At 44.2% G+C, this 71674-nt stretch overlaps 3 protein-coding genes and 1 long non-coding RNA gene across 5 annotated transcripts; 3 read left to right on the top strand and 1 right to left on the bottom strand.

Annotated features, from left to right (window-relative positions):
• Nucleotides 1-23676: 23676 nt before the first annotated feature.
• LOC139373636 (AT hook, DNA binding motif, containing 1) lies at nt 23677-31308 on the top strand. The gene is made up of 4 exons (XM_071114365.1): nt 23677-24844; nt 24986-26721; nt 26984-28901; nt 30140-31308. Exons 1-3 carry the CDS (start codon nt 23831-23833, stop codon nt 28893-28895), a joined length of 4662 nt encoding a protein of 1553 aa, XP_070970466.1. The 5' UTR covers nt 23677-23830; the 3' UTR covers nt 28896-28901; nt 30140-31308.
• Nucleotides 31309-32516: 1208 nt separating this feature from the next.
• LOC139373634 (probable methyltransferase-like protein 24) lies at nt 32517-55103 on the top strand. 2 transcript variants are annotated; one of them, XM_071114362.1, is made up of 5 exons: nt 32517-33042; nt 49680-49778; nt 50497-50627; nt 51106-51358; nt 53712-55103. In XM_071114362.1, exons 1-5 carry the CDS (start codon nt 32770-32772, stop codon nt 54021-54023), a joined length of 1068 nt encoding a protein of 355 aa, XP_070970463.1. In that variant the 5' UTR covers nt 32517-32769; the 3' UTR covers nt 54024-55103. The 2 variants fall into 2 exon arrangements, with proteins under 2 accessions (XP_070970463.1, XP_070970464.1); XM_071114363.1 differs by having other exon boundaries at nt 32549-33042; nt 51166-51358.
• On the bottom strand, nt 37891-41682 carry LOC139373635 (uncharacterized). Its single transcript, XR_011627594.1, has 6 exons — nt 41616-41682; nt 41461-41518; nt 41180-41316; nt 40358-40900; nt 39790-40216; nt 37891-39706 (listed from the first exon to the last, which is right to left on the bottom strand). It is a non-coding gene; the product is annotated as an uncharacterized lncRNA (long non-coding RNA).
• Nucleotides 55104-55347: 244 nt separating the features above from the next.
• On the top strand, nt 55348-70306 carry LOC139373633 (actin-binding protein WASF2-like). Its single transcript, XM_071114361.1, has 9 exons — nt 55348-55479; nt 60192-60355; nt 60863-60997; nt 61416-61569; nt 61723-61840; nt 67825-67946; nt 68160-68321; nt 68541-69028; nt 69116-70306. The coding sequence occupies exons 2-9, from the start codon at nt 60223-60225 to the stop codon at nt 69271-69273; spliced, it is 1470 nt and encodes a 489-aa protein (XP_070970462.1). The 5' UTR covers nt 55348-55479; nt 60192-60222; the 3' UTR covers nt 69274-70306.
• Nucleotides 70307-71674: the final 1368 nt, after the last annotated feature.

The following is a 71674-nucleotide window of genomic DNA, read 5'->3' as shown; positions in this document are numbered from 1 at the left end:
ACCGCAACATTGTAAGATTGTGCCCTCCACGACACTTGATATACATTGAATGGTAGGTTACACTATATTTAGATACTTCAAATACTGCCTGAGACACCTTTGCTATTTGTCCCTATACTCAATAAATGGTGAAACAGTATTTGTGATGGTTTTCTTTGTTCGTATGTACAGTGCCTTGCGAAAGTATTCGGCCCCCTTGAACTTTGCGACCTTTTGCCACATTTCAGGCTTCAAACATAAAGATATAAAACTGTATTTTTTTGTGAATAATCAACAACAAGTGGGACACAATCATGAAGTGGAACGACATTTATTGGATATTTCAAACTTTTTTAACAAATCAAAAACTGAAAAATTGGGCGTGCAAAATTATTCAGCCCCCTTAAGTTAATACTTTGTAGCGCATTTTTTCCCATTCCTCCTTGCAAAACAGCTCGAGCTCAGTGAGGTTGGATGGAGAGCATTTGTGAACAGCAGTTTTCAGTTCTTTCCACAGATTCTCGATTGGATTCAGGTCTGGACTTTGACTTGGCCATTCTAACACCTGGATATGTTTATTTTTGAACCATTCCATTGTAGATTTTGCTTTATGTTTTGGATCATTGTCTTGTTGGAAGACAAATCTCCGTCCCAGTCTCAGGTCTTTTGCAGACTCCATCAGGTTTTCTTCCAGAATGGTCCTGTATTTGGCTCCATCCATCTTCCCAACAATTTTAACCATCTTCCCTGTCCCTGCTGAAGAAAAGCAGGCCCAAACCATGATGCTGCCACCACCATGTTTGACAGTGGGGATGGTGTGTTCAGCTGTGTTGCTTTTACGCCAAACATAACGTTTTGCATTGTTGCCAAAAAGTTCAATTTTGGTTTCATCTGACCAGAGCACCTTCTTCCACATGTTTGGTGTGTCTCCCAGGTGGCTTGTGGCAAACTTTAAACAACACTTTTTATGGATATCTTTAAGAAATGGCTTTCTTCTTGCCACTCTTCCATAAAGGCCAGATTTGTGCAATATACGACTGATTGTTGTCCTATGGACAGAGTCTCCCACCTCAGCTGTAGATCTCTGCAGTTCATCCAGAGTGATCATGGGCCTCTTGGCTGCATCTCTGATCAGTCTTCTCCTTGTATGAGCTGAAAGTTTAGACAGATGGCCAGGTCTTGGTAGATTTGCAGTGGTCTGATACTCCTTTCATTTCAATATTATCGCTTGCACAGTGCTCCTTGGGGTGTTTAAAGCTTGGGAAATCTTTTTGTATCCAAATCCGGCTTTAAACTTCTTCATGGGGCGGCAGGGTAGCCTAGTGGTTAGAGCGTTGGACTAGTAACCGGAAGGTTGCAAGTTCAAACCCCCGAGCTGACAAGGTACAAATCTGTCGTTCTGCCCCTGAACAGGCAGTTAACCCACTGTTCCTAGGCCGTCATTGAAAATAAGAATTTGTTCTTAACTGATCTTGCCTAGTTAAATAAAGGTAAATAATAATAATAACAGTATCTCGGACCTGCCTGGTATGTTCCTTGTTCTTCATGATGCTCTCTGCGCTTTTGACGGACCTCTGAGACTATCACAGTGCAGGTGCATTTATACGGAGACTTGATTACACACAGGTGGATTGTATTTATCATCATTAGTCATTTAGGTCAACATTGGATCATTTTGCACGCCCAATTTTTCAGTTTTTTATTTGTTAAAAAAGTTTGAAATATCCAATAAATGTCGTTCCACTTCATGATTGTGTCCCACTTGTTGTTGATTCTTCACAAAAAAATACAGTTTTATATCTTTATGTTTGAAGCCTGAAATGTGGCAAAAGGTCGCAAAGTTCAAGGGGGCCGAATACATTCGCAAGGCACTGTATATGCATGAAACGTAAATGATGGAAAATATGTCTCACACAGTCATAGTTAGTAGAATAATGAATTGATTGGCAAGGTTTTGGCACCGTCAACTGTTAGTAAGAAAGTTCATAATGTAAACCACCTAAATATACTCACATTCATTGAACATGTAGTATTTGAAACTCAAACATTCCTTTCCCAAATGCTTTTTCTATAATCCCACAGTCTCTGTATCATTCTCCATACCTAAAATTCCAATACATCCAACATTATGCATGCCCACCATGGTATTGGGGAGCTGCTATTTGAGAACTCATCTGGTTGAGAAATCAAACTCTGGTTATCTTATTGCAGAGCACATTGTTCAACTGTTATGGTATGCTATATGTATGCTATATGTGTAGGTTATGCCATACAGTATGTTTGGGCTAATATGCATATGCAGCTGTCATTTTTAAACCTCGCATACATGACACGCTTTTATTTGGGTTTCTATGCAAAGTATATGATTGAATGCTTCTATAAGCCTGCAGCTAGTTACTGTCACATGGGATGACGCTGGAGAGACGATGCAGGTACGGGGAGTCAAACGTTTAATAAACAACGGACATGGAACGAGACAGGAACAGCGTCAGCAAACTAGCAATACAAAACAATTAACGCAGAAGCGGGGAACAGAGCTGGGGAACTGACAAATATAAGGGAGGTAATAACAGGTGATGAGTGAGTCCAGGTGAGTCCAATATCACTGATGCGCGCTACGAGGGAAGGCAGGTATGCGTAATGGATGATAGGAGTGCGCGTCGGGGGTGGGGGGGCGAGGGAGCAGACGTGACAGTTACTTGAAATGAGACATGACAAACATGATAAAAAAATTATGTAATTCCATTGCATAGGGATAGACAAACACAAAGTGACGTACAGTAGCTGGCTAGGCTAGTCAAACTAACATTGGCTAGCTTTTAATAAATTGGCTAAATGGTCAATGGTGTTACCTCTTCATACGATCAAGACAATTCGTATTGCATGCTGCATATTTCAAGTGCACTCGAAAACAGATATGTATCTTACTTCAGTCTTTGGGAGATAGATCTGTAAGGCTGCGTTGAGACAATGATTTATCAAGCCCAGTTCAGTTAATCCCTACCATTGTGTCCCTAAATCATCATAATGCTTCAGCAAATGTACATTATACCAGGGGCATTGGTAGACACAATGTAAGTAACCTAATGTATGTCCCTCTAACTGCTATTATATGCAGCAATCATGTGTCTATGAACCAGATTTATGCTGTTAGCACTGAGGTGGTGTGTCCTATTAGGAAGTCCACTGTGTGTAGCTCACCCCGCACTAACATAAAAAACATGAGAATATCTACTTCTGCTAAACTTTCCAGTAAAGCAATGAAAACAAGCAAGCATCCCAGAAAAGTGCTGAAAATAGCCCACGTTAACATAAACTCAGCAAAAAAAGAAATGTCCTCTCACTGTCAACTGCGTTTATTTTCAGCAAATTTAACATGTGTAAATATTTATATGAACATAACAAGATTCAACAATTAAGACAAACTGAACAAGTTCCACAGACTAACAGAAATGGAATAATGTGCCCCTGAGCAAAGGGGGGGAGGGGGTCAAAATCTAAAGTAACAGTCAGTATCTGGTGTGGCCACCAGCTGAATTAAGTACTGCAGTGCATCTCCTCCTCATGGACTGCACCAGATTTTCCAGTTCTTGCTGTGAGAACACTTCCACTTCCACCAAGGCACATGCAAGTTCCCTGACATTTCTAGGGGGAATGGCCCTACACCTCACCCTCTGATCCAACAGGTCCCAGACGTGCTCAATGGGATTAAGGTCCAGGCTCTTCGCTGGCCATGGCAGAACACTGACATTCCTGTCTTGCAGGAAATCACGCATAGAACGAGCAGAATGGCTGGTGGCATTGTCATGCTGGAGGGTCATGTCAGGATGAGCCTGCAGGAAGGGTACCACATGAGGGAGGAGGATGTCTTCCCTGTAACGCACAGCGTTGAGATTGCCTGTAATCACATCAAGCTCAGTCCAATGATGCTGTGACACAACGCCCCAGACCATGACGGACCCTCCACCTCCAAATCAATCCCGCTCCAGAGTACAGACCTCGGTGTAATGCTCATCTTGCACTTTTTGCCAGTCCTGTCTTGTCCAGTGACGGTGGGTTTGTGGCCATAGGCGACGTTGTTGCCGGTGATGTCTGGTGAGGACCTGCCTTACAACAGGCCTACAAGCCCTCAGTCCAGCGTCTCTCAGCCTATTGCAGACAGTCTGAGCACTGATGGAGGGATTGTGCTTTCCTGGTGTAACTCGAGCAGTTGTTGTTGCCATCTTGTACCTGTCCCGCAGGTGTGATGTTCGGATGTACCGATCCTGTGCAGGTGTTGTTACACGTGGTCTGCCACTGTGAGGACGATCAGCTGTCCGTCCTGTGTCCCTGTAGTGCTGTCTTAGGCGTCTCACAGTATGGACATTGCAATTTATTGCCCTGGCCACATCTGCAGTCCTCATGCCTCCTTGCAGCATGCCTAAGGCACATTCACACAGATGAGCAGGGACCCTGGGCATCTTTCTTTTGGTGTTTTTCAGTCAGTTGAAAGACCTTATTAGTGTCCTAAGTTTTCATAACTGTGACCTTAATTACCGTCTGTAAGCTGTTAGTGTTTTAACGACCGTTCCACAGGTGCATGTCCATTCATTTTTATGGTTCATTGAACAAGCATGGGAAACAGTGTTTAAACCCTTCACAATGAAGATCTGTGAAGTTATTTGGATTTTCACAAATGATCTTTGAATGACAGGGTCCTGAAAAAGGGACGTTTCTTTTTTGCTGAGTTTATGTAGCTTAAGAAACAAGGTTCAGGAAGCTTGTAAAGAACAGATGACATTCATATTCATCTCTGAAACTTAGTTAGACCATTCCTTTGATGATACAGTGGAAGCAATACAAGGTTTTAACATTTAAAGAAAATATTGAATTGCCAGTGGTGGAGGTGTTGATGTTTATATTCAGAACCACATTCCTATAAAGATTAGAGAGGATCTCATGTTAAATGCTGTTGAAGTAATATGGCTACAGGTTCATCTGCCTCACCTATAGCCCATTGGAAGCTGCTATAGACCACCAAGTGCTAACAGTCAGTATCTGGATAACATGTGTGAAATGCTTAATAATGTATGTGATATCAACAGAGAGGTATATTTTCTGGGTGATTTAAATATTGACTGGCTTTCATCAAGCTGCCCCCTCAAGAAAAAGCTTCAAACTGTAACCAGTGCCTGCAACCTGGTTCAGGGTATCAGTCAACCTACCAGGGTGTTTACAAACAACACAGGAATTAAATCATCAACATGTATTGATCACATCTTTACTAATTCTGCAGATGTAGTGATCACAGTGATCACAGCAAAAAGGCAAACTCAGCTCCATCATTCATTGAATCAGAAGCCCACTGATATTGACAACTACTTTAATGATTTTTTTCATTGGCAAGAGTAGAACATTTAGGCATGACATGCCAGCAACAATACATCCAAGTATATGTGACCAAATTATGAAAGACAAGAATTTTAATTTTGAATTCCGTAAAATGAATGTGGAAGGGGTAAAAAAAAAAGATTGTTGTTTATCAACAATGACAAGCCACCGGGGTCTGACAATTTGGATGGAAAATTACTGAGGATAATAGGAGATGATATTGCCACTCCTATTTGCCATATCGTCTTAGGTAGCAGATTTCCTTTTGCCCTCATGCCTGGAGGGAAGAAAAAGTCATTATGCTACCTAAGAATAGTAAATCCCCCTTTACTGGCTCAAATAGCAGATCAATCAGCCTGTTACCAACCCTTAGTAAAGTTTTGGAAAAAATGGTGTTTGACCAGATACAATGCTATTTTACAGTAAAAAAATTGACAACAGACTTTTCAGCACACACAGGGAAGGACATTCAACAAGCACAGCACTTACACAAATTACTGATGTTTGGCTAAGAGAAATTGATGGGGCTGTTTTGTTAGACTTCAGTGCTGCTTTTGACATTATCGATCATAGTCTGCTGCTGGAAAAACGTATGTGTTAAGGCTTTACACCCCCTGCTATATTGTGGATAAAGAGTGAACTGTCTAACAGTGTTCTTTAATGGAAGCCTCTCCAACATAATCCAGGTAGAATCAAGAATTCCCCAGGGCAGCTGTCTAGGCCCATTACTTTTTTCAATCATTTTTCAATCTTTACAAACTTTGAGCAAAGCCAGTGTGTCTATGTATGCGGATGACTCAAGACTATACTCGTCTGCTACCACAGCAACTGAAATGACTGCAACACTTAACAAAGAGCAGCAGTTAGTTTCAGAATGGGTGGCAAGGAATAAGTTAGTCCTCATTCACTAAACCCTAAACCTGAGGTGACTAAACTGCGTGGAGTAACCCTGGATTGTAAACGGTCGTGGTCAAAACATATTGATACAACAGTAGCTAAGATGGGGATCAGTCTGTCCATAATAAAGTGCTGCTCCACCTTCTTAATAAATCTTCTTCAGAATCAGGACGGTTGAGCTAACGTAGGCTAATGCGATTAGCATGAGGTTGTAAGTAACAAGAACATTTCCCAAGACATAGACATATCTGATATTGGCAGAAAGGTTAAATTCTTGTTAATCGAACTGCACTGTCCAATTTACAGTAGTTATTACAGTGAAATAATACCATGCTATTGTTTAAGGAGAGTGCACAGTTTTGAACATGAAAAGTTATCAACAAACAAATTAAGCACATTTGATGCAATCTTGATACATTTTTTTTTTACAGAAATGCAATGGTTCATTGGATCAGTCCAGAACTTTGCACACACACTGCTGCCATCTAATGGCCAAAATCTAAATTGCACCTGGGCTGGAATAATACATTATGGCCTTTGTCTTGTATTTCAAAGATGATGGTACAAAAAAATTATTGGGTTTTCCTTTGTATTGTCTTATATCAGATCTAATGTGTTATATTCTCCTACATTCCTTTCACATTTCCACAAACTTCAAAGTGTTTCCTTTCAAATGGTACCAAGAATATGCATGTCCTTGCTTCAGGCTCTGAGCTAGAGGCAGTTAGATTTGGGTATGTCATTTTAGGCAAAAATTGAAAAAAGGGGGTGGATCCTTAAGAGGTTTTTAAAAGCTCTATTAACAAGGCAGGTCCTACAGGCTCTAGTTTTGTTGCACCTTGACTCATGTTCAGTCGTGTGGTGAGGTGCCACAAATTGCAATTGGCTCAGAACAGCACAACATGGCTGACCCTTGGAGGTACACAGAGAGCAAACATTAATAATATGCATGTCAATCTCTCCTGGCTCAAAGAAGAGGAGACATTGACTTCATCACTACTTGTATTTGTGAGTGGTATTGACATGTTGAAAGCACAAGCTGTCTGGTTAAACTACTAGCACACAGCTCAGACACCCATGCATACCCCACAAGACATGCCACCAGAGGTTTCTTCACAGTCCCCAAGTCCAGAACAGACTATGGGAGGCACACAGTACTACATAGAGCCATGACTACATGGAACTCTATTCCACATCAGGTAACTGATGCAAGGAGTAGAATCAGATTTAAAAAAACATAAAAATACACCTTACGAAACAGCAGGGACTGTGAAGCAACACAAACATAGGCACAGACACATGCATACACACACGATAAAATATGCACTATACACACACGTACACATGGACTTTGTGTTGAAGATACAGTTGAAGTCGGAAGTTTACATACACTTAGGTTGGAGTCATTAAAACTAGTTTTTCAACCACTCCACAAATTTCTTGTTAACAAACTATAGTTTTGGCAAGTCGGTTAGGGCATCTACTTTGTGCATGACACAAGTCATTTTTCCAACAATTGTTTACAGACATATTTTCACTTATAATTCACTGTATCACAATTCCAGTGGGACAGAAGTTTACGTACACTATGTTGACTGTGCCTTTAAACAGCTTGGAAAATTCCAGAAAATGATGTCATGGCTTTAGAAGCTTCTGATAGGCTAATTGACATCATTTGAGTCAATTGGAGGTTTACCTGTGGATGTATTTTAAGGCCTACCTTTAAACTCAGTGCCTCTTTGCTTGACATCATGGGAAAATCAAAAGAAATCAGCCAAGACCTCATAAAATAATTGTAGACCTGGTTCATCCTTGGGAGCAATTTCCAAATGCCTGAAGGTTCCACGTTCATCTGCAACAACAATAGTATGCAAGTATAAACACCATGGGACCATGCAGCCATCATACCGCTCAGGAAGAAGACGCGTTCTGTCTCCTAGAGATGAACGTACTTTGGTGCGAAAAGTGCAAATCAATCCCAGAACAACAGCAAAGGACCTTGTGAAAATGCTGGAGGAAACAGGTACAAAAGTATCTATATCCACAGTAAAACTAGTCCTATATCGACATAACCTGAAAGGCCGCTCAGCAAGGAAGAAGCCACTGCTCCAAAACCGCCATAAAAAAACCAGACTACGGTTTGCAACTGCACATGGGGACAAAGATCGTACTTTTTTGAGAAATGTCCTCTGGTCTGATGAAACAAAAATAGAACTGTTCGGCCATAATGACCATTGTTATTTTTGGAGGAAAAAGGGGGAGACTTGCAAGCCGAAGAACACCATCCCAACTGTGAAGCACGGGGGTGGCAGCATCATGTTGTGGGGGTGCTTTGCTACAGGAGGGACTGGTGCACTTTACAAAATAGATGGCATCATGAGGCAGGACAATGATGTGGATATATTGAAGTAACATCTCAAGATATCAGTCAGGAAGATAAAGCTTGGTCGCAAATGGGTCTTCCAAATGGAAAATGACCCAAAGCATACTTCCAAAGTTGTGGCAAAAACGCTTAAGGACAACAAAGTCAAGGTATTGGAGTGGCCATCACAAAGCCCTGACCTCAATCCTATAGAAAATTTGCGGGCAGAACTGAAAAAACGTGTGCGAGCAAGGAGGCCTACAAGCCTGACTCAGTTACACCAGCTCTGTCAGGTGGAATGGGCCAAAATTCACCCAACTTATTGTGAGAAGCTTGTGGAAGGCTACTTGAAACGTTTGATCCAAGTTAAACAATTTAAAGGCAATGCTACCAAATACTAATTGTCACGCCCTGACCTTAGAGCTTTTTATGTCTCTATTTTGGTTTGGTCAGGGTGTGATTTGGGTGGGCATTCTATGTTATTTTTTCTGTTTTTTTGGCCGGGTATGGTTTTCAATCAGGGACAGCTGTCAATCGTTGTCTCTGATTGGGAACCCTACTTAGGTAGCTTTTTCCCACATGGTTTTTGTGGGTAGTTATTTTCTGTTTAGTGTTTTGCACCTTACACCTGTTTCGGTTATTCTCTTTGTTATTTTTGTTAGTGGTCAGTTTCAATAAAAAGCATGAACACTTACCACGCTGCACTTTGGTCCGATACCTCTTCTTCAGATGACGAAAACCGTTACACTCAATTAGTGTATGTCAACTTCTGACCCACTAGGAATGTGATGAAAGAAATAAAAGCTGAACTAAATCATTCTCTCTACATTTTTCTGACATTTCACATTCTTAAAATGAAGTGGTGATCCTAACTGACCTTAGACGGGCAATATTTACTAGGATGGAATGTCAGGAATTGTGAAAAACTGAGTTTAAATGTATTTGGCTAAGGTGTATGTAAACTTCAGACTTCAACTGTATGTGGTAGTGGAGTATGGGCCTGAGGGCACACAGTGTGTTGTGAATTCTGTAATGAATGTATTGTAATGTTTTTAAAATTGTATAACTGCCTTAATTTTGCCGCACCCCATGAAGAGTAGTGGCTGCCTTGGCAGCAGCGAATGGGGATCCATCATAAATACAAAAATACAAAATCTGTTCCTCTTCATCAGACAGCAGTTGGTTGTTTTCACCAGAGGCTCCGCTGTGTTTACATCCTGGATAGAATCAGGCCATTGGCTGCCTTCATCACGGAGGGTATGTACTGGAGTTCTGATTGGTTCCAAGTTTAGCAGTTCGGCCAATTTGCCTAAGCAGACAGAATGTTGATATACTTTTTATGAGAAAATGTGCAAGAATTGATGGTGCCAACAAATGTTATAGTCGTCATAAAAATGTTTTACTGTCATATACAAAAAATCTGCTCCTCCCTCGCCGGGGATCGATCAACTTCACGTTTTTCGGCTTTGGCCCACCACCTGCAGCATGACTGACATCAGAGAAAAACTGCTGGTGCCCAACCAAATTTCGAATTTGCACCTTGTATATTTTACTACTGTAATTCTCAACACTAAGTTGAGACCCCGACTGAGTTTTATTGATCTGCAGGCCTACAAAAGGGGGGCGTGGCCCACGGGCCACCAGTTGCCCCTCCCTGATGTAGAGGGATTAGATATAGAATTACAATAACTAAAACTGTTTACCCAGTTATTTAATCTGGTGATTATATCTATAGTTTACCTCATTACCCTTTGAAGACTTTGAAGACTTCAATTTAATCCTATGACACATGCCCTTACTCATAGAAGGCCTTAGCTCTCAGATATCAGCTTCATTAATCTCTCCATTAATCTACTCATCTCCTCATAGTGTCTGAAATGATAGATGGGTTAGAGATCTGATGCTCTGCCTGTCAGACTGACACTCGTCAACAAGGTGTTTCCAAGCCCTGTCATGGGACCCCCAGACGTGGCACATATCTTTCCATTCCAGAACTAGCACACCTGACTCATTGGATCAAGGGCTTCAAACAATGTTCAATCAACATTCACACTACCTGAACTCATCTGAGCTGATGTTTAGTTGCCATGGCGAGTGGCTTCAGCTGATTGGTAGTGAATGACAGGTGGCGGAGTTTGATAGGACAACAAGTCTAGGAAGGAGTTTTTGATTGGCCGGCCAAGTCTGGGTGTTTGGACAAACCCCATCGAGCACAGAGGCTGTGTGTAGATTGCTGTGTGTGTGTGTGTAGATTGCTGTGTGTGTGTGTGTGTGTGTGTGTGTGTGTGTGTGTGTGTGTAATTAAAACTTGTGTCCCGAGGTTAGGCTCCTTCCTGTCTCTGCCCAGATAGAACCTTAATTAATGAATACTGTTAATTAGAGAGTGAGAGAGAGGGGAAGGGAGACCGAGAGAGATGAAGGGAGGGCCAGTGAGAGAGAGAGGAAGGAAGGAAGGAAGGAAGGAAGGAAGGAAGGAAGGAAGGAAGGAAGGAAGGAAGGAAGGAAGGAAGGAAAGGAGGGAGAGACGGTGTTAAAGGACAAGGAGAGGGAGACAGGGGTCAAGATGACACAGAAGTAGTACCATAGCCAGAAATGTGTTGGCCAAAAGATGAATGCAAAAAATGCAATTTTTGGGGTGAAACAGCTCATTTCCTACAATTCTACAAATTTTACCATAAAGCTCATTAAAACTGAAATATATGTGTGTTTATTGTGAGAAAGGCACTGGATTATGAGTTGTCTTGTTTGCTAAATGAACAAATGAAGTAGGCAGTGGCATGGTGCATATAGCCTTAGAATCACAGTGACATGGTGCATATAGTCATAGAAGCACAGTGACATATGCAGACATAATAATGGATTAATGGGGGTGTGGCTTTCAGTTAGTAATTTTTTGCCACCCATCCCATGAGAGTGAATGTCATTCCAGTGCACTGCTTTCTATGAATTCTATCTGATAGTATTTGCATGTTTAGGTAAAAAGACAAATCATGTCCCGTTTGTAAGTAAAGAGTATGAAAAAAACAATCTGATTGGGTGGGCCTGGCTCCCCAGTGGGTGCACATAGGGCATTGAAAGTTGTAAAATATCTATGGGTGTTATTGTGTCTTTGTGTGTGTGTGTGTGTGTGTGTCCCAGTTTTGCCAGGAATGTAGATGTTGTTCCTTGTATGCAACCCCAAACTTCTCTTTCCCTTTCTCTCTCCCACTCTCTTTTTCTCCCCTTCATATAACCTCTGCGTTGCTCTCTCTCTCTCTCTCTTCTCCCCTTCATAACCTCTGTGTTGCTCTCTCTCTCTCTTCTCCCCTTCATAACCTCTGTGTTGCTCTCTCTCTCTCTTCTCCCCTTCATAACCTCTGTGCTGCTCTCTCTATCTCTCTCTCTACTCCCTCTACCCCCACCCCCTCTGTCAAGTTGCTCTCTCTCCCTCTGTACTATAATCAGAGCCATATGTTGGAAAAGAAGGCTGGCTGACGATCAATGTTAGGGAAGCTACTCTAAAATCATAGTTTACCAAACTACCAATTACTTCACACTAGAAGAAGTTAAACTACACTAAAGCAACCCTTAAGAATTGTCATTTGTTTAAGTAGTTCACTACATCCAAGCTACTTGGGAGAAAATATAATATCTAAATCTGAAATGTCATACTACAAAGACTACAAATTCCAAGAACAGATCACTCTGGGGTCAGGTGTTAACATAATGTGCAATTTATCTTAGCAGCCCAGCTAGCACCTAATGTTCTGAGAACCATATGTTTCTTAGTGGGAATGTCAGTACTACAGCATAACGTTCCCTTATGGTTCTATTTAAAGTAGTTCTCAAATTGTTCAGAGAACGTTAAGAAACTACGTTCTTCTGTGGGAATGTCAAACGTTCAGGAACAACATTCTGTGGGGATTTCAGTAATTCAACATAACGTTTTCTGGTTACCTTAGCCATGTTCTCAGAACATTAACAACACTTTCCATAAAAAACACAAGAAAAACATTAGTAACGTTCTAAGAATGTTATTTAAAAACACAAACATTCTGTTCTCAGCATCTACAAATTTTTTAAAAAAAATGCAGGAATAGAGTGAAACAGAGAGTGAAACTTTTCCCCTTTTTGTTTTCAAAGAATGTCCTAAGAATGTTATTTAAAAACACATACATTCTGTTCTCAGCATCTACAAAACGCTTTTCTTCTTCTTCGGTGGGGTTAAACGGTGGTTGGCATCCAATATTAATGATGCACTACTGCCACCAACTGGACTGGAGTTGGTGGCGATAATGCACCATTAATATTGGATGCCAACCACCGTTTAACCCCACCAAACAAGAAGAAAAGCGTTTTGTAGATGCTGAGAACAGAATGTATTTGTTTTTAAATAACATTCTTAGGACATTCTTTGAATACAAAAAGGGGAAAAGAGAGAGAATTATCCTGCCACCTTAACCTTACACTCATTAAAACCCACCATCCCATTCCACTATTTTGACCCCATCTAATCCTACACCAGGCCGATGGCCCCGTAACTCTTCTGCAATAAAATCTCGTAATCCCAAGTACTTCTCTGCACCTGCCACCACAACACTATTTTCGGTGACTTCGATTCCTGCAGTACAGTTGATAACCATGACAATGAATGCTACAAAGCCAACATTACTGAAGCACATTTCATTTGTAGGCCTATCACTCTGTACTGACAAAAGTCTCCTACTCACCAGGAGCCTCTTAGGATCCCTCACACTTGACCCATCTTCTTCTACTTTCCTCACTGCCTCAGCATACGACACCTTCTGTACAACTCTCACCCTGGCAACCTCAACCTGCCTCTCGCACCGGACACTTCTGATCCCCAGCAACATGGGCATCCCTACAGTTAACACATACCACTTTTTTCACCGATACTACGCATTCCTTTGTCCCATGCCCTCTTGCACACTTCTCAAATCTAGGAGTTGCCTTCCTACACACTGCTGCGGCATGACCGTGAGCTTGGCACCTGAAAACACATAATGGGTTTGGCACAAAAGCTCGTACAGGATAACTGATATTTCATAACATTACTTTGTCGGGTAACGACTCAACATCAAAACTCAAAAGGACAGAGAGTGATTCTACTGTTTCACCACGCTTGCCAACGGGTTTGTGTAGCACCAAATGGCGGGCGTCACAGACACCTGGAATCTTCAACTTCAGTTGATCCACCTGCACCATTACCACTACCCCAGTAATCACCTCAAGTAACAGGTCTTGTCCTCTTCCACGTGATGCGGACTGCCTGCTCCCTCTGGGTGGAAGAAACACCAAAAGAAAACCCACCATAAATCCACTTCGGGTTATCTTCACCGATTCAACAGTACCCAAGTCATTTTTTCACCAAACCTGACACTACTTATGGGTCAGCCAAAAGGCAGGGGTCCACTTTCTCCAAGGATTTCATTCCTACTGGACCAGATTCATCTTTATCATGACCATCGAGATCTTCACCACACTTGCCACTTCAGATAATTCATCCTCATTCTCTTCCTTTACAAAGAAAGGGGATACCTAGTCAGTTGCACAACTGATGGCATTCAACCGAAATATGTCTTCCGCATTTAACCCAACCCCTCTGAATCAGCTCGGTCTGGAGTATAGCTCATTCTGGTTGTACTTGACACCAATCTTCCTCGACATACTTTTTCCCTCGTTGCTATCTTCATCGGATTCAAACTTATCGTCTGCTTTCTGCACTCTTCTTATGCTCTTCTTTTTCTGTGGGGTAACTCTCCTCATTGACCTCAAGCCTGGAAATATACAGTGCATTCAGAAAGTCTTCAGACCCCTTGACTTTTTTACATTTTGTTACAATACAGCCTTATTCTAAAATGGATTAAATAATGTTCCCCCTTCATTTAACTAGGCACGACAGTTAAGAACAAATTCTTATTTCAATGACGGCCTAGGAATAGTGGGTTAACTGCCTTGTTGAGGGGCAGAACGACAGATTTTTACCTTGTCAGCTTTCGGTTACTGGCCCAATGCTCTAACCACTAGGCTACCTGCTGCCCCTCATCAATCTACACAAAATACCCCATAATGACAAAGTGAAAAGTTTTTTGTATTTGTTATAAACACATTTATTACAAATAAAAAACAGATACCTTATTCACATAAGTATTCAGACCCTTTGCTATGAGACTCGAAATTGAGCTCAGCTGCATCCTGTTTTCATTGATCATCCTTGAGATGTTTCTACAACTTGATTGGAGTCCACCTGTGGTAAATTCAATTGATTAGACATGATTTGGAAAGGAACAAACCGGCCTATATAAGGTCCCAAAGATGACAGTGCATGTCAAAAAACAACAAGCCATGAGGTCAAAGGAATTGTCTGTAGAGACAGGATTGTGTCGAGGCGCAATGGGGAAAGATACCAAAACATTTATGCAGCAATGAATGTCCCCAAGAACACAGTTGCCTCCATCATTCTTAAATGGAAGACTCTTTCTAGAGCTGTCCGCCCGGTCAAACTGAGCAATCGGGGGAGAAGGGCCTTTGTCAGGGAGGTAACCAAGAATCTGATGGTCACTCTGACAGAGTCTCAGAGTTCCTCTGTGGAGATGGGAGAACCTTCCAAAAGGTCAACCATCTCTGCAGCACTCCACCAATCAGGCCTTTATGGTAGAGTGGCCAGACAGAAGCCACTCCTCAGTAAAAGGCACATGACAGCCCACTTAGAGATGGCCAAAAGGCACATAAATGACTCTCAGACCATGAGAAACAAGATTCTCTGGTCTGATGAAACCAAGACTGAACTCTTTGCCTGAATGCCAAGCATCATGTCTGGAGGAAACCTGGCACCATCCATATATGGGGCGGCAGGTAGCCTAGTGGTTAGAGCGTTGGGCCAGTAACCGAAAGGTTTCTAGATCGAATCCCTAAGCTGACTAGGTGAAAATCTGTCATTCTGCCCCTGAACAAGGCAGTTAACCCACTACAAGGCAGTTAACCCAAGGCTGTCATTGTAAATAAGAGTTTTTCCTTAACTGACTTGCCTAGTTAAATAAAGGTAAAATAAAAAAATCCCTACAGGGAAGCATGGTGGTGGCAGCATCATGCTGTGGGGATGTTTTTCAGCGGCAGGGACTGGGAGACTAGTCAGGATCAAGGGAAAATGAACGGCGCAAATTACAGAGAGATCCTTGATGAAAACATGCTCGGGACCTTAGAAGGCTCACCTTCCAACAGGACAACGACCTTAAGCACAGAGATGAAGACAATGCAGGAGTCGCTGAATGTCCTTGAGTGGTCCAGCCAGAGCGCAGACTTAAACCCGATCTAACATTTCTGAAAATAGCTGTGCAGCGATGCTCCCCATCCAACCTGAGAGTATCTGCAGAGAAAAATGGGAGAATTGGGGAAAAAACATTTTAGAATAAGGCTGTTACGTAACAAAATGTGGAAAAGGTGAAAAATGCCCTGTATATACTGAACAGAAATATAAAACGCAACATGCAACAATTTAAAATTATTTTACTCATATAAGGAAATCAGTCAATTGAAATAAATAAATTAGGCCCTAATCTATGGATTTCAAAATGACTGTGCAGGGGCGCAGCCATGGGTGGGCCTGGGAGTAGGCCCACCCACTGGGGAGCCAGGCCCTGACAATTAGAATGAGTTGTTCCCCACAAAAGGGCTTTTTACAGACAAAAAATCTTCTCAGTTTCACTAGCTGTCCAAGTGGCTGGTCTCAGACGATCCCGCAGGTGAAGAAGCTGGATGTGGAGGTCCTGGGCTGGTGTGGTTACACATGGTCTGAGGTTGTGAGGCCGTTTGAACGTACTGCCAAATTCTCTAAAACGTCGTTGGAGGCGGTGTAGAGAAATTAGTGTAGAGAAATTAATGTAGAGAAATTAACATAAAATTATTTGACAACAGCTCTCGTGGACATTCTTGCAGACAGCATGCCAATTGTGCACTCCCTCAAAACTTGAGACATCTGTGGCATTGTGTTGTGTGACAAAACTGCACATTTTAGAGTGGCCTTTTATCATCAGCTTCTTGATATGCCACACCTGTCAGGTGGATGGATTATCTTGGCGAATGAGAAATGCTCACTAACAGGGATATTTACAAATTTGTGCACAAAATATGAGAGAAATAAGCCTTTTGTCCGTATGAAAAAAATCTGGGATCTTTTATTTCAGTTCATGAAACATGGGACCAACACTTTACATGTTGTGTTTATATTTTTGTTCAGTATACATTAGGATCCATTTCGCTTTTACTGTCGGACTCCATGTTCCCATGTTTTTCCGACAGTTTCATCAATATTGATCAATATTTACAGGTCCCTGAGATAAATGTTCACGCTGAGCCATAGACGTCTTCTTCCAAACTTAAATTATAGCTTTCTTTATTCAACCATTATCAACAGCAGTCCATCCAGTATTCCCCTCACTCTTCCTCCCTCCGTTGCTGGCGTCATCGTCTTCAAACTCGTAACCCACGTCCTTCCATCTCTTCATTGACCCAAAGCCTGGAAAAATAAGTCAGACAACTTATTTATTTATTTATTTTACCCCTCTGGTAGTTACAATCGCTGGAACTCCCGTACAGACTCGGGAGAGTCGAAGGTCGAGAGCCGTGCGCCCCCCAAAACACAACCCAGCCACACACTGCTTCTTGACACAATCCCGCTTAACTCGGAAGCCAGACGCACCAGAGGAAACACCATGCACCTGGCGACCATGTCAGCGTGCATTGCACCCGGCCCCCACAGGAGTCACTAGTGCACGATAGGACAAGAACATCCTTGCCGGCGAAACCCTCCCCTAACCCAGACGACGCTGAGCCAATTGTGCGCCACCCCATGGGTCTCCTGGTAGCGGCCGGCTGTGACAGAGACTGGACTCGAACCAGGATCTCTAGTGGCACAGCTAGCACTGCGATGTAGTGCCTTAGACCACTGCTCCATTCGGGAGGCCCAAGTCCGACACCTTGTTCCCTCGAATTCCCATCGCCATCTTCGAAAGCATGCTCTCCGTAGCTCTACAACAAAACTCTCTCCATCTTTGATCTTGTTAAGTGTGTTCAGGTGTTTTGGCCACGCCCACTAATTGGCCACACCTGATCTTAATGAGTGCTAGTTTCCTTTGAAATGGAGTCTGTTTGAATAGACTAAAAGGACAGCTTTGTATGAGTTAAGAAAACATGGCACGCTAACTCCATCCTGGTGCTATTGAATTCCATGGATAGAGAACAGAAGATCAATCAGCCTTTGCGGCTGCTATTGAATCTCAACAGCCTGCCAGGAATAGAGTGCACCCAGTCTTGATCATATGTGACTCGTTTCAGGAAACTAGGCGTATGTCGCAGGTCACTATTTCACAAGAGGGCCATTTGAACGTTAACTTTTATTTTTTATTTATTTAAAGTTGTACAATGTTTTTTGGCAGAAATTCCTTCAAGAACATGCAAACTTTCATGTGCCTTAATACTTGTATGCCATCTGTAAATATGAATACAATTATGAGCCTAGTTGGTTTAGCCACAGAAAAAGGAAGCAACCTTCCCACTAGCCATGATTGGCTGAGATAATGAGTGGGCTGGACATGTCGAGAGATGAGTTCAGATTGGTCTGCCATACAGCACGTTTCTATCTATTTGGTCAGTATGTGTAGGTGATCCTGTCTAACGCTGCTTTTTTAAATGTATTGCATAGTAGAACTGAATAAGTGTTGCCCTCCATGTCAGCGTGCATTGCACCCGGCCCGCCACAGGAGTCGCTAGTGCATGATAGGACAAGAACATCCTTGCCGGCGAAACCCTCCCCTAAACCCAGACGACGCTGGGCCAATTGTGCGCCACCCCATGGGTCTCCTGGTAGCGGCCGGCTGTGACAGAGCCTGGACTCTAACTATCTTCACTTTCTGAAGGAATCAGTGGAATTAGAGTATGATAGGTGAGGGGATGAAGAAAACACCTGTCTCTGGATTACATCTTCAAACTAAGGGCAACCATGGCATCCATGACAGGGAGAAGCATCCACCAATGATGTATACAGGTAAGATAGTCTAGCTAGCTACATTTTCAGATATTAAACGTTTCTAATTTTGACAGAAAGTTGTTTTCATTTCAAGTTAAAGTGTACTGTTAGCTAGCCAGCTAACAAGCTAGCCAGCTAACGTTAGCTAGTTAATGTTACGTGTATGATCTTATTATTTGTATCTCAGAGCCAATTGCTTTGCTAGATATAGCTTAATGTTAGCTAGATAACATTGAACCTGGTTGGTTAGCTACCTGCAGATTCATGCAGGGTTATAACATCATAAGTTGGGATTATGGTTCATTGTTTAGCTAGCTAGCTACATGCAAGTAACCATTTCAATAGAATGTCACTGCGAAAACTGTTGATCGACGTAGCTGGTAAATTCGCTCTGGCTATCTACTCTGAATTCAGGGCTTGAAAACTATTACGGATTACAAAGGGAAACCCAGACACAAGCTGCCCAGTGACGCGAGACTACCAGATGAGCTAAATTCCTTTTATGCTCACTTAGAGGCAGGCAACACTGAAGCATGCACGAGAGCACCAGCTGTTCTGGATGACTGTGTGATTACGCTCTCGGTAGCCGAGAACAAAACAGGTCAACATTCACAAAGCTGCTGGGCCAGACGGATTACCAGGACTTGTAATCAAAGCATGTGCGGACCAACTGTCGTCTTCACTGACATTTTCAACCTCTCCCTGACCGAGTCTGTAATAATACCCAAGGAAGTGAAGGTAACATGCATAAATGATTAACTCCCTGTGGCACTCACGTTGGTAGCCATGAAGTGCTTTGAAAGGCTGGTCATGGCTCATATCAACAGCATCCTCCCAGACACCCTAGACCAACTCCAATTCGCATACCATTGTCAACAGATCCATAGATGACGCAATCTCAATCGCACTGCACACTGCCCTTTTTCATCTGGACAAAAGAAACACCTATGTGAGAATGCTGTTCATTGACTACAGCTCAGCGTTCAACACCATAGTGCCCACAAAGCTCATCAATAAGCGAAGGACTCTGGAACTAAACACCTCCCTCTGCAACTGGATCCTGGACTTCCTGACGGGCCGCCCTCAGGTGGTAAGAGTAGGAACAATACTTCTGCCACGCTGATCCTTAACACTGGGGCCCCTCAGGGGTGTGTACTTAGTCCTTTCCTGTATTCCCTGTTCACCCACGACTGCGTGGCCAAACACGACTCCAACACCATCATTAAGTTTTCTGACGACACAACAGTGGTAGGCCTCATCTCCGACAACGATGAGACGGCCTATAGGGAGGAGCTCAGAGAACTGACAGTGTGATGCCATGACAACAACCTCTCCCTCAATGTGAGCAAGACAAGGAGCTGATCGTGGACTACAGGAAAAGGTGGGCCGAACAGGCCCCCATTAACATCGACAGGGCTGTAGTGGAGTGGGTCGAGAGTTTCAAGTTCCTTGGTGTCCACATCACCAGCGAACTATCATGATCCAAACATGCCAAGACAGTCGTGAAGAGGGCATTACAAAACCTTTTCCCCCTCAGGAGATTGACAATATTTGGCATGGGTCCCCAGATCCTCAAAGGGTTCTACAGCTGCACCATCGAGAGCATCCTGACCGGTTGCATCACCGCCTGGTATGGTAACTGCTCGGCATCTGACCATAAGGCGCTACAGAGGGTAGTGTGACCGGCCCAGTACATTACTGGGGCCAAGCTTCCTGCCATCCAGGACCTATACAATAGGCGGTGTCAGAGGAAAGCCCATTAAATTGTCAGAGAAAAATTGTCACCAAGTTATAAACTGTTTTCTCTGCTACTGCACTGCAAGCGGTACCGGAGCGCTAAGTCTATGACGAAAAGGCTTCTCAACAGCTTCTACCCCCAAGCCATAAGACTACTGAACAATTAATAAAATCGCCACCGGACAATTTACATTGACCCTCCCCCCAACATTTTTCAACACTGCTGCTACTCGCTGTGTATTATCTATGCATAGTCACTTCACTCCCACCTACATGTACAAACTAACCTGTACCCCTGCACACTGATTCGGTACCAGGGCCCTCTGTATATAGCCTCGTTATTGTTATTCTTATTGTGATACCTTTCATTATTACTTTTTATTTTAGTCTACTTGGTTAATATTTTCTTAACTCTTCACTAACTGCACTGTTGGTTAAGGGCTTGTAAGTAAGAATTTCACGGTAGAGTCTACACTTGTATTTTTCGGCGCATGTGACAAATAAAGTTTGATTTGATTTGACAAGTTTATACATTTTCAAAGCAGAATTACTTTCCCATTGTTCCTCAAATGCAGTGCATGATATACCATTTTGTAGCTCTGTGTCTCTGCTTTCATCCAATGTAAAAAACACAATTTCAAATTTTGCTACATAAGACCGAATCAAGGTGGTCGGTCAAATATACATAATGCCCTGACTGCTAATCTGCCTGCAAGGAGTTTGACCCATGAAACAGCCAAAAGGGCAGAATCCTGATTTATCAGCCTCTGAGGCTGCTACTGTATCTGATCAGCCTGTCAGGAATGGAGCTCACCCACTTTGTACTTTTAAATATTATCCATAAAACATGGTGTCCCTTACAATTATACACATACTGTACTGTATCAGTTAAGCAAGCTAGGTAACAAGATAGATTACAAGCTCACTAGCTAACAAAACTACCTAGCTAGCTTACCCAACCACAAGACTAGTCAAGTTAGTTGTGTTGTTGTTTGAATGCGATTGGCTGTGGTCTTGGGGGTGGCACACAGCCTGGGAGACAGGGCTGCCTGTCAGCCATCGTTCATGGCTTAAATGCCCCACAAGGGTTTAGATGCCCCAAGAGCTCTTAGCTCAAGGTGAGGGACATTTAGCTTGCTAACATTCTAACTTATCAACTGATAATGAGCTCCAAACACAAATGAAAGCATGATGTTAGCATGAAATGTACCATCCTTTAGTGTAGCAATCAATAAAAACGTATGCGCTGTCGTCTCAGCCATACTGTCAATCTGTCATCAATACGTCCACTCCTATTTGTAGTTTATCTTGTGATCTCGACAAAACAACTTTTGTTATGTCGTGATAATGAGATAAATAAGTTGTGATCTCGACATAACATGGGAATAATTGTTTCATTCATTCCTCTCTGGACTTCCGTACGCTGACGCTGTGCCACAATAAAAAAAGATGTGTTTGCATGATGAAGCAAATTCATTTAATGTGTCCTGTGCTTCGAGTTCAGAACAGTTAACCTAAGCTAGCAGTGTTATTAAAAGTCCTTCTGAAACGTGTTTTTTAAACGCTCTGTTTTACCGGTCAGGAAACGTATGGCTTCGTTCCCAGAACCAATGAGAAACCAAAAACAGACGTTCCCCAAAACTTCCAAGATACCAAATGTGCTAACTAGAAGGTTTGAAATAAAAATATGAAATAAATAGCCTTTTCACTCATATTTTCTTATCTTTTTTGCAAAACAAGTAGTGTGTACAGTCGTTCCAGTTGTTAGCTGCACCACTACATGGCAAAAAGTACCTTTGAAACATATAACTTATATTATATTATATATAATAACTACTAAGATTTTTATTTAGTTCAACCACCACCAAGCTACAAAAAATGTATTTTAATTACTAGTTGAACTACATGTAGTTCACTACTCCCCAACACTGCTGACAATGGAAATGATTGTGTGTGAATGTGGTTTTTAAGATACCATTCCACTCTCATTTGGCTTTTTATTTTTTTCACAAGGTCTTACTGTGTTTCTTTTGTATACATCCCTCCATCTCTCCCTCTCCACCAAACATAATCTGACTTCTATTCATCATTTCTCTGCCTCCCTCTGCTGGTTATTCACACATTTCTCTTTCCCTGTTTGGGACTGTAAAGTCACAATGTGTGTGTGTGTGTGTGTGTATGTGTGTGTAACCTTCTAGTCAAACATCACGGCTGTCCTGTTAATGGCTGTCCATCTCCCTCTTCCTCCTTTTCTCTCTCTCTGGCTCTCTCGCCCCCCCCCCCCCCCCCCCCCCCCCCCCCCCCCTCTTTGTGCTTTCTCTTTCTCTTTTCAGAAGTGATGGGCAGTCAAGAGCAGTAGCTGAGAAAGAGAGGAGAGTTTATAGTGTGTGCTAGAGACGGGTGGGTAGTATGTGTGCATGAACTGTACTGACATACTGGCGACCCAAAGAACCGCAGCAGACAGACAGCCGGCCTGGATAAACTCTACCAGAATGGTAAATGACAGCACTGGGATGTTATGATGTGTCAATGTTCTATCAATGTTACTTCTTGGTAACAGTAGAGGAACACTTCACCCAAAAATGAAACTATCATACATCAAAGTTACTGATCTGTTACATTAAAGTATTTGTGGTCCAAACTATAGGCTCTATTCAATCTGGATCGCTGAAGCCTTACAGATTGCTCGATAAAAATGTAAAAGGTAATTTTCGATTGAGCAGACATATGCCGCCTGTACTGTGAATGCAGTCTCCGCTAACATTGCCTTTAAATTTCAGTCTCGCTGTAAAGCTAAACGTCTGGGATACGGATTGATTGGAGCCCTAAATCTGTTTACAAAACGATCCCAATCCTATATGAATGAGAATGATTGACACCTAATCCCAACTTCTCCCTCCCTAACATTACGTTAATTATCTGTTAGAATCTACTGTTCGGAGTGTGTTGATCTTATGTATCTCGCTCTCCTCAGGTACCCAACCCTTCAGGATATAGGTCTGTGACTTCAGAGGAACACACATAAACACAGACAAACAGAGAGAGGGAGAGAGCTCCCTAACCTCTCCGAAGAGGATCACTGGGGCCCAACACTGACACACTCACTTTGACATTATCATTGCTGTCGCCCTGGGTGGATGAGCCGCCTGTCTGGACGCCTGCGGTCCGGGGGAGGGGGGAGGGTGGGGTGCGACGGCAGGGCCGTAGTGGAGGAGCAGGGGTATGAGGGGTTTGAGGGGGAAAGGGCTGTAGGGGTACAGGAGGAGGTCACAGTGGAACCCAGCGCTGAGGCTGGAGCTCAGGAGACCCTTGAACTTTTACCCTCCCCCTCACCCCCCTCCCTGTCTAACGGTCTTCACCTGCACAGGAGGCCTGTCCTTGGAACACGCAGACGGAGGCAGACAGAGACACACACACTCAACGACGCTCCAACACACACACCTGGACAGACCTTCATAGGCATGCAGACACACAAGGACATCCAAATGCAGACACCCGCAGAGACGTGCATGGACGCTCACACACACACAAGTGCTCACAGACAAATGGATGCTCACACACACTTGGACTCTGCCGGTCCAGAGCAGCCCAGAACTGATTCATCACCAGAGACGCACACCAGATCACCTCAGCGACAGGTCCTCCTGCCTCTCAATCATTCAGCCTGCACCAATCAGCAAGCTGCTTTCTCTCCCTGCAGCCCCGCTCCTTCACACTCTGCAAACAGAGACATGCCCCCAGCCATCAGCCCTGCCCCTAATATTAGTTCAATACCTCTAGATCTCTCTAAACCCTCAAGAGCTACTGGTCCAAATCCTCCAGGCCTTTCTCCTATCGGTCCAGCCTGTCCAGACCTTTCTACTATTGGTCCAGCCCCTGTAGACCCCTCCCCTGTACCTGTCGAAGGTGAGAGAAAGTATGCACTTCGTAGCTCCGGTCGACCTCGCTTCCCCTGCCAGCTACGCAAGTCTTCCCGCATCCGCCGATGCACTGAGGATGGAGAGAGGAGGGGAGGGAGGGAGAGCGAGAGGGAGGAGGAAGAGGAAGAGGAGAAAGAGAGGGTGAGTGTACATGTGAAGGTAGAGCGCCCCACAGTGGAGGAGTGTCTATCTGCAGCCTTCAAGCCTGCAGCCTCCAAGCCTGCAGCCTCACCTGCACCAGTACCTGTAGCACCACTCCCCTCAACACACCCCTCATCACGCCCCTCCTCTCACTCCGCCCCCCGGCCATCGCCCAAACCCCAACATAGAACTTCAACCAAACCCAAATCTTCAACCAATGCCAAACCAAAATCCCAACCCAGACCATCGATGAAAGCCTCGCCCAAACCTTTGCCCAGATCAGCAACCAATCCCAGACCAGCAACCAATCCCTCGCCTCGTCCATTGACCAATACAGCGCCCCGTCCGGCAGTGAAGAAGGAGGAGCCTGGTGAACTAGATCCCCTCACCAAACGGAAACGCCGGTTTGTTGGTGTAAGTTCAAGTTCTATGATATTATTAATCACATAGCAGTCAAAAGAAACCAAAACCCATCTTGTCATGTTGATTTGACATCACTTGACAACTAGATTTCACCCGGGAAATAATATTTGTTTGTTTGTGTTTGTTCCCCAGGTGAGGCGTATCGTGGTGAAGGTAGCTCGTATCCCAGTCAACCTCAGCCGACGCCAGAAGAGCTACAAGATTTCCTCCATGGAGACAGTTGAGAAGGGCGGGGCAGGTGGTGATGGCAGGTTGGAGGGAGCCGAGGGGGGGACAGCGGTAGTTCGAGAGCCGACTGCGCTCCTCCGTATGAAGAACAACGGGAAGAGTGTGATGGTCATGTTCCCGCCTGGAGAACTTCCTGTGATCCTGAAACGTCGCCGTGGCCGACCTCCCAAACAGGTTGTACCTGGAACGCCGGATAAAACCACCGGTGGGAATGGCGAGCCCAAGAAACCTCGTCGGCGCCGGAGGGCCAAGCTCCCGTCTCCGCAACCGTCATACGTGAACGACACCAACGACGTGAAGACGGAGTACGGAGACGTTCTGTCCAAACTGGCATTCCTCAACCGCCAACCGCCGGCCACTGGCCGCTGCTCCCCACCACGCTGCTGGACACCCAGCGAACCGGACAGCTTTCACGCGCCGTCCGACAACCCTGGGATCTCCGCCCTGCTCCACCGACTCACAGGGTTCAGACGCAGGGGAGGCAGGGGGGGAGGTGTTGGAGGCAGGGGAGGAGGAGCAGGGGGAGGAGCAGGAGGAGCCGGCGGAGAGGGCTTCAAGAGCTCCTTCAGTGACTTCTTTGAGACGATCGGGAAGAAAAGGAAAGTGGCTCTGTCAGAACCAGGGTTACTCAAGAAACGTGGGAAGGGTGGGGGAGGCAGAGGAGGAGGGGCTGCAGGGGGGGATATGGGGGTTGGGGGTGAGGGGGGGAAGCCGGTTAAGAAACGACGCTCGCGCAAGAACGGGGTTCTAAAGGGGGAGGCAGGGGGGCAGCTGGAACAAGACTGGTTTAATGGGGGAGGTGTCTGGGGGGAGGAGGGGGGAGGCATGAGGGAGAGAGGGCCAGGAGGGTACCAGGTCTGTGGCTCCCCGAGGGGGGGCTTCCTGTCCTGTGAGGGGGGGAGAGGGAGTGCGTACGGCAGCCCTGGCGGAAGCAGAGGCGGTGGAGGTGGAGAGGAGGCGCAGGGTTTGTTCGCCGGATATTTCCGCTCCCTGCTGGACTCTGACAACTCCTCAGACCTCCTGGACATCTCCTCCCCTCACCCTGACCCCAGGAAACCTCCTCCCACCCTGAGCTACGACTCTTCCAGCCCTGCCCGCGGACCAGGCCCTCGCTGGTCCCCAGCCTGCCCCAAACGCAGCCCCAAAGGAGAGCCAAGGGAGAACCCAACCCTACATCATCCCTCTTCCTCCTCCTCTTCCAGACCTCCTTACAGTTATAACCTGTCCCAGAACTCCCCCACCTCCTCCTCGTTCCCCAAGTCCAACCCTCCCTCCCTCCCTCCGTCCCGCTCCCCCAGCTCCCCCCATCCCTCCTCCTCCTCCTACGGTCACTACACGCCTGGCTATTCCTCCTCCACTCCTGCAGGGGGCAGCGCAGTGCCACAAAGACCCGCAGACTGCAGCTTCGCAGCCTATGGGGCAGCCGGGCTGAGTAAGGCCTCCACGGCCACCCTCGTGGGCCAAGGTCAGATGGGATATTCCAGTTTTTCCAAGCGGGGCTATGGGGGCTACCTTGGGCAGGTTGGACCATCTTCTCCAGGAAGAGGGGGGTATATGGCCATGGCCAAGAACAGCCCTTTCCCCTCCCCATCTTCCCCAGAAGGATACAGACACTACCCCTCCAACCAGTGTAACTACAGGTAAGTAGCTTCAGGTAGGTCTAAATTACCTGGAACCACAAAATGTGGATTAGAGAACTCTACTACAATCCTACCCTAACCTCTTATAAGTGTGTATTGTGTTTGAGATACATTACGCTACATTGCAGTTGGACTGCTCAGAACCCTGATCTACAAAATCACCTTGGGTTCCAAATAAGTACTTATGTCATCAAGGTTAGAGTTTCTGTGGTTTGCCATGCTGAAACTGATCCTCTGCTGTGTGTGTGTGTGTGTGTTTCAGGCCGGGCTATGGTGGCTACCCAGGAGGCTGCAGTGACCCAGGCCCCAGCGAGCCCAAAGACATCCTGGACATCTCCAACTACACCCCCCAGAAGGCCAAGCGACAACCCTTCCTCGAGAGTCTATCAGAGTCCTCCTCTGACTCCTCCCACCTAGGGGTCACCGGGTCAGGAGGTGGGGTCAGTGGCGGAGGCTCGGGGTCAGGCTCCGGAGGTGGGGCTTATAGGCAGGGTGGAGGGAGGGAGTCTCTTCTTATTGGTGGAGAGGGAGGTCAAGGACAGTCCAGCCTATCAAGTTTGGAGAAGCTGATGATGGACTGGCATGAGAGTGCCTCAGGCCCCTCCTACAACTGGAGCCAGAATGTTCTCTTCCAGGGGCAGGGGAAGCCCAGCCGGGGGCGCAGGAAACGGAATGCTGCCGAGCCCCAAACGGAGAAGGAGGGGGGTGGCGGACCAGGAGCAGGACCAGGGACCACCCCAGACTCTCCCAACAGCCCCCCAAGCCAGACCCAGCCCTCCACCCCAACCCAGGGTTCTGGTGGAAAACGCAGTGGAATGGGGGGACGGCAGGCCAGGGGGGTAAGAGGAGGCAGAGGAGGGGGGCTGTCCCCGTCCCCTGGAGAGCGCCCCCCAGGGGGGAAGAAGGGTAAGGCTACTGGGGGTGGGGTTGGAGGTGGAGGGAGTGCTGCTCAGGGGGGGTTGTTCCAGGAAGGCCTTGACTACTACAGTGGAGACAGCAGCAGCCTCTCCCCCCTCCCTAACCCCACCTCACATCTCGGCTACCCCACCGAGCCCTGTGAGTACCCCTCCCCGTGCCCTTACTCCGCCCATCCCTCCACCCCGTCCTCAGAGGAGCACTACCCAGCCCTCTTCCCTGGCGAGGCTTCATCCTCCTCTCTCTCCCCTGGAATGACTTCCACATCCTCCTCCTATCCTCCCAAACTATCCCCCGCTCCCCAGCCCTACCACCCCCCTCTCACCCCTGCTCCTCCCCCCGCCTCCTTCTCCCCCTCTTGCTCACCATCGCCACGGTTACTGCCACACTGTGGAACAGCGCTGAGTCCCCCCCATCGTAACCTGGCAACCGTTTCCAAGGACCACTTCCCCTCCCAGTACGATTCTCCCAGTTACTGTAGCTCCCCCTATTGGTACGGAGGGGCATCGCTCAGCAGCCCCCACGCTAACACACACACCGCTACACACACACATGCTAATGCACACGGCAACACACATGTACACGCTAATGTTAACCCTCACGCTAGCCCTAACAATCACCCTAACACTCACACTACCGCACACATCAACACACACACACACCCTAACAGCAACCCTCATGCAAACATGAGTCCACACGCACCTCAGACAAGCTTGAGCCCACACACACACCCTAACCCCAACACCAACCCGCACACACACACCAACCCCCACATCAATACACACCCGCACATCAACACACACCTTCATTCAAACCAGAACCAACATCCTCATCCACATCCACACCCCCACCCGAACACTTACCCCAACCCCCATCCCAACACCACACAACACTCCCACCCTAACCTCTCCCCACACACTCACCCCCACCCTAACCTCTCCCCCCACTCCCACACTCACCCCCTGCTTTATGAGGAGCGCCCACCTCACAGCACCATGACCACGCAACCTCACAAACGGGACCTGCCTCCCCACCTCAACTCAGGGCTGCGACCAGCCCCCCTGCAGCTCTCCCCGTACCCCTCCCCCCACCACAAGCCTCCCCTGGTGTCCTCGCCACATTCTGAGGACATGGGTTACCCCCCGTACCCCGGGATGCACCCCCGCTACCACCCACAGCCCCCGCCTCGAGGAGGAGGGGTGCTCTGTCAGCTACTAGACCCCCCCAGCGATGACAGCTTCAGTGTCACCAGCTTATAGCTGCAGGTAATACACAAGAGGATCTACTCTCTCTCTACTGAAGGGTTAGACATAAGATAACCTACTCCCTCTCTCTACTAAAGAGTTAGACACAAGAGGACCCACTTTCTCTCTCTCTACTAAAGGGTTAGACACAAGAGGACCTACTCCCTCTCTCTACTAAAGGGTTAGACACAAGAGAACCTACTCTCTCTCTACTAAAGGGTTAGACACAAGAGGACCTACTCCCTCTCTCTACTAAAGGGTTAGACATAAGAGGATCTACTCTTTCTCTACTAAAGGGTTAGACACAAGAGGACACACTCTCTCTCTTCTAAAGGGTTAGACACAAGAGGACCCACTTTCTCTCTCTCTACTAAAGGGTTAGACACAAGAGGACCTACTCTCTCTCTATACTAAAGGGTTAGACACAAGAGAACCTACTCCCTCTCTCTACTAAAGAGTTAGACACAAGAGGACCCACTTTCTCTCTCTCTACTAAAGGGTTAGACACAAGAGGACCTACTCCCTCTCTCTACTAAAGGGTTAGACACAAGAGGACCCACTTTCTCTCTCTACTAAAGGGTTAGACACAAGAAGACCTACTCTGTCTCTCTACTAAAGGGTTAGACACAAGAGGACCTACTCTCTCTCTATACTAAAGGGTTAGACACAAGAGAACCTACTCCCTCTCTCTACTAAAGGGTTAGACACAAGAGGACCCCCTCTCTCTCTCTCTACTAAAGGGTTAGACACAAGAGGACCTACTCCCTCTCTCTACTAAAGGGTTAGACACAAGAGAACCTACTCTCTTTCTACTAAAGGGTTAGACACAAGAGGACCTACTCCCTCTCTCTAGTAAAGGGTTAGACATAAGAGGATCTACTCTTTCTCTACTAAAGGGTTAGACACAAGAGGACACACTCTCTCTCTCTACTAAAGGGTTAGACACAAGAGGATCTACTCTTTCTCTACTAAAGGGTTAGACACAAGAGGACCCACTCTCTCTCTCTACTAAAGGGTTAGACACAAGAGGATCTACTCCCTCTCTCTACTAAAGGGTTAGACACAAGAGGACCCACTCTCTCTCTCTACTAAAGGGTTAGACACAAGAGAACCTACTCTCTCTCTACTAAAGGGTTAGACACAACACCTAAAGACATTTATTAACATCGGTTTCATCCATTTAGCTATGTAAAGGTTTTACTGTCTTAACAATCACATCATAATTACGGTTTCTCTCTCCCTCTCTCGTTCTCTTTCAGGCGCATTAAATCTCAACTTTTTTCAGATTTGTAAACTTTTTTTAAGGAGACTTTCAGAGACAAGATGATGGATCAGAATTTATCTCCTAACTCTGGACAGTAGATCTTCAGTTCTCCAGCTATGACAATCAAAAGCCAACTGCAACACACACACAAAGGCGCACACAGACACAGCTGGAAAGAGGGTGTGGCCTAGAGGAGCTGTGGGAGGAGTGACAGACGCTGAGGAACAGAGAGGCGGGACCTAATGGAAAAATTCTGCCCCCAACGCTAAACACACTAATCCCCTATCCCCGAAACCATACACCCTTCGCTCTGTGTGTGCTCTATGAGAGAAGTGGACTACAGCATCAGCTCTTGAATTACCAGCATCTGTACATAGACTCCAACTCCAACCACAGACCCATAACCTCACCACAACATTGAAACAGTTAAGACAACGTTACTAATGTTCCATCAGTGTTTTCTAACGTTCAGGCTTTTAGCCAGGACCACAGACCCACAACCACACCCAGGGGCGGACTGGCAATCTGGCATTTTTGGGCAAATTCCAGATGGGCTGGTCCATTTTAAGCTCAGTGGGCCTATCTAACCTTTTTCACACAAAAATATCACTATTTGGCTAATAATGGGTGCCTCGAGGGAAAAAAGGGGCCAGTGTGTGGGCCTTGAGGAAAGAAATGGGCCTATGTGTTAGAAATGCCAGGGCCAATTTCTGGTCCAAGTCCGTCCCTGACCACAGCGTGCTACAATAGCTCTACACAACGTTCCATCATCGTTTCTCTATTGTTCTGCCATGGTCTCTGCTCTGATGGAAGGACTCCAGCATGGAGACTCTACATCCTGTGTTTCACTGTTTTTACTAGGAGGGAAAGAGACCCGACACACACTCTGACCCCAAAGAGACTGACGTGTGTTTATTTGTGTGTGTGTAACCACGCGGATGGACTTCTGTATGTATGTATGTGTGTGTTTGGGGTCTAAAGGGGTAGAGCTCTACATCTGAAATGGTGGATGGATGAACAGGGCTTCTCTTCCTTCTTTTACTCTCTCCTTTTTTCCGTGGTCTTGTGTTGTTTGGTGGTTTTTGTGATGAACAGTTGTATATGTCTGTTAATGTCATGATATATCTACAGTGCCAATATTTAAATACACTCTGATCTGGCCATTGGTAAACTGCCTGGACTCCTAATGCTTTATAGGGTGGGGGGAGGGATGTGTGTGTGTGTGTGAGCCCCTTGGTATTCAGCGTTGCTCATGCAGTGCAGGGAGCGAGTTTAGACAGGGACACGGCTGGGAGGGAAGGAGGCGGCGAGAGAGGGAGGGAGAGTGAAAGGGAGTTAAGAGAGTGGCACAGAGAGAGGAAGGGACAAGGGGAAATAGAAAGATGACAGGAAAACAGAAACTTGTTGGGATTGAGACTGGGGTGAAAGATGAGAAAGACTGGCTACATTGTTCATGAGTCCATAATCGGTCTAAAATTAATCCCGAGAGGGCCTTTAAACCCTGAGGGGCAGTCGCGCTTCCCCACCCACTGGATAGTCTGCCAATGTGTGTGTGTGTTGGTGTGGTGTGTGTGTATTGTGTGTTTGTGTGCGTGTTTGTGATGGGCTTTACTGTATTTGTATATTTGACCGTGTTTACATATGAAGCAGTTTGTCAACAGGCTGACTGGACAGAGTGTTTGATGTTCCTCATCTGGTGATTGGACGGAAGTGAAGGGGGGGGGGGGGGGGTAGTCTATGGGACAACTAGGAGAGGGAGAGAGAGGGTGGGTGAGAAAGGAAGGAGGCAAGATAGAGGGAAAGAGAGTGGATGGGAGAGGGCAGGAAGGGGGGGGGGGGGTGTCACTGTTCAGTGTTAGGAAAGATTCCACAGTAAAGTAATTACACTGAGCCCCTGATTTTTCACTTTAAAATGTATATTCCAAACAAAATCCATTTCAAAGTAGATCAGAACATATGACTCTATGCACAATGGCTACTTTGAACTATTTATACAGTAATAAATAAAAAAAGTATGCAAAAGTTGTGTAGATGCAACGTGTGTATCTTCCTGTAAATTTGTTTTTGTAAAATCCTCAGTGGAAATTGTTTAAAGTAGTCTTTATGCATAGAGTTGTATGGTTTTTTAAACTTTGAAATCAATGGGTTTTGTTTGGTATACATTTTTAAGTGAGGCTCAGTGTAATTCCGTTACCATGGCCCTGCTACTTTTCTATTTCGTAATTCCCATGAGACTTCACTTAGCTTGTTGATGAGAACGCCAATGGGCTAATAAAGGTCATATTTGGAGCTTGGTCTGTTTTTCTGTGAGAAACAGACTTCTAAAAATACCGTAATAGGCTAGATATCGACCAATCGGCCACTGACCCTGGAGCTCTGCGTCACCACTCTGCCCTCCGGCTGGTCACAGAGCAGGAGAAAGGGTCTGGAGCCTCCAGTTGAAAGTGAGCAGAACAAAGGAAAGCGGAGTTCTTGAAAGGCTAGCGACTGCTTCACGCTACTGTTTTTAACTCCCCACAGTTCCGCAGCAGCCATTCGGTCAGTTTACTCCCACGAGGCACCAGACCGGTCCAGTTGGGAAGGAGAACAAAGGCACGAGATGCTCACCGGTTTCCCGGAGGAGGCATGTCAGCCGGTAGCGGTGTGCAGCGCGTGCTGCTGTTAATTATCCCGATGTTTCTACTCGCGCTACAGCTCCTGGTCGGGCTCCGGTTGCCGCGGGCAGACCACGCAGGTAGCCCCGGGTCCTTTAATAAGGACGGGGTCGCCTTCACGGTGATCAGCATAGAACCGGAGAGAAGGAGCGCGCGCCAAACGGGATCTTTGGAATTTTTACGGGATGAGTCGGGAGCGAGCCGCGTGTACGAAGATGAAAACGAGATGCCCATTGGCGACCGGGTGAGAGCAAACTACGAGCACGCAAACACACACAGTTGAGACGAGGACAAGATAGGGCAGACTGACCCCCGATCAGTGACAGTGGCAGCTGTCCTGCAGCTGTAGTGATCAGCTGCGTGTGTGTCAGTGGTCAGGGAGGAGCAGGTTTTTGTTGGTATGTCAATAATACATCCCCATCTCTCCACTCACCCCCTCTTCTCTTTTCCTGTCAATCCCCCATCATCATCTCCCCTCTCATTTATGATTTTTCGCTTTGGTTCTCTAATTCTCTCCCCTCCTAAGGCTAGCTCCTAGTCAGTCTGGTGAGTCATCATCGACTCCTCTCCCTCCTCCTTCCTGGGTTGCCATGGTGACCACAGTGGTCTCTAGGGGTGAGGTGGGCTGTGTGTATATGTGTGTGTGTGTGTGTTAGTATGCCTCAGGCATGCATGTCACTAGCAGGGCTGGAGTCAGCCCTTGACCTGTCTGTACATCTCCCGAACCTGAGGGGCCAACGCTTGCTCGCACACACACATTCCTCTACATGACTTATTCTATGCTCTTTGATCTCCACTCCCACTGACACCTAAGTGGCCCCTCAACCTATGGAGTATGTGTGTGTTTCATTTACATTTTATTCATTTACAAATATTGAGCTGACATGTACAGACTAGCTGTGTTTGAATGTTCATACTGACCGTACTATTTGTGACATAAATTGATTATGTGGCATGCTTAGTGGTCAGTATGGATAGTTAGTATGCCAAAAGTTCCCGGACGTTGTACTACATTCACCAAAATACGAAGTATACAAGCAGTGGACAATATTTCTGTGCTTTTTGGGTCCATAATGAAATTCTTCAGAAAATGGGCTTGGCTTCACAACATTTTTAGATTTAAAAAATGGCGGTAAAATATGCAGCAGGAGTCCGATGAAAGTGGATACAAATTCATTGCTTTAACTAATTATGACAAAGTGTTGAGCAATGTAATAAAGTAATGCGTTTTCAAATAAGTTAGGTTACACGTTATGTTGGCTGACAATTTGTTAGCTACGGTAGCCTTACCGTAGCATAGCATATCATTTCAGCCATTGCTTGTATGCAGCGATTTTATCATGTAAATCTTGGTGGGGCAAAGTCCCCCCAATTTTTTTAGATGCATGCCAGGAAAGCCATTACACAACACAATACATTTATTGCACTATGACGGTGACAAGCAGTGCCCACAAACTGTTAGGGCATACATAAAGCTGTCCCAACAGCAGAGCCTACATAAAGCTGTCCCAACAGCAGAGCTTTCTTTTCAGCACTATGGAGTGAATCCTTACCACTGCTACACCTGGCTATCAGCAGAGCCTTGTCTAGCATTTAACCAGTTCATTCAGCCTAATTTACTGCCTTTTAAAAAACATAGCTGATATGGCTGACTTACTTAGGCAATCCGTCATTTCGATTAAGACGTTAATGAGAGAGCTAGGACAGACGTAGTCAATATAACTATTTTTTCCAGACTTTTAAAATGTACAGCGACAGAATTCATAACATGGGCCATTCTTACAGTATTATCCCTGTACACCAAGTCAGAACCGAAGGATAAATAAAGGGGGCATATAAGCAGACAATGAAAGCTCTTACAATATTTTAATTACATTTCTCTAAAACAGGCTATGAGCTACATGTGCACCACCAAGTCAGAACAGTAGGCTAAGTTATGAAGGGCAAAGGGACCAAATTATTAGGGTGAGGCACATGGGCTACTAACAGCTTACTACACAACACATTTAGTATTACTTTCTTAGCTAAAGTACACATATCTCCCTGGCATATTGCATCACTTATGCAGCAGCAAACAAAACATTTTTGGACTCATGTTGTTGTCTTGTGCTCACTTGAACAGGAAGGTGGGGCGGCGGTCCTTCTTTTGTGCAACTTTTGTCATTAAACTTTGTCATCAAAGTCTGTCATTCTCTGGATTTATGGTGCTTTCAAGACAACTGGGAACTTGGAAAAAAACAAGGTCGAATCATGACGTTAGTGATCTTCAGGTCAGAGCTCTAGAAAGAGGCCAGAGTTCCCGACTTGGAATTCTGAGTTGGATGACCATTCAAAACGTATTTTACCAGTCGGAGCTGAGATTTTTTCAGAGTTCCCAGTTGTTTTGAACTCACTAAAGTCTGAGATTTCCGAGTTTCCAGCTGTTTTGAACGCAGCAGGAGTCATGCTGGATTGACAGCATGGCCAGTGTGTTCAACCTTTTCTGGCCCATGGTGTTGCATGTGAATGTTTATCCTTTTAAGCTTGGAAAAGACACCCTAAAACCCAGACTTGAACCACACCCACCCACTACACTGAATATCAGGCTAGTGATTGCTTTGTAATGCTTGCAGTTAGCCACCGATTCCTTCCAAACCACTCATTGTTGAATTTGCGATTTACATCTTGTTGTGTAATGTTTATGTTCAATGGCCGATGAGCACCTATATATTTTATCTAGAATTTCTCTTCATATGACAAGGATTGAAAAGGATTTGCCAGTAGATTGTCGACTTGATTCATGATGACTGCTTGTCTAGCTTGCTAGCTAAGATTTTGAAAGTATGATGTTGACATGATCAGTCCAATCAAAGCTATGGTAGATATAACGTGATTTGACATTTTATCTGTGCCCAATGACCTTGAGCCTTCTTGGATGGGCACTTCTAACGCAACTATGGCAGCACCCAAGGAGCTTGAATTTGAGCTCTCCCTGTGGATATTGAGGTGACGTAGGGTCCACATGAGTAACAGAACACTGAGCCAATCATGGTGCAACTAGAGAACATTACCAACCCCTGCACTCCGAATTTCTGCTGGCTGCCCCACCACCACAGAAAGCACTGACCTAGGCTGAAACACCTGCATTTTGGAGCTGCCTTAATAAAGCCACATTGCTTTGAGTAACTCAAAAATAAAACCATTTTTACATTGTCTGCAAACTCATATGTGGCATGTATTAATGTCAAAATAACATGCAAAACAGGCAAAAAATAAATAGTTTTCTTTTTTTAGCGAAACAGGTAGAGCTCAAAACAAGAGGGTGCTCTGCACCACCTGCCCCGAATGATGGGTCACCACTGCTTGCTTGTATGTACCGGTATGTCAGTGGAGGTCTGTGCTGTTTTAAGGAGGGATGTTTTTGTTTTTTTATGAGCATGGCCTTATTTCTATTACAGCATATTGGATGACTGTAATTCATATTCCATTCACCCAGCTCAATGTAAGATCAATAGGTTTAGACTACTACATGATACTCAAATGTTCCCTAACATGAGGTTGCTACAAACTAGCCTATGAATGAAAGATTACAATGTAGGTGCACACAGGCCGAGTGAAAATGTTGTGACAGACAGTGACACAGCCTTGCCTGCATCTAGCTGATCTAGGGTGTAATCATTAGTACACCAGTTGCAAACAAGAGTTTGTATTGGACAAATTCGGGTATGTTTGTCCCCATTTTGTTTAGTTTGCTTCAGTTTAAGAAATGTTTAACAGAATGAATAAACCCCTGGATACACATTAACACAATTGACATTTATAGCATCCACGTTGAATTTCTTCTCACATCTATGCACTCCTCTTCTCACCTTTTCCCTTTGTTTGTGGACTTCTACACAGTACATTTGAAAGTGTTAAATCAACACTATCAGCGAGTACATATGGTCCCACTCTACACAGAGTAAAAAGTACATTGATCCAAGTGTTACATTTCTAGTGTTGATTTAACACTGAGGAGTGCAAAAAGTTAACACTACACTGGCCGGTGTTGATCAAATGTAACACTAAGAGGTAATCAACACTGAGTGTTAGTGACACTCACTAGTGTTGATCTAGGGTGACTCCTCGAGTAAAAATGTGTTTACTCTATTCAGTGTTAATGTATTTACTCTTCCCCCATGTAAATGGAAATTATATTTTGGAAAAGCACTTGGAATTTCACAATAAACTCAAGCAAAGCTGTTTCAACATTCAAATATATTTATTATGACCAAACCACAAGTCCCAGCCCTGGCTTAAACTGTTATCAAGTGACAGTAAAATGTAGTCAAAAGAATCCCTTGCTCCATATGACATGAGCAAATCAATAGGTTTGTTGGAAAATGCTGACATTTACATTAAAAACATGTTTCTCACAACCTAACCATAAGTCTCAGCCTTGGCTTAAACTGTTATCAAGTGACAGTAGGGGACAATGTAGTCAAATAAATCACTTGCTCCATATGACATGAGCAAATGAAAAGGTTTGTGGTACATGTTATTTACATGAAATACTTTGCATGGTGGACTTTGCTTCAAAACTTTGAATGCATGCAAATGATCATCAAAACATATGACCAAATCAAGACGATATTCTGTACCATGGGGCTTTACCCATTTAACTGACAAAATGTGTGTGTGCACTGACACATTCAACTTGGCAGCAATCTCATGGCTTTCTTTCAGGTGATTGAGCCTTGACATATTTCCTGGACCTATAGCTAGTCCATCCTGGCTGAAGGTTTCTCAGTTATATGCCATGTCATTTGTGTTTCTTGATTAAGGTCATAGTGACATTCTTAAAACTCTTCAGTTGCTTTTTAAAGAAATAATGCTTTGCCTCATAGCGCATACACCACGAATGAAGAATGGGCCCGATGTTCCTTATACTATATATTATTATATCATGAAGTGGTGTTTCGGTAACAGATTTCTATCAGGAAACAGAGACTTGAACAGCCTATGATGTTCTGCAATTAAGTGCTCCAGATAGATAGTCATGCCGTCTGTTAGTATAAGAGAAAACACAATATTTACAATTTGTAGTAGTAACAGAAGCAGCTGCCAGTATTTATCATATTTCTGTACCAGATCACCAAATATCAATGGCAAATTACTGAGAAGACACCAAGATTGAATAGCATTTAGACCCAAATCATTGCTCCCATCATCCAATTTGAGTGCAGGTGGACGATAGCCATAGTTAAATGAATGAACTCTACCATACACATCTTTAGCAGTCACAAAGTTGGCTTGTATATACTGTAACACAAGTTTTACCTCAAATTGTGCAACTCCTAAAATGTCATGCATTATATCAACAGAAAAGCTGTCTGTAGTATTAAAGTACTGGAGAGAGATCAATAAGTAAGCATGCTTCACACCGTGTTGGGTTTGACTGAATAGTTTGACAATGGTTTTGACAATGGCATGTGTTTTGTTCGTAAAGTCCCTCTTGGGTCATCCTCAGAGAACACAGTTTGAAAATCCACTTTCTCAGTCAGGCAAAAACAGCAACAATTAACGAGCACTAAATGATTCCACAAAACCGGAACTTCAATACCCTCAGTCTCAAGCACTTTCAAATGGCTAACTATTTGCTCAAGAATGGAATCAAATCCCTACGTTTTAAGGTCCTGGGTATGGAAGAGTGCACATACGTGAATATTTACCAAAATTTAATTAAACCTTGGGGTAAAATTTCTCAAAGTAAAGTATGTACCTCCCAACTTGTGAATTCACTTTTTTGATCCCAATGGATTAGCAGTGTCAGTCATCATAAATGCATTAAATTAAACTCTTTACTCTTTAGAAAAGAGAGGATGTCTCTTCATATATAGTCCAGCTTTCAAATCAAAGTAAACTCAATTTTAAAATTGTGCCCCGAGTTAAACATGCCACTTGTATTTGGGTTCTTCAAAATTAACTGCAATGTCTGGAGAATTGGAATGTAAGAAAATTGATCAGTTATGACCATTTGATCATAAGTTCCAGTAGTGTTGTTTCTTCTATTGTCAAATCTAACACCAAGGACTCTCAACTGGTTGACTTGTTCCCCATTTTTGTATAAAATAAGCACTTCGTTTTGATACTGAATTCAACAACGTGAAAGGATTTTCAATATCCTGAAAATAATGCTGTATTTTTCGGACAATTTGTGTGTCTTTTGAAGATATACATGTAAGAGCGGTCGCATTAGCTTGACCCTGTAGCTCTTGAACTGCTTCTTCCATGGAAGATACAAAACTATTTACAGTCTGACCTATACCTGCAGCTGTGCAATAGCAGACACACACATATCAAGTGTGTTCTTGTTAGAAATTGGTACATGGTTACAACTAGAATTTGAAGGAAAATCAGCATTACTAGGCTAATTATCAACAGCTGTATTAGCATTCAAGTTAGCGTTTAACAAAATTTGACAGTCTCTGGATTGTGCCCTGTTCAAATGCTTCCTAAAGTCTGAAAATACACGACAACCAAATACACGACAACAATCTGCTTGACCACATTTTAGTCTAAGAGTTCTACCAGGGCACATTCCATGCATCAACTTGAGATGCCTTACGAGCAAGTTGGTACAAACAAAACATAGCTCTGAGCTCAGCAACCCTTGGAGTCTCCTTAACCTTCCCAATGTCTATGATGTACACAGTTGTCTGTATGAAGGTGTACATGTTGCGCAGCATTGTATTGTAAGCAGTACCAAAAACAAAGTGAGTCTTGAAAAGCTCATCGAAGCACCAAGAGAGCTCGTTGACTTGCAAGGCGCTCTTGTCCAGGATGATGACGTAAGCATGGATGCTGCTCTTCCTGGTCCCGACTGCAAGACGACATGGTTGGCGGCTCTGGTCAATCGCATCAAGGTGCTCCTGGATACTGGTTCCTGCCTGAAGACGACAAAAACGAACACCATCATTAGTTCATCATAACGGCTGCAGCACTGTCCAATAATAAGAATGCCAATACAAACCTTTTGGAATATCACAAGATGCTGTTCAGCTTGAGATGCAGACATCTTGCCTGGTCTTTTGCAGCCTTGTGGTGAAGGAGGAATCAAATGGAGCAGGAGAAGGATGGAGGAAAGGTCACCTTCCCATCCTAATCAAAGATATCCTAAAATGGTAAATTCCATCATCAGTGACATTAACATTTCAGAGTTATTTGAAATATAAATGATAAATTATGATCATCTAACCGTAAGCATTCATGTCAGTTCCTTCATCAACTGCAGATTCTGCCATCTGGATCAGCTCCTGAAGTTCAGCTGCCTGAGTGGCCTTGCTTAGGGCCTTGCTTAGCATGATGATCTTTTGCTTGAATGTAGTTGGCCACCTCTCCAAAACCATGGCTGATGTTCCCTCTCCAAACAGCAGCACAAAATCCTGTTCAATCTGAAACTAGACAAAAACATTCCACTTTAACCTGCAAATCAAGTTTGAGTAAATCACCAGCCTACACATTAATTGAACTACTATTACTGGCCAACCTGAATTGGCATCTAGAGATTAAACAGAATTTATACAACTTAAAACTCTTACCAAGTCTTACCAAGCCCTTCACATCCAGAAAGCGTGGAAATTCGGTTAGGATGGTGGAGCATTTACTCGGGTTGTGGGTCATGTTCCTGTACTCAAAGGTCAATCTCATCTTCTGTTTCTTCATCAGAAGAATGCTTCATAAGAGAAATGGCCTCTCGGCACTGGTCTTCACTCAGGGTAGCCAAAGTGGATGGACTGGACTCCCTCTCAGCAGTTGGCCCTCCAGAGTATAGTTGAGTGGGCCGTTTCTCTGATGAAGCCAAATTCCTCTGAATGGTTTTGATTCTATACGAGAGGTACCCTTCTCCACTATTAGGGTCGTAATAATGTTCCTTATGAAAATGAACATGGTTACTAATCTTGAAAGAAAAAACAAATAACCAAGTCCCATTTGCTCAGATACCATACCAGACGAATTAAACGCAGATGCCTTTTATCAGTCGTAATGTATACTTGCATATCCATTTTCAGTGCAGGGATCCTTCAGGTATGGGAACGATGCCTTGTGCAAACGTTTCTCTCACACTGCGCGGTGGTGATGTCCTGACAAGAATATAATGTTATGTTTAGGCGGCAATCAGAATCTCCACAAGCAGCATTGGTCCCCAGTCAGATAAATATCAGGAGTGATTTTTGAATCGGTATCATGCCCATTGAATTTGATACAAGAGCAGTCTTCTACCAATAGCAGTGGATGGTCAGCAGTAGCCTAACCAATAATGTGACTGAGACACTAATACAGTAGTCATTTTTAACATTCAGCAGATACGGGAGCAAGTAACACTGAACCATTTTCATTATGAATCCTTCCTTTACACTTACCCATGAGTCTCTGTCATTGCCGAAACCAGAATGTTGATCATCTTTCGTCTGGTGCAGTCAGTCAGGCTTTTAGTTTTGGAGTATTCCTTGATGACAACCTCTCCACCTGGCTTTTTCTTCAGTATGCTCTCTATTAGCTGTAAAAAATCAAATTAAAAAATAAACGGCAGTGTGAAATCCATTTTATGCCAAGTTAATTGAAGAATGAATTACAAAAGTACATTTTCTTGCTTCGTCATCAGTTCTTTGACACTTCACTCAAAATGATTGTATCAACCGACTCATGGTCTGAACCACCCATCACAGAACTGGCAGAGACAGGACTCATCAGGGAAGATTCTGAAATACACAAAGACAACAATACAGGCATGTCAAATGTATGGTTATATTGAAAGTGATGCCACAGGTAACCAAAGACTTGAAAACCAGCACATACCTTTAGCATCATTGTTCAGTGTGAGCTTGAAAACACCCAGATCTGTCAGTTTCACCGCCTTCTCAAACACATCCCCATCAACTTCAGTTCCAGACCCATCATACAGCTTTGTCTCTGATAAACTAGTAAGTGGGATCTCAAATTTCAGGAAAACTGTGACAAACATTAAGACAACAACCTACAATTAGAATTGCAATTGTAATGGTATGAGTAATCAGACTGACTGGTATGAAAACAATACATTTATTTCCAATCAAAAAGGTTTTCAAGTGTCAGGTTAATGATCTTGACATATTTTTGTTCACCATTGAATTTCACCCTGATCAGCATGACTAGGTCTGAAAGCAGTTAGGAGATAAGGCCAGCATGGATGAAAAGCATTACATTTGTATTTCAATCATGACACATTATACAAGGACGACTACAAACATTTTCACCAATACTCCTTTACTTAGCAATGATCATTTCAAAGTATATTTTGAAAATATTGGATCATGACCACAACTTACTTGAAGCAGGTCCCAAACTACAGCAAACAGACTATTCAACTCATATTCACTGTCCCAAAATATGGACATGGCCTAATTAGTCCAGTAAAATACACTCATAATTCCAGCTAGTCACTATATTATGTTGTCATGTTCTAGGAGCAGTCTTACAAGACTGCTAAAATGAACTGGTTGCAGAGCGAGTGCGAAACGCAGTTAGCTTGGTGCCGATGCAATGGCCACAATATTTAAAAGCATCACGCACAAATCGAAAATGTAGTTATTATTTGGCTAAATAAACAACTCGCCTTAATCAGATTAGTCCTCAATATACACAGTTGAAGTTGGAAATTTACATACACCTTAGCCAAATACATTTAAACTCAGCTTTTCACAATTCCTGATATTTAATCCTAGTAAACATACCCTGTTTTAGGTCAGTTAGAATCACCACTTTATTTTAATAAATGTGAAATGTCAGAATAATAGTAGAGTGATTTATTTCAGATTTTATTTCTTTCATCACATTCCCAGTGGGTCAGAAGTTTACATACACTCAATTAGTATTTGGTAGCATTGCTTTTAAATTGTTTAACTTGGGTCAAACGTTTTGGGTAGCCTTCCACAAGCTTCCCACAATAAGTTGGGTGAATTGTGGCCCATTCCTCCTGACAGCCGAGTCAGGTTTGTAGGCCTTCTTGCTCACACACTTTTTCAGTTCTGCCCACAAATTTGATATGGGATTGAGGTCAGTGCTCTGTGATGGCCACTCCAATACCTTGACTTTGTTGTTCTTAAGCCATTTTGCCACAACTTTGGAAGTATGCTTGGGGTCATTGTCCATTTGGAAGACCCATTTGCGACCAAGCTTTAACTTCCTGGCTGATGTCTTGAGATGTTGCTTCAATATGTCCAAATCATTTTTCTTCCTCGTGATGCCATCTATTTTGTGAAATGCACCAGTCCCTCCTGCAGCAAGGCACCCCCACAACATGATGCTGCCACCCCAGTTCTTCACGGTTGGGATGGTGTTCTGCGGCTTGCAAGCCTCCCCCTTTTTCCTCTAAACATATCAATGGTCATTATGGCCAAACAGTTCTATTTTTGTTTCATCAGACCAGAAGACATTTCTCCAAAAAGTACAATCTTTGTCCCCATGTGCAGTTGCAAACCGTAGTATGGCTTTTTTATGGCAGTTTTGGAGCAGTGGCTTTTCCTTGCTGAGCGGCCTTTCAGGTTATGTCGATATAGGACTCGTTTTACTGTGGATATAGATACCTTTGTACCTGTTTCCTCCAGCAGCTTCACAAGGTCCTTTGCTGTTGTTCTGGGATTGATTTGCACTTTTCGCACCAAAGTACGTTCATCTCTAGGAGACAGAATGTGTCTTCTTCCTGAGCGGTATGACGGCTGCGTGGTCCCATGGTGTTTATACTTGCATACTATTGTTTGTACAGATGAACGTGGTACCTTCAGATGTTTGGAAATTGCTCCCAAGGATGAACCAGACTTGTGGAGATCTACCATTTTTTATCTGAGGTCTTGGCTGATTTATTTAGATTTTCCCATGATGTCAAGCAAAAAGGCACTTATTTGAAGGTAGGTGTTACGGATACCATTATCCTGTGTGTGTGTGTGTATCCTGTGTGTGTTTCTTTTCTCTCTGTCTCCCCTCACAGGTGAACATCATCACTCCCCAATCAGTCAACAATCAACCCATCAATCAGAAGACACACCTCCTCCTGTTTCCTACCCTATCACAGTTCCTTCCCCATGGTTTAAAAACCCCATCATTTGTTTGCTCTAGAGCTCAATCTCTTTGTAAATCCCATGTTGGTAGATCTCTGTTCTTTGTAGATTTCAGGAGCTCTCAATCTCTTTGTAAATGCCATGTTTGTAGATCTCTGTTCTTCGCTCGCTCTCTGTGTATTAATTAACCTCTCTTTTGTTTGAGCACCTCCAAATCACTTTGTCATCTCCTGTGAGTATTGTTTTGGTTATGGTGTTTGTTTGTTGCTGGTGGGAAAAGGGGGAAACCAAGACAAGTCGCCCATGGGCATACACTACCCGTAGGTGAGCTTTGTTAAATACACTAGTTAGAACTGGGCGGACCACCCACTGTATTTTTGGTTAGTTAGTTAGCTGTTGTTGAAATAGGCTAGTCTAGCTTAGGGGTGTTTTGAATACTTATTGTTTCTTTCCTTGGGTCCAGCTCAGCCCCTTTTCCTGCTCCCCCCCATTACCGTGTGTTTATAAATAAACCCTGAGTTTGACGGTATTATTTAGGTTGTCGTGGTTATTTCGTTCACACTTACTTTGTCACAATTATAATTTACATGAGTTATGTTACGGGTCTCACTACCATCCCCCCTAGACTGTCGGGCCAAAAGGGATTCGTAACATAAGTGGAGCCTCATCCGGGATCTGTCTTTACTGACACCCATGTCGCTCATGTAGATTGTTGATAGTGGTATAGTTCAGTGTTGAATGTTATAGCTGAAGTAGCATTAGTGTTTGCTATTTTTGTTGGCTCTTGTGAAGTAGTGTAAGATGGCTACTTTTGATTTGAAGTCCTTTTTGGATAACCCTTCGTGGGAGGTTTTTGACAAATGTCGTAGAGTTGATTTAATGACCTTGGCTGACCATTATTCAGTATCGATTCCACAGAATGTAGATAAGTCGGAGGTTAAAAAGCTGGTGTTAAATGTATTGTTGGAAGAGCAGGTGCTTGTGTTACCGCTGCCTGAGCATACTACCCCTGTAGGGGATGTTGCTGCTCCTGTAAGCCCATTGGTATCTGAGAATGAGGGTGAGGCTAAAACACCAGCCACATTGTCCCATTTTGAACCACTCTCCCCACTGTCAAACGGTGATGCCAGGAGGGATGTCCGTTTAGCACAGTTCCAACTAGAGGTGGAAGAGAGAGCCCAAATTAGGCGAGAGACTCTCCAGTTGGAGATGTGTAAAATTGAGGCAGAAAAAGAACGAGAACAGCGGCATTTAGATTTGGAGATGGGTAAAATTGAGGCAGAAAAAGAACAGCGGCATTTAGATTTGGAGATGTGTAAAATTGAGGCAGAAAAAGAACGAGAACGAGAACAGAGGCAGATGACGTTTAAAATGCGCCAGATGGAACTGGAGGCAGAGACAGCGAGGCTAGCCTTCGTTCCTACTGTTCCTGTTAGTGAGTCGTCCTCACCAGCTGTGTCCTCAAACACGTTTGACATTAGTAGGCAGATTGCCTTAGTACCTTTGTTCAGAGAGTCGGAGGTTGACTCCTATTTTTGTGTATTTGAGCGTATAGCCGTAGCATTGAAATGGCCTGAAGAGGTATGGTGCCTATTACTTCAGTGTAAATTAACTGGTAAAGCCCAAGAGGTTTTGTCAGCGCTACCTCTAGAGGACAGTTTGAATTATGAAGTAGTCAAAGCTACTGTTCTTCGTGCCTATGAGCTTGTGCCTGAGGCATACCGACAGAGATTTAGGTCTCATAGAAAGTCTTCTAGTAAGACTTATGTGGAATTTGCTAGAGACAAGGGAAATCTGTTTGATAAATGGCATGCTGCTAGTAAGGTAACTGATTTCAACTCTCTCCGGGAGTTAATCTTGTTGGAAGAGTTTAAAAATTGCTTACCCGAACGCATTGTAGTTTACCTAAACGAACAGAAAGTATCCTCCCTGGCAGAAGCGTCTGTGTTGGCAGACGAGTTTGTGTTGACGCACAAGAGTGTGTTTTCGGCTCAAACTGAGAGTAGAGCCACTGAGTTTCCTACCTTTAGCCCTAGTCGACCAGCAGTAGTATATCAAGCACGCCAGAAGAATGAGCGTTCCTGTTTCTATTGTCATAAAGTGGGACATATGATTAATGATTGCTTCCTGCTTAAACGCAAACAAGGGATGCCTCTTCGTGCCAAGCCACCAACAGGTGTTGCTCTAATTCGTACGGTTGTGAGGTCTGCAACAAAACAGGTGCCTCAGGGTAACTGCAGTTTGAAAGACCCAGTCCCCGACCGCAGTTATGAACCATTCATTTTCGAGGGGTTTGTGTCCCTAACGAATGACGGAGCGTCTCAGCGTCCGGTTAAAATCCTTAGAGATACTGGTGCGGCGCAGTCGTTTATATTGTCTGATGTGTTGCCCTTATCTGACGATACATACTGTGGTTCCAGTGTGTTAGTGCAGGGTATTGAAATGGGTTTTGTCCCAGTGCCGTTGCACTTTGTGAAAGTACACTCTGAGTTAATCAGTGGAATGTTCAGAGTGGGGGTACGTCCTATGTTGCCAGTGAAAGGTGTGACCTTTATAATGGGTAACGATATTGCCGGAGGAAAGGTAGTACCCATATTGGAAGTATTGGATAAAAGTGACCACTCTCTCTCGTATGAGTTGGCACAGAGTTATCCACATGTGTTCAGGCACTACAAGAGGGTGACGTGATAGATTTGTTGAACACTGTTCTGTTCAAAGAGGATGATCAAGAGGATGGATTGTGTGATACCTCTGAGAAGTTGATCACCTCTGACAAACAGCCCAGGAAAGAATCAAAGAACGTTGAACTTATTGCTGATGCAATACAGTTACCAGTCACTCGTGAGCAGCTGATTGCTAACCAAAAGGTTGACAACAAACTTGCTAAATGTTTTTCTAGTGTTGTCTCGTTAGAAGAGGTGAAGAAGAAGAATGTGGCTTACTTCATTGATGGTAATCTCCTCATGCGTAAATGGAAATCCCATGTTGACGCGGGTGGAGATTGGAATGCTGTTTACCAAATAGTGATTCCTACAGCCTTTCGACAAAATGTGTTATCCCTTGCTCATGATCACCAGTGGTCTGGTCATTTAGGAATTACAAAGACGTATGATCGGATCCTTCGACATTTTTTTTGGCCGGGTTTAAAACAAGATGTGGCTCAGTTCTGTCGGACATGCCACACCTGTCAGATAACAGGAAAACCAAATCAGGTTATTCCTCCCGCTCCTCTGTGTCCCATACCTGTCATAGGTGAACCATTTGAGCATGTGGTGGTTGATTGTGTCGGACCGTTACCGAAGACAAAATCGGGTAACCAGTTTTTGTTAACAATAATGTGTATGGCTACAAGATACCCCAAGGCTATTCCTCTGAGAAGGATTACAGCTCCGATAGTGAGTAAAGCCTTAATAAAATTCTTCACGACATTCGGGTTACCTAAGGTGGTACAAAGCGATCAAGGTACCAATTTCCTATCCAAGCTCTTCAAGCAGGTGTTGAAATCCTTATCAATTACGCACCGTGTATCAAGCGCCTATCACCCAGAGTCTCAGGGTGCGCTTGAAAGATGGCATCAGACACTGAAGTCTATGCTACGTAAATATTGTTTGGAATCTGAGAAAGATTGGGATGAGGGAGTTCCTCTAGTTTTGTTTGCTGCTCGTGAAACTGTGCAGGAGTCCCTAGGTTTCAGCCCGGCTGAACTAGTGTTTGGTCACACAGTGAGAGGACCAATGAAAGTCCTTAAAGAACAGTTCTTGTCCCAAGAGTTGTGTACCAGAGATGAGAATGTGTTGGACTACGTTAGTCGCTTTCGTGAGCGCCTACACCAAGCTTGTGCTCTTGCAAAGGAAGCTCTGTCTTCCTCACAGAGGAGCATGAAAAGACACTATGATAAAGAGGCTGTTTCTCGTCCACTACAGCCAGGTGACCAAGTACTGGTGTTATTACCTGTTCCAGGATCTTCACTGTCAGCTCGTTTCTCTGGTCCTTATTTAATTGAAAAGAAAATAAGTGAAACTGACTGTTCTTCAAACTCCTGATAGACAACGCCAATCTCGTGTGTGTCACATTAACATGTTGAAAGCTTACCACACCCGACCCATCACACAGTTAGAGAGTTCAAAAACTGAGGAAGGTACTGCAGTCTCCTCTGCTACTACTGCGATGATAGTGGACTGTCATATTGATGATGTAGATGGATTGGAGTTGCGCAATACTCAACAGCAGTGTGTTAGATTGCCCAACTCAGAAATGCTGCTGTCTATCCAGTCAGGTCTGGTTCATTTAACGGATGAACAGGCCAATGATATTGTGAGGCTACTACACAGTTTTCCATGTCTCTTTAATGACGTTCCTACTCGCACAAATGTGTTGGAACATGACATTAATGTTGGAAATGCTACACCTATCAAGCAACACCCATATCGTATCAATGCTTCCAAGAGGAAGATAATGAGGGATGAGGTGAAATATTTGTTGGAGAATGACCTGGCTACGCCAAGTTCCAGCCCTTGGAGTTCTCCTTGCATTTTGGTTCCTAAACCTGATGGTACGTCCAGGTTATGTACGGATTATCGAAAGGTCAATTCTGTCACAACGCCAGATTCGTTCCCGTTACCCAGACTGGACGACTGTATCGACACTATTGGTGCTGCTAAGTATGTAACTAAGTTGGACCTCTTAAAAGGTTACTGGCAGGTTCCGTTAACTTCACGTGCTTCTGAGATTTCTGCCTTTGTGACCCCAGACAACTTCCTTCAGTACTCAGTCATGGCATTTGGTATGCGAAATGCACCAGCCACTTTCCAACGACTGGTTAACTCCTGGCACCGTCCCTACGGTGAAGCATGGTGGTGGCAGCATCATGCTGTAGGGATGTTTTTCAGTGGCAGGAACTGGGAGACTAGTCAGGATCAAGGGAAAGATGAATGAAGCAAAGTACAGAGAGATCCTTAATGAAAACCTGCTTCAGAGCACTCAGGACCTCAGACTGGAAGGTGAACCTTCGTCCCAACAGGACAACAACAGCCAAGACAACGCAGGAGTGGCTTCGGGACAAGTCTCTGAATGTCCTTGAGTGGCCCAGCCAGAGCCCGGACTTGAACCCGATCTCACATCTCTGGAGAGACCTGAAAATAGCTGTGCAGCGATGCTTCCCATCCAACCTGACAGAGCTTGAGAGCATCTGCAGAGAAGAATGGGAGTTAGAGGTGTGCCAAGCTTGTAGCGTCATACCCAAGAAAACTCGTAGCTGTAATCGCTACCAAAGGTGCTTCAAAATACTGAGTAAAGGGTCTGAATACTTATGTAAATGTGATCCGTTTTTTTGATACATTTGCTAAAATTTCTAAAACCTAGTTTTTGCTTTGTCATTATGGGGTATTGTGTGTAGATTGATGAAAGAAAAACTATTAAATACATTTTAGAATAAGGCTGTAACGTAACAAAATGTGGAAAAGTCAAGGGGTCTGAATACTTTCCGAATGCACTGTAAGCGGTATAGTCATTGTGCGTTCTCAATGGACATTTTTTCTGAAGTCGTAAGATGTCTAGCTAGTAATTTGTTAGGTATGCTAACAAGCTAGCAAGAAGTTGCATAGCAACAGCATCAACTTCCGGTAGACCGGCGAAGCGCTAGTACACTCAACTGAAAGTATACTCTTCGTTTACAGTATACTAAAATGAACTAATAGCATGTAGTATATACTCATTAAGTATGTAGTACACAGTATGTTAGTATGGGTATTCGAACACAGCTTATGTGTGTTTGTGATTGCGAGTGGCGTGCATGTGTTACCCTGCTGACTCGTGTGTCTACCCACAGGAGAGAGGTAGAGGGTTTGAGCTGCAGCAGTGGGCATCAGGTGAGCCCTCCTTCACTGCAGAGCTGGAACGTGTCATCGCCTACATTACCACACCACAGGTACATAACCATGCCCACTTTACACCTTGGCCCACACATCATAAATAATTCAGATAGAAATGCACTGTATAGAACAGACCTGGGCCCGTAGTCATGAAGCGTCTTAGAGTAGGAATGCTGATCTTTTTCATTATATAATATTTTTCATTATAAAACTGATCCTAGATCAGACCTGGGTTTCAAATACTTGCAACATTTTATCGTGTGCCTGTTTGAGCTCGCCTGGCTTAATAAACCAATAAACTCCTAAAACTTTGAACCCTGCCTGTCTGGCACTCCAGACAGACTCAAGCAAACACTCAAAGTATTAGAAATTATTGTTCAAGTACTTGAACCCAGGTCTGTCCTAGATCAGAACTCCTACTTTGTGAGGCTTGACACATACAGCCTAGGTTCTGAGATATTTCAAAGACGCTAGGGTCAGAGAGTAATGACAGTGTGGTATTTGAGACCAGACACTTAACATGTCACTGTAAACCATCGTATATGTTTGACCTAAAAACCTCTGACCCAGGGTTTCCCAACATGTGAGAGGTCAGTGGAAAAAAGCCCTCTAAAAAGCAGATTAGGGGCAAAAGGCCGCATTTTTCCCAACATCCCCTCTCTTGCTCAGACAGGAAATCTGTGTCACATGACTTTCTCTGGGCCTAATGATAACTCAGCACTTCCATTCCTTCTCCAGCCAGGCCCCTCATTACTCTGTCCTGTTCCCCTGCAGGTTAACTGTTCCCGGGTGCTTCTACCAGGTGAGTCCCAGGCTTCACAGGCCTCTGGAGCTCTCTGGCTGCTGTGTGTGGAAGGCTGGAGCCTGCCAAGCCATGGTCCTCCGTGTGTAGCATACTCTTTCAGGTGTGTATATGCGTCTCTCTATACGTGCCACTGGAACTTCAATACAATGTAGCCTATTCTATAGCAATGTGAACCAAACAGTTTGTTACCATCATTCTACAATATCATCATGGGCTCCCGAGAGGCGCAGCGGTCTAAGGCACTGCATCTGTGTGAGAGGTGTCACTGTAGTCCCTGGTTCGAATCCAGACTGCATCACATCCGGCTGTAATTGGAAGTCCCATAGGGCGGCGCACAATTGGCCCAGCGTCGTCCAGGTTTGACCGGAATAGGCCGTCATTGTAAATAAAAATTTGTTCTTAACTGACTTGCCTAGTTAAATAAAGGTAAAAATAATTACATAATTGACATGCTCCCTCCCCCAAACTTGTACAAGTAGTTAATAATGTAAAACAGTTTTAAACAAATCCTAATCTCTTCCTCATTCACATATCTCTCTCTTATCTACAACTCTCTCTCCGTCTGTCTCTGTGTGTAGTATGGATGAGGGTGATACAGGGTTTCTGGAGGCTCTCTCAAAGGCCTGTGATGTCCACAGATTTGACCCCAGTGGTCAGCATGGTGACAGAGCCAGCAGTGGTTACCGTGACGATGGTTCTGGTGGGTTTCGACAGTACCGGGCATGGCTGGACTGGCGAGCAGCGAGAGGACGCAAGCAGAAGAAGAAGGGGGTTCTGTGTAGCGGGTCCCGGACACTCAAGGACATCATGGAGACTCTGGGACATCACACGGTAAAAGCCGATTTATGGTCAATCCGTGTTCTGCAGTGGCCATATGGCATTTACGGCAATGCGGCCTCTGCAGAAGTCAGAACATTCATACTTCTTGCGCGTTGGGGAGCTGTCATACTCACTCAATAAATGAGTCTGCACCACTTCAAACGCTCCACTCATAGTGATTCAGGTCTAATCTCTATAGCCATCTAGCTACACTGAACAAAAATATAAACACAACATGTAAAGGGTTGGTCCCATGTTTCATGAGCTGAAACAAAAGATCCCAGAAATGTGATACTCACAAAAAGCTTATGTTTACATCCCTGTTAGTGAGCATTTCTCCTTTGCCAAGATAATCCATCCACCTGAGAGGTGTGGCATATCAAGAAGCTGATTAAACAGCATGATAATTACACAGGTGCACCTTGTTCTGGGGACAATAAAAGGCCACTCTAAAATGTGTAGTATTGTCAAACAACACAATGCCACAGATGTTTCAAGTTGAGGGAGCGTGCAATTGGCAAACTGACTGCAGGAATGTCCACCAGAGCTGTTGCAGTCCAACTGGCCTCACAACCGCAGAACACGTGTAAGGTGTTGTGGGGCGGTAATCAGCGGTTTGCTGATGTCAACATTGTGAACAAAGTGCCCCATGGTGGCGGTGGGGTTATGGTATGGGCAGGCATAAGCTACGGACAATGAACACAATTGTATTTTATCTATGGCAATTTGAATGCACAGAGATACCGTGACGAAATCCTGAGGCCCATTGTCGTGCCATTCATCCGCCGCCATCACATCATGTTTCAGCATGATAATGCACGGCCCCATTTCGCAACGATCTGTACACAATTCCTGGAAGCTGAAAAGGTCTGTTCTTCCATAGCCTGCACACTCACCAGACATGTCACACATTGAGCATGTTTGGGATGCTCTGGATCAACATGTACGACAGCGTGTTCCAGTTCCTGCCAATATCCAGCAACTTCGCACAGCCATTGAACAACATTCCACCAGTGTTAACCCAGCTTAGTGTATAAGAGCTGTGTGCTGATCAACTCTATGTGAAGGAGATGTGTAGCGCTGCATGAGGCAAATGGTGGTCACACCAGATATTGACAGATTGTCTAATCCACGCCCCTACCTAGAGTAGTTGATTGTGCGCTAATCCAGAACCCACCATCTGCATTCCATTGACGTCTTTACCACATCTAACCCCATTACCTTCCCATTCAAATACATTTTCGTGGACTTGTCCTGATAGCATTTCGTCAAAGTTCTGCATGTTTGTTGTGAAGGAAGTTGTCAAGGAAGTGAGCTTGTTTATACAGGATGTACAGCCCCTACCTACCATCAACCAATCATGTCAATGTGGAGCTATACGGCACTCTGCGAAGCCCTACGCATTGTTAAAACATTTTGGAGGTGCACGGCATCACCGTACGGAACTGGATTTGGCCTCCAGAGGCTACGCAATTGCGTTACACCCTCCGGACCACATTGCCAGATCAAGCATAAATCTTTGTTTTTTTTACTAACAGACACACACCAACACAGTAACACATACATTAACTCACACTACAGTACACAACAGATATACACATGTAACATTCACAGTACTCACAGACACGGTTGCCTGCACTTCCATTTCCATGGCAACAGGGATGAGCTGACCCTGGCTACCATAGCAACAGTGAATCACACCACTGCTGCAGTTACACACTACAACCACTGGAGGGGAGTGAAATTCACTTTCTTCTCCCAAATGGATCCCACTAGCCCATCGTTTCCCAACTCGGTCCTCGGGACCCCAAAAGGTGCATGTTTTGGATTTTTCCCTAACACTACACAGCTGATTCAAATGATCAAAGCTTAATGATTAGTTGATTATTTGAATCAGCTGTGTAGTGCTAAGGCAAAAACCAAAACGTGCACCGCTTGGGGTCCCGAGGACCGAGTTTGGGAAACCCTGCACTAGCCCCTGTGTACATCTCCGACCATTGATTAGGTATAAGCAATATAGTAGAATGTTCCTTTTATTCTCCATATTGCTTATCTAACCTCTCACATCTCCACAAGTGCATAGGAGGTAGGAAATAAAGAGAGGGCAGATTTGGGGTGTCATCCCCACTAAGAATGGGATTCATACACCGACCTTCCAAACCCATTGCTGTGCTCTGTTTGCCTGCTCTGGAGCATGGTGGTAATTAGAATAAAGAGCCATATATACTGTATAAATACACACACACTGATGAAACATAGCCCTAAGCTGTCTTTTCATTGTTTTACTGCTTTTTAATGATGTCAAAAGTGTGTTGTGACCAATGATGTGTATATATACACACACATGGTTGTCTGTTTTTGCCAGGTGGACTTCCTGTATGCTGACCTGCTGAGTGCTGAGTGGAGGGTTCTGCAAAACTGGGCAGAGCTCGGAACTCTGGGGCGCATCCGTCACCTGGTTGCCACGGTGCACCTCCAGTGGGCCGGCTTTGAGGTCGGCGGGACAGAGGCTGAGGTGGTCCGCTATTGGTTCAGCGTTCTACAAGGGCTCCAGGACGCTGGGTTTCGATTGGTCCATAGCTCTCCGGGGGCGGGAAAAAGCGTCCTAAGGCACAAAGTGGACAACGCACACAGCTCTTATACACTAAGCTGGGTTAACACTGGGCTTATACACTGAGACAAACACATGCGCACACCTTGTGCACGGCTTACGCACGAACACACACATCAGAATAGTCAGTGGCTATGTTCAAGACCATGATGTGTCATGGGTAAATTGTGACTGACTGATCTACAAGTAATAATGAGTCGTTATTTATGATGCAAGGTGATTTGTAGATCAGTCAGCCGGCAGTCGCCTGCACTGTCGCATGCAATGTCGAACTAGCCCAGTCTCTCACTGTCTGTCAGTCAGTAAAATTCCACTGCAGTGTGTCCCTCTGGTGGTGATAAAAGGGATCTACACCAGTGTTACCCAGTGGAAGGGTCTGGAACTATTAGTTGGTTGCAACCAAAACCACTCCCTATTGGGTCAGGGCTTTATTTTGAAGGTTTAGGCAGGTCCCTCACCTAAAACCTCATTGAAGCCTCCCAGCATGCAAAAAATACAAATAAATAAATAAAAGTCTGGGCAGTGGACTCAACAAAATTCTGGGAACCAGCCAGGCACTGCTAGAGGTTAATTAGGCTGCCTATTCTATTAACCCAGTACAGGCAATACTGGCTGGCATAGCTTGGCATGGAGCACACCCCTGACAACTGTTGAATAGTAATAAAGTAATCTATTCTATCTGGGACTTCACACTGCAGAAATACAGATCAGGGGTCAACGCCAGTCCTTCATTCAAACACTTTAGTCACCTTTGCTTTATTTATCATTAAGGTTTTATGTACTTTTTATACATTTGTATAATCTACTTATGTGAGTTGAGCATGAATATAATATTTATTTGTGTTATAATTACAGTGTTATGTGGGGTTGATTATCTGCCGACATGTGCAATGTAAAGACATTTATTGATTTCAAAGATGTTTTCATATTTTTACAAGTGCAATAAAAACAGTTGACACCCCATTTGTCCTGTCCTATGTAGAGTCCGCTACATTGTACTGGTTTCATAATGAGTGAGTGTTCTATGTGTATAATGTTCTACGTAGAACGTGCAATTCTACTTAGAATTTTCAGCACACTCGGAACATTTCACAGATCGTACACTACACATGCCGTTGACACGGGGATGTTATAAACCGTCATAACTTCGTATTCTGCATTATAACCTTCTTATTCAATATTCACTCATAATTTCTGGAACAGGTTGCAACCCGCTTGGGCAGAATGGAATGTACGTTACGTATCTCCACCCTTCCCTACGCAAACTGGACAGATGTTTACGACTAGACTGGGTGGAGTTACCTATTGTACGTCCACATTTCCATGTCCACGCCGCTGACACAGACGGACAGTGAGAGGAACCAATCAGCGCCTGGAATGTCGAAGCCTTGTCCAATCAGAAGTTGAACAAATCTGGGACTACTCTGTGTTATCCCAAGTCTCCCCACCCTGGTTACAGTAAACCGTCATTTTTGTTTCTACTGAAAGACTCAACCAAGCAACAAGACTGATTTGGCTGACGGTAAGAGATCAGTGTTTAATTTACGCCTTTTTCAGAAGTTACTAAATAAGAATAGGTTTTCCCGACGATTTTCGGACATAATGAGGGGCGTTTTCAACTTCACTTCCTGCTACATTGACAAGGCCGAGAGACGAAGTTTCATGTCACCTACCCTCGCCCTAATTATTGCAATGCCGTTTCTGAGCTTGAGACTTAAAAACAGCTCTCATTTAGACGAGTTTTATCCACTGGAACTTCATGATAAATAAATTATTTGTCAGGCACAGAGTTGGGATAGGCTTTCTTGTTTGTTGTGTCAGTGTAAAAGTGAAGTTGTTGTGACTCACCGGTGCATTCCACTGTGGCCGGGTAGTAGGGTGTTGGTAGTACAATGTTTCAATCTCCCTGCTACATAGTTTGGGCGATGGAACATCTGGGATCATCTGACTACTTTAACGTTGTTTGGTCAAAGGGCGTTTTTCGTGTTTACATCACATCCAACCCGTTTAAATTAACGATTAAATAGTAAACCAATGAGCTTGCCTGTCAAGTAAAATGCACTTGTAAAGCTAGTAACTTTACTCCGCTAGAAAGTTGGTTATTTTTTAAGCCAATAGAAGCGCTGCATAGTTTATAGACTCCGGAGACGGAGCAAAAAAATGCACTTTATTTTTAAAGCCGTGGATAATTCCATTAGGCTGTGGTTGTTATAAAGGGAGTTGGTGTTGACTAGAGCGATGTGGGGCTGCCCGGCGCATTACAGTATTCTGGTGCTAAAGTTGATGTAACATCTATAAATCCTTAGTCTTTCTCTGTGTACGTTGATCCTTGACCACCAGTCCACCATATTGTTTTCACTCCTCCCAGATGTGTACAGTGTACCCATTGAAGGGGCATGACCAGAATAGAACTAGGCTGTGGTTTTGGTTCTGCTTTAGTTAGCCCTATTGTGTGTCTGAATGTACATTTTTTTAAACAGTAACGGTAGATATAAATGGAGCGTACAAAGACACATGTCTTTTCTAGACGATACCTTTCTTCGCCGTAAATTAGGGGCCATTCACATTTGGCTCAGTGTAAACTTTCAATTCCAACGCTGTTTTAACGTTAAACGTCAATAATCAAACGGTTTTCGAAAGATATACTGACATGCCTCTTATCTTTGTCAGCAAAAAATAAGCTTGCAAATAAAAACGGTATCAGTTTTGCACAGATCAATATACTGTGTGCCTCCGGTTGACCAACTACACTTCCTCCCAGTTAGCTTACACACAGGTGTTCGGAGCACTCAAGATGGCTAATTAGCAAAAATGGCAGCCTGTCTTCCGTAAACACGCGCTGTAACATGGAGATATGGCCGTGTGGAACCATTAACCCTAATCCTATCTGGTAACATGGGATTTCTCCATTTTTATCCTCTCCGTTGTGGCATCATCACTTCCAACTGTAATTTTCTCACGACACTTTTGACGCAAATCAGCTAATAATTGTTCTTGCAACCACTAAGACAAAATATTTCAGGCTTACCAGCTTCGTATACTTCTCTACTACTCAAATCTGGAGTTTGGACAAAAAAATAATATTCGCATCAAGTTACAGCAGTTTAAGTAACCACATCAACATACATTTCTGTAACATTTTGGCAAACGTCTGTTTTCACCACTACCGCAACAATAGACAAAATGTTTGAGTTCATAGGATAATCATCTACTTCTGCTTTTCATAGCTGTGCGCGGAATTGAAATATTCCATACGGAATTTACTGCACAGCTGTTTTTGTAACTGCAATACCATGTGTTTTTCAAACGTTCCCAAACAATGTTTTTGACCACTTTCGGAGTGTTTTAAAGAAGAAGAAAAAAGTTATCCTACCTAAAATCTTCCCCTACTTCTTTGTTTAGGAGTCGGTTTTTAAATCGGGGCTACCAATCTGTAACTGGAGGCCTCCCCCTCTCTGTAAGTGAAATCATGCAGCTTTTGACACAAATCAGCTAGTAACTCCACTTTGCAACCACGTAGACAAAATATTTCAAGTTTACCAGCTTTGTCTACTTCTCTGCTACTCGAATCTGGCGTATGGACTAAACATAACATTCGGATCAATTTACAGCAGTTTAAGTAATGGCATCAACAACATTTTCTGTAACATTTTTGCAAACAACGTCAGTTTTGACCACTACCGCAATAAATTAGACAAAAATATATAGTATATGGGATATTCATCTAATTCTCTGCTATTCATAGCTGTGAGCAGATCCCCAACCACATAACTTCTGACCGCAATCAAACAAATTCTGACCACATGTAGTGTCCATAACCACACAACTCCTGACCTCAACCACACAATTACAAACCACAACAACACAACTTCTGACCACAACACTTCTGATCACACATTTAACTACTAACCATATCCAAACAGCCTTTGACCACAACTACTGAACCACATAACTAACTACTGACCACTACTACCACAACTTCTGACCAAAACTACTGACTACTGACTTTCGATGGGAATTAAAAATGACATTTCTACACTTCTTTCACTAACGCAAAAGTTTAAAGAGCTTTAGCTAGCACCACCAACTTTACTTGTAAAGTTACCATCTAGTTTTTATAATTAAAAAATGTATATGTTTCCAAAACAGTACCAGAGTCGGGGCTCTCAACAAAACTCACTCGGTCCGAAGATAGTGATACAGACTTCAATAGGCACTAAAGTAGTTAGAGTAGCATCTTTTGAGCTGTCCCAGACTAAAATAAATATTTTAAACATGTATTTTTCCATATACAGTACCAGTCTAAAGTTTGTACACACCTTCTCATTCAAGGGTTTTTCTTTATTTTTAATATTTTCTACATTGTAGAATAATAGTGAAAACATCAAAACTATGAATTAACACATATGGAATCACGTAGTAACCAAACAATTGTTAAACAAATCAAAATACAGTTCATATTTTAGAATCTTCGAAGTAGTCACCCTTTGCCTTGATGACAGCTTTGCACACTCTTGACATTCTCTCAACCAGCTTCACCTGGAATGCTTTTCCAACAGTCTTGAAGGAGTTCCCACATATGCTGAGCACATGTTGGCTGCTTTTCCTTCACTCTGCGGTCCAACTCATCTCAAATTGGTTGAGGTCGGGTGATTGTGGAGGCCAGGTCATCTGATGCAGCACTCCATCACTCTCCTTCTTGGTAAAATAGCCCTTCCACAGCCTGGAGGTGTGTTGGGTCATTGTCCTGTTGAAAAACAAATTATATTCCCACAAAGCGCAAATCAGATGGGATGGCGAATTGCTGCATAATGCTGTAGTAGCCATGCAGTTTAAGTGTGGCTTCAATTGTAAATAAATCACCAACAGTGCCACCAGCAAAGCACCATCACACCTCCTCCTCCATGCTTCACGGTGGGAACCACACATGTGGGGATTATCCATTCACATACTCTGCGTCTCACAAAGACACAGAGGTTGTGGAACCAAAAATCTCAAATTTGGACTCAACAGACCAAAGGACAGATTTCCATGGGTCTAATGTCCATTGTTCGTGTTTATCGGCCCAAGTAATTCGACCATGAAGGCCTGATTCTCGCAGTCTCCTCCGAACAGTTGATTTTGAGATGTGTCTGCATTTATTTGGGCTGCAATCTGAGGCTGGTAACTGTAATGAACTTATTGTCTGCAGCAGAGGTAACTCTGGGTATTCCTTTGCTGTGGCGGTCCTCATGAGAGCCAGTTTAGTCATAGCACTTGATGGTTTTTGTGACTGCACTTGAAGAAACTTTCAAAGTTCTTGACATTTTCCGGATTGACTGACCTAATGATGGACTGTCGTTTCTCTTTGCGTATTTGAGCTGTTCTTGCCATAGTATGGACTTGGTCTTTTACCAAATAGGGCTATCTTCTGTATACCACCCCTACCTTGGGGGGGTAGGTATATTGACCAAATACTTATTTTCCACCATAATTTGCAAATAAATTCATTAAAAATCCTACAATGTGATTTTCATTTCGTCTGTCATAGTTGAAGTGTACCTATGATGAAAATTACAGGACTCTATCATCTTTTTAAGTGGGAGAACTTGCACAATTGGTGGCTGACTAAATACTTTTTTGCTCCACTGTATAAGTTATACCAGAGAAGCTGTAGGAACAAAAACAATGTAAAGCATTTATTACAACATAACAAAGATTAAAAATTAATTTGTGAAATGGCTTTTTCTGACATGTTGTGGTTGCATGAGGCTTGGAGCTCACGGAATCAGGCTATTAAGCAAACACTCAAACAGGTAACAGAAGCAGGATCTGTCTTATTTCTGTAGATATATATGAATGATTTATAAAGTCAGGCACATTTACGTTAGACTATTGATTATAGGACTATTTAAGTTAGTTTCCTCTCTCTTCACTTTTAGACAATTAAGGGAAGGGCTGTTTTCTCATCTCCTCACTCCTCTGCTGCCTCTTCCACATTGTTCTCAACACCAATATGCTGGTTAACTTTGCTATTATGCACATAGCAACATGGTCTAGGAAAAGGCTCTAACCAATTCAACAGCGCACTGATGTTTCAGAACCACAGACAGGGACCGTGATCCAACGCAGAAGAAAGCGCATTTGTTATAAAATAATCTTTTTTTTGTGTGTGTTGCACCATTGTTCTTACATAATATAACCAAGTAGAGTGATGAACCTTTCTCACACGCTGCCCCCCCCCCCCCCCTCCAGGGAAGCCCCCCGCTACCCCTCCCGTCCCAGAATGCCATTGGTGACAAGGAACATCGAGCCTCGCTATGTGTGCCGCCAGACGATCCCCAACACCATCCGCAGCGAGCTGGAGTGTGTCACCAACATTAGCCTTGCCAACATCATACGCCAGCTAGGCAGCCTCAGTAAGTTACTAACTCTATGTGTTGAGTGAGTTTATACCTAGGGAAGTGCTACATGCAAAACAGTGCAGTGTATTGTAATATGAGATTGTGTGTGTGTAAATTGCAAGTATGTATCTTGTGATATGTAATCATGTGTATATACACTGAGTGTACAAAATATTAACACCTTCATAATATTGAGTTGCAGCTCCCCCTTTTGCCCTCAGAACAGCCTCACCTACTACCATACCCCGTTCAAAGGCACTTTAATGTTTTGTCTTGCCCATTCACCCTCTGAATGGCACACACACACAATCCATGTCTCAATTGTCTCGAGGCTTAAGAACCCTTCTTTAACCTGTCTCCTCCCCTTCATCTACACTGATTGAAGTGGATTTAACATCAATAAGGGATCATAGCTTTCACCTGGATTCACCTGGTCAATCTGTCATGGAAAGAGCAGGTGTTCATAATGTTTTGTACACTCAGTGAATTTAGGCCATAATATATATTTTTTTGTGTGTGTAGGTAAGTATGCAGAGGACGTGTTTGGAGAGCTGTTTGTGCAGGCGGGGGTGTTTGCTGTCCGGGTGAACACACTGGGAGAGAGAGTGGACCGTCTACAGGTCAAAGTCACCCAGCTCGACCCTAAAGAGGAGGAGGGTAAGAGACTGACTGACATTACATATGATGGGGTGATTTCCCGCATGCTGATTAAGCCTATTAGATTTAAAAGCAATTTAAATGGAGAATCTTCATTGAACATGATCTTTAGTTCATAACTAGGCTCAACCTGTGTCTGGGAAAACCGCTGTATGTTACAAGCAAACAGTGCCATGTATTTAGTATTCAAAGTGAGAATTCAGTGGACTTTAAGTATAATGTAATGCAACACATACTGGCACATACTGTATACCTTTGTCCCAAACAAACAGAATACTAACCCTAACTCTCTCTCTCTCTCTCTCTCTCTCCCTCTCTCCAACCTCCATCTCTCTCTCTCTCCACATCGCTCTATCTCTCTCTCTCCATATCTCTGTTTCTTTCTCACCATATCGATCTCTCTCCATCTCTCGCTCAGTCTCTCTGCAGGCCATCACCCAGAAGAAAGCGTTTCATAGTAATCTGACTCAGGACCAGCAGTTGTTCTGTAGACCCTCTCTACCGCTGCCTGTACAGGAGACCTATCTGATCTGCAACCCACCTCCACCACTCAACAACCTCAGCCAGTACAGGTACACACACACACACACACACACACACACACACACACACACACACACACACACACACACACACACACACACACACACACACACACACACACACACACACACACACATACACACACACACATTGATATTGTTTGTTGTTGTTGTCATGTCTAGGGATGATGGTAAGGATGCTCTGAAGTTCTACACAGATCCCTCCTACTTCTTTGATCTGTGGAAGGAGAAGATGCTGCAGGACACGAAGGACATCATGAAGGAGAGACGCAAACACAGGGTAAACACAGGGTAACGGGTAACACACACAAAGTAAAATGGCGCTGCAGAGGATAGCAGCCGTTTTACGGGCTCCTGACCAATTATTATATATATACATATATATATATATAAAAATTGTACATCATGTCTCCTCCATCATTTCATCAGAACGGGGATCACTAACCTTGATTTGGATGACAATTTCTACTTTAACGAATCGGCAGCTCTGGTCATTCTGCTTACTCCTGACCAGGCCTTAATCCCCGGGACTCGAAAGAGGAAGCGATGGTGCAAGAGAGGTAGAAGAGACTACGTTGATGAGACTACGATGGCGAGCAAATAAAACGCCTCTACCCTCCGTTCTATTGGCGAACGTACAGTCACATGATTAAAAAACTGGACGAGCTCCGTTGGAGAATATCCTATCAACGGGACCTGAGGAACTGTAATATTCTATGTTTCTCGGAGTCGTGGCTGAACAAGGACGCTGTTTTTTTCAATCCATTGTCTAGACCAGTAGCCTCGGTGAAGACGAAGAGGGGACCGGTGTGTCTCTTTACTAACAACATCTGGTGCGCAATCTTTAATGTTAAAGTAGTCTTGAGTTTTTATCGCCTGTGTTAGAATACCTGATGATAAACTGCAGACCATACTATTTACCAAGAGAGAGTTTTCATCTATATTTTTTGTAGCTGTATTTACCATCACAAACTGATGCGGTCACTAAGACCATACTCATCAAGCTGTACAGGGCCATAAGCAAACAAGAAAATGCACATCCATATTCAGCGCTTCTCGTGGCCGGTGATTTTAATGCAGGGAAACTGAAATCCGTTTTACCAAATTTTTACCAGCATGTCACCTGTGCAACTACAGGCAACAAAACTCTAGAACACCTTTACTCCACACACATAAACACATACGAGGCTCTCTCTCACCCTCCCTTTGGAAAATCTGACCATAACTCTATTCTCCTGATTCCTGCTTACAAGCAAAAACTCAAACAGGAAGTACCAGTGACACGCTCAATATCGAAATGGTCCGATGAAGCGGAAGCTAAGCTACAAGACTGTTTTGCTAGCACAGACTGGAATATGTTCTGTGATTCATCCGATGACATTGATGAGTTTACCACATCAATCACCAGCGTCATTAATGAAGTGCATCAACGTCGTCCCCACAGTGACCGTACGTACATATCCCAACAAAAAGCCATGGATTACAGGCAACATCTGTACTGAGCTAAAGGCTAGAGCTGCCACTTTCAAGGAGCGGAACACTAATCTGGAAGCTTCTAAGAAATTCCGCTAAGGATTTTAGGCAAAGCGTCAATACAGGACTAAGATCGAATCCTACTACGCCGGCTCTGACACTCGTTGGATGTGGCAGGGTTTACAAACTATCCTGGATTACAAAGGAAAACCCAGCTGCTCAGTGACGCAAGCCTACCAGACGAGTTCAATGCCTTCTATGCTCGCGTCTAGGCAAGCAATACTGAATCATGCAACCAGCTGTTCCGGACAACTGTGTGATCTCGTTTTCCGTAGCCGATGTGAATAACACCTTTAAACGGGTTAACATTCACAAGGTTGTAGGACCAGAGGGACTACCAGGACACATATTCGGAGCATGCGCTGACCAGCTGTTAAGTGTCTTCACTGACATTTTCAACCTCTCCCTGACTCAAGTAGACCCAAGAACACCAAAGTAGCCTGTCTATTGGCACATAGCACTCACATCTGTAACCATGAAACACTTTGAAAAGGTGGTTGTTGCTTACATCAACACCATCATCCTAGACATCCTGGACCCACTCAAATTCGCCCCAACATTACAATTACATTTTAGGTATTTAGCAGATGCTTTTGTCCAGAGCGTCTTGCTTAAGGGCACATTGGCTGATTTGTCACCTAATCAGCTTGGGGATTCGAACCTGCAACCTTTCGGTTATTTCACCTATTTGAGAATGCTGTTAATTGAATACAGCTCAGCGTTCAACACCGTAGTGCCCTCCAATCTCATCATTAAGCTCAGGATCCTGAGGCTGAACACCTGCAACTGAATCCTGGACTTCTTGACTGGCCGCCCCCAGGTGGTGAGAGTAGGAAACAGCACATCTGCCACGCTGTTGAACACGGGGGCCCCTCAGGGGTGCGTGCTTAAGGCTTCAGAATGCTTCATTTCAGGTGGCTTGAACACGTGTGCTTGCATACTCCCATAAAATACCTTCGCTTGAAAAACAAGAAAAAAACAGCAGTAGTACTGTTTGTCCGTTTTGAGACGCTGTATACACAAAATAGTCCAAATTAATCTTAGTCAATTTAAGAAATTTGTTATTAATTTTGACCGTTTTTGCCAAGGAGATCTTAGTCGTGGAATTTTACATCTAAGTAAGATGTTTTGGTGCAGTGTTTCTCAATGAAAAAATGTGCATGAAAACGAGTCATCTCTCGTTGATTAAGACTATATTGAAGAATCCCTACTGTTGACCAATCATCGACAAAGGAGCGTAGACTTTGGCTACCGACTTTGGCTTGCCCCAATAATTTTTTGGGGTGTGCCGGAACAGCCAAAATAAAAACCTAGCCGAAGACCAAAACAAACCAAAAACGGCACAAAATGTTGTTTGTCTCTTCAGAACTGTTTTGGCTGAGAAGCATGCAGACGCCTTGTGTCCCCTCCTGTACTCCCTGTTCACCCACGACTGCGCTGCCACGCACGACTCCAACACAATTACATTTGCTGACGACACGACTGGTAGGCCTGATCACCGACAATGATGAGACCACCTATAGAGAGGAGGTCAGTGATTTGGCAGTGTGGCGCAAGGACAACAACCTCTCTGTCAATGTCAGCAAGACAAAGGAGATGATCATGGACTACAGCAAAACTGAGGACTGAGCACGCCCCCATCCACATTAGTTGAGCGGGTCGAGAGATTCAAGTTCCTCTGTGTCCACATCACTATGGAATTAACATGGTCCACACACACCAACACAGTCGTGAAGAAGACACGGCAACGGTAAAGGTTTGGCATGGGCCCTCAGATCCTCAAAAAGGATGCTCCATTGAGAGCTGCTCCATTGAGAGCTGCTCCATTGAGAGCTTCTTGACTGGCTGCATCACAGCTTAGTTTGGCAACTGCTTGGCATCTGACAGCAAGGCGCTACAGAGGGTAGTGGACACGGCCCAGTACATCACTGGGGCCGTGCTCCCTGCCATCCAGGACCTCTATATCAGGCAGTGTGAAAGGAAGGCCCTAAAAATTGTCAAAGACTCCAGGCACCCAAGTCATAGACTGTTTCTCTGCTACCGCACGGTAAGCAGTAAGGATGCACCAAGTCTGGAACCAACAGAACCCTGAACAGCTTCTACCCCCCCAAGCCATAAGGCTGATAACCAAATAGCTACCCAGGCTAAATATTTATCTACATTGACTAACTCTTTTGACTCATCACATACCCCGCTGCTGTTGTTTATCTATTCTGTTGCCTAGTAACTTCACCCCTACCTACACTGAGTGTACAAAACATGTTATTTCCATGACAAAGACTGACTAGGTGAATCCAGGTGAAATGTATGATCCCTTATTGATGTCACCTGTTGAATCCACTTCAATCAGTGTAGATGAAGGGGAGGAGACTGGTTAAAGAAGTATTTTTAAGCCTTGAGACAATTGAGACATGGGTTGTGTTGGTGTGCCATTCAAAGGGTGAATGGGCAAGACAAAAGATTGAACTGCCTTTGAAAGGGGTTTGCTAGTAGGGGCCAGGCGCTCCGGTTTGAATGTGTCAAGAATTGCAATGCGGCTGGCTTTTTCATGCTCAACAGTTTCCTGTGCGTAGCAAGAATTGTCCACTATCCAAAGGACATCCAGCCAACTTGACACAACTGTGGGAAGCATTGGAGTCAACATGGGCCAGCATCCCTGTGGAATGCTTTCGACACCTTGTGGAGTCGTGCCTCAACAAATTGAGGCTGTACTGAGGGCAAAAGGGGGTGCAACTCAATATTATAAAGGATATGTACAGTATTCAGATCCCTTCCCTTTTTCCAAAATGTGTTATGTTACAGCCTTATTCTAAAATGGATTAAATTACCATTTTTCCCCATCAATCTACATCCAATACCCCATAATGACAAAGCGAAAACAGGTTTTTATACATTTTTGCACATTTATAAAAAATGAACATACCTTATTTACAGAAGTATTCAGACCCTTTGCTATGAGACTCGACATTTTAGTTCAGGTGCATCCTGTTTCCATTGATCATCCTTGACGTTTCTACAACTTGATTGGAGTCCACCTGTGGTAAATTCAAATGATTGGACATGATTTGGAAAGGCACACACCTGTCTATATAAGGTCCCACAGTTGGCAGTGCATGTCAGAGCAAAAACCAAGCCATGAGGTCGAAGGAATTCTCCGTAGAGCTCCGAGACAGGATTGTGTCGAGGCACAGATCTGGGGAAATGTACCAAAACATTTCTGCAGCATTGAAGGTCCCCAAGAACACAGTGGCCTCCATCATTCTTAAATCGAAGAAGTTTGGAATCACCAATACTCTTCCTAGGGCTGGCCGCCCGGCCAAACTGAGAAATTGGGGGTGAAGGGCCTTGTTCGGGGAGGTGACCAAGAACCCGAGGGTCACTCTGACAGAGTTCCTCTGTGGAGATGGGAGAACCTTCTAGAAGGACAACCATCTGTGCAGCACTCCACCAATCAGGCCTTTATGGTAGAGTGGCCAGATGGAAACCACTCCTCAGTAAATGCACATGACAGCCCACTTTGAGTTTGCCAAAAGGCACCTAAAGGACTCTCAGACCACGAGAAACAAGATTCTCTGGTCTGATGAAACCAAGATTTAACTCTGGCCTGAATGCCAAGCGTCTCATCTGAAGGCACTATCTCTACAGGGGAAGCATGGTGGTGACAGCATCATGCTGTGGTGAGTTTTTCAGCGGCAGGGACTGAGAGACTAGTCAGGCTTGAGGGAAACATGAATGGAGCAAAGTACAGAGAGATCCTTGATGGAATCCTGCTCCAGAGCGTTCAGGACATGAGACTGGGTTGAAGCTTCACCTTCCAACAGGACAATGACCCGAAGCACACAGCCAAGTCTCTGAACGTCCTTGAGTGGTCCAGCCAGAGCCCGGATTTGAACCCGATCGAACATCTCTGGAGAGACCTGAAAATAGCTGTGCAGCGACGCTCCCCATCCAACCTGACAGAGCTTGAGAGGATCTGCAGAGAAGAATGGGAGAAACCCCCCAAATACAGGTGTGCCAAGCTTGTGGCATCATACCCAAGAAGATTGGAGGCTGTAATTGCTGCCAAATGTGTATCAACAAAGTACTGAGCAAAGGGTCTGAATACTTAAGTAAATGTAATATTTCATATTTTTTCTTTATAAATTTGCAAACGTTTCTAAAAACATGTGTTTGCTTTGTCATCATGGCTATTGTGTGAAGGTTGATGAGGAAAACAATTTTTTTGATCCATTTCAGAATAAGGCTCTAACATAACAAAATGTGGAGAAAGGGAAGGGGTCTGAATACTTTCCGAATGCACTGTACAAATCTAACTCAATTTGCCCGTACCCCTGCACATCGGCTGGGTACTGGTACCCCGTGTATATAGCCAAGTTATTGTTACTCAGTGTATTTATTCCTTGTGTTATTATTTTTCTATTATGTTTCTATGTTTATCTCTGCATTGTGGGGAAGGGCCCGTAAGTAAGTATTTCACTGTTAGTCTACACCTGTTAGTTTACATGCTCACACACGTCCTTCAATGAGACAGTGGAGTTTGTTTTCGGCCTGTTGGGAAATGCATCCCATCTTCTGCTTAAACAAAACAAGGAAGTGCACTTATAGCGCTGTTAAATGCCTTTTCCTGTTTCTCTTCTCTTTCCCTCTGTCTTTCTCTCTCACTCCTCTCACTCTCTCCCTCCTTCCCTCTCTCTTTGTCACCCCCCTCACTTTGTCTCTCTGTCTGAGTAGAAGGAGAAGAAGGACAATCAGAATATGCGGACTCTGAATCCCAGGAAGATCAAAACCAGGAAGGATGAGTGGGAACGGCTAAAGATGGGAGAGGAGTTTGTGGTGCCCAAGAATGACATGGGGTGAGAGATGAGAGAGAATGAGAACAGGGCGAGAGATGAGGATAAAGAGGATGGGGCGAGAATGTATGAAGTGGAATGAGGAGAAAGAGAATATGCGGGGAGATTGTGAGTGTATCAGGGAGAGTGATGTCCTATAGAATGATTTTAAACTGTTTAATTGTGTTGTTATTGATGACAATATTCACTCTTTTTTTTTGTGCATCTTGTGTGTAGAGAATCTCTTGAGGGTCTGAATGGCAGTATTGGTTCAGGAGAAGGCTGTTACTCCCCTGATGGTTTGGACCAGAGTACTGGGTCGTACGCCTTCGATCCTGGCTCCCCCCTCCCTCCCCCCGCCCCGGACGACTTCCTGCCCCCTCCACCCCCAGACATGGCGTAAGTAATGGAGATGGAGTGGAGTAGTGTATGCACATTTAAATTGTGCATATACTGTAGTTTTTACACATATTTTATGCTAATTTAGCATTTTTGGCATTAGTGTTTACTCTCCAGTCAACACCCTTCATCTCAAGTGGACAAAATCGTTTGGAGACAGTTGTGTTTGGAGAATCCGTGTGCTGACCTTTAATTCTTCCCCTGCTCTCTCATTGGCAGGTATCATGACGGACAGTACGGAGCATCAACCCAAAAGCGCGCCAGCGTTCTTAGCCCCACACACCCCCCTCCAGCCCCTCCCATGCCCTCTACTGCTCCCATTGGCACACGGCCCAACCTAGCCCCTCCTCCTGCACCACCTCCTCCTCCCCCCTCCCCTGGCTTCGGAATCCCTCCCCCTCCCCCCTCTGGATTTGACTCTTCCCCTCCCACTCCTCCCTCTTCCTCCGCCTATCCCTCCCCCCCTGCCCCACCTCCTCCTTCCTATCAGGCCTCCATCTCTCCGCCTCCTCCCCCCTCTCTCCCCCAGGGTGGTGGCGCACCTCCTCCTCCTCCTCCCCCGCCTCCCCCAGGCCCCCCTCCTCCCACTTCTGGCCCTCCTCCCCCCTCCTTCTCCATTGGGGCTCCCCCTCCTCTTAAATCCACCCAAGCTCAGCCAGAAGCCCCCGCTGACGCTCACAGTGACCTCCTGTCGGCTATCCGGCAAGGTACGACACACATACACACAGACAGACCGATACGAACACACATAAACACACACCCTAATCCCCCATCTCTCCCTTTCTCTCTGGCAGGTTTTAACCTACGTAAGGTGGAGGAACAGAAAGAGCAGGAGAAAAAGGATAACTACGGCAACGATGTGGCGGCCATCTTGTCTCGCCGTATTGCTGTGGAGTGCAGCGACAGCGAGGACGACTCCTCAGAGTTGGGAGATGACGATTGGTCCGAATGAGACCTTCATCACCTCCACCCTCATGGTCTTCCTCGGTCCTCGTCAGAGAGAATGCATCATATCCTTATCCCATTACTTCTTTATAATCTATGATCTAAGGAGTAGAGGTCCAAAGATAAGTGTGTGTCTGTGTGTGTGTGTGTGTGTCACTACTACACTCTTCCTCAGTATTCCCCACTCCTGTCTAAGCCAATCACATTCCCTGTATGTTGTATGTAGAACTGAGAAGCCAATGATTTAATTATGAGAACAGTCCAAATATCAAAAAGCCAATTATTAATATAAGGGGCACAGGGCCAAAGGTAATGATAATTATACCCTCATAGGCTACACACAGACAAACATACAGTATACCGTACAGATATTGATTCTTACATGCATACACAGACAGTACAATTATGGTATGATTGATGAACTGTACTAATATTTTACTTTAAGATAATTATAAGATGTGTTAAATAATACCAAGAGCACAAAGAAAGGTTTTTATTGCTGTTTTCTCTTTCTTTTTTTACCTGTCTTTTTCTCTCTGTGGTTGGCATGGTTACCTGGGCGACAGAGTGTCTCATTCACAGATGGGGGGGGGTCTGAATCGTATCTAAAATGTCTGTAATGTTCTGAGTCAGCCCTAGCTGAAAACTGAAACCATGCTGCCCCCTATCAGTCAAAACATTATCTGACCAATCAGCGATCTCTCTCTTGCCCTAGTCCCACCCCTCCATAAGTGCCTTTGCTTTCATGTTTATGTGTGAGGAGGATAAAGTTAACCTTAGACACTGATCTAAGGTCAGTTTTCTGTTTCTTTCCCATCATAACCATAGGATTGGAGGAAAGGTACCTGATCCTAGATCTGTGCCTAAGAGACAACTTGATCCTCTTCTGTTTAAGTGCCTTCTGTTTGTTTTAAAGCCAAAGTGTAATGCCACAATCAGACCTGAGCATGTTAATATCCAACCACCTGTTTCTGCTTGTCCTGTCTTTCTCAACTTTATCAGTGACAATTATTACAATAATAAAGATACAATGAACTATACTGCTGTTTCAAGTGCATTTGTGTGCTGTGTAAATTATGTATATGGATGAGTTCCAGACCGACTAGCTATGGTGCCTGCACAGTTGCCCCTCCCTCCCTCGCATGCTGCCTGCGCATCCTGGCACAGCTTAAGAGATCCCTGTTTTTCTACAGTCAAAAGACTACAATATCCACCATGCTGTTGAAAACCAACGCATACATTATTGCAGTTGTTTAACATGGTGGTAAACCTATTCCTATAGTCTCAAAAATGACTAAATATTTTGTTTCATGTAATGATGTTTATTTTTGTTTTATACAACGGGTTTGTCTAATCCTGAATGCTGATTAGTTAAAAGCTCATTCCAGCAAGTATTTATTCCACAAGTTACCACAGGCTAAACGTATGAAGTTAAAGGGAAATGGAAACACTAGGATTTAGAATGCCAGCGAACTGTTACTGTAAATCGCTGTATTGGCATTGTTGCGTCACTGGCAGGAGAGACAATTTTGGAACTCCCAAAAATGGCTGAAATTACCGAGTAGCTCCGAGACTGCGAATTAGTTTATTACAGATGATGAAATAATGTTAGTTAGGGAGACGATACACCTACTGAACTGTTCATGTTTGAGCCGATTGTTGCCTCAGATCAAAGAGTTTGTTCTCGTAGCAGTAACAACACAGGCATGCCGCCTGAAACACCTCAGCTAGAGGGTCGACGTAGCCAAACACAAACTGGTGTGAGTGTGGATTCTGCCAGATAATGGCAAGAGAGTATGATTATATTTGTATTTATTATGCTGCTAAGGCAGCAGCTACTCTTCCTGGTGTCCAGGAAAATTAAGTCAGTTTATACAATTTAAAAAACCATTACAATACATTCACAGATTTCACAACACACTGTGTGCCCTCAGGCCCCTACTCCACCACATATCTACAGTACAAAGTCCATGTGTGTGTGTGTGTGTATAGTGCATATGTTATCGTGTGTGTGTATGCATGTGTCTGTACCTATGTTGTGTTGCTTCACAGTTACCGCTGTACCATAAGGTGTTTTTTTATTTTTATTTTTTATCTCATTTTACTGCTTGCATCAGTCACTTGATGTGGAATAGAGTTCCATGTAGTCATGGCTCTATGTAGTACTGCATGCCTCCCATAGTCTATTCTGGACTTGGGGACTGTGAAGAGACCTGTTGTGGCACGTCTTGTGGGGTATGCATGGGTGTTGTCAGGGAAATTCTAGAGGAACAGAGACTAAATTCTTCCAACAACAGCTTTATTATAAGATTTGCAAAAATGAAGCAATCAGCATCACCAAGAATGGTTCAGAGTTGAAAGCTTAACAAACATAGCCGGGTCTCTGCTTTGATAGATACAACCCCTTT

Source organism: Oncorhynchus clarkii, chromosome 18 (assembly GCF_045791955.1).
Source record: "Oncorhynchus clarkii lewisi isolate Uvic-CL-2024 chromosome 18, UVic_Ocla_1.0, whole genome shotgun sequence".
Taxonomy (NCBI): domain Eukaryota; kingdom Metazoa; phylum Chordata; class Actinopteri; order Salmoniformes; family Salmonidae; genus Oncorhynchus; species Oncorhynchus clarkii.
The sequence above is the reverse complement of the archived record's forward strand: the minus strand, read 5'-3'. Positions and strand labels throughout refer to the sequence as shown.

What these genes read in the sequence shown, in the direction of transcription:
- LOC139373636 (XM_071114365.1), top strand. Translation starts at nt 23,831, where the DNA reads ATGCAGACACACAAGGACATCCAAATGCAGACACCCGCAGAGACGTGC. An exon ending in GGAAACGCCGGTTTGTTGGT is followed by an intron (nt 24,845 to 24,985) that starts GTAAGTTCAAGT and finishes TTTGTTCCCCAG; the next exon opens with GTGAGGCGTATCGTGGTGAA. An exon ending in TCCAACCAGTGTAACTACAG is followed by an intron (nt 26,722 to 26,983) that starts GTAAGTAGCTTC and finishes TGTGTGTTTCAG; the next exon opens with GCCGGGCTATGGTGGCTACC.
- LOC139373634 (XM_071114362.1), top strand. Translation starts at nt 32,770, where the DNA reads ATGTCAGCCGGTAGCGGTGTGCAGCGCGTGCTGCTGTTAATTATCCCG. An exon ending in AGATGCCCATTGGCGACCGG is followed by an intron (nt 33,043 to 49,679) that starts GTGAGAGCAAAC and finishes GTCTACCCACAG; the next exon opens with GAGAGAGGTAGAGGGTTTGA. An exon ending in TGTGTAGCATACTCTTTCAG is followed by an intron (nt 50,628 to 51,105) that starts GTGTGTATATGC and finishes CTCTGTGTGTAG; the next exon opens with TATGGATGAGGGTGATACAG.
- LOC139373633 (XM_071114361.1), top strand. Translation starts at nt 60,223, where the DNA reads ATGCCATTGGTGACAAGGAACATCGAGCCTCGCTATGTGTGCCGCCAG. An exon ending in ACGCCAGCTAGGCAGCCTCA is followed by an intron (nt 60,356 to 60,862) that starts GTAAGTTACTAA and finishes TTGTGTGTGTAG; the next exon opens with GTAAGTATGCAGAGGACGTG. An exon ending in CGACCCTAAAGAGGAGGAGG is followed by an intron (nt 60,998 to 61,415) that starts GTAAGAGACTGA and finishes TCTCTCGCTCAG; the next exon opens with TCTCTCTGCAGGCCATCACC.